Source organism: Triturus cristatus, chromosome 1_1 (genome assembly GCF_964204655.1).
Source record: "Triturus cristatus chromosome 1_1, aTriCri1.1, whole genome shotgun sequence".
Taxonomy (NCBI): Eukaryota; Metazoa; Chordata; class Amphibia; order Caudata; family Salamandridae; genus Triturus; species Triturus cristatus.
Window position 1 is genome coordinate 336,995,479 of NC_140579.1, and position 72,089 is coordinate 337,067,567.

Genomic DNA, 72,089 nt, shown 5'->3' on the forward strand with positions numbered 1-72,089 from the left:
GAAAGTTGTGGGAACACCAGGCTGACACAAATTTCCTGCCACCCAGCATTCCGCCAGGTCTCCCAATAAAAAATTGTACCTCACTCGTCTGGGTGGGCTAAGTGCCCGCGACAGGCAAGGGCCCAAAACGTATTGTGGAGACATCAAAATGACCTATCACAAAACTACCTGGCTTTGCAAGGGGGGGGGGGCACCTGGGTTTTCATCCCCGGCTGCCATCTAGGGAAACCTACCAAACGCACACATTTCTGAAAACTAGACGCCCTGGGGAGTCCAGGGAGGTATAGGCTGCATGGATCCCTCAACCCTCAAATGTTTTACAAAGTTTGAGGTTTACAAGGGATTCTGGGTAACAGAACCTGGTAAGAGCCACACAAGTCACCCCATCCTGCATTTCCCTGGGTGTCAAGTTTTCTAAAATGCATCAGTTTGCTTGGTTCCCCTAGGTGCCGGCAGAGCTAGGATTCAAAATCCGCAGCTAGGCACTTTGAAAAAAAAAGGGTCAGTTTTCACTGTAAAAATGTTGGGTGTCCACGTTGCATTTTGGCCTATTTCCTGTTGCAGGCACTAGGCCTACCCACACAAGTAAGGTATCATTTTTATTTGGAGACTTTGGGAAATGTGGGATGGGTGGAACTTTGTGGATCCACACAGATTCCAGAACTTTCAGGTCACAGAAATTTGAGGAAAATGTGTTTTTTTTGTGACAAAATGTGAGGTTTGCAAGGGATTCTGGTTAACAGAACCTGGTGAGAGCCACGCAAGTCACCCCCTCCTGGATTCCCTTTGGTGTCTAGTTTTCAAAAATCTATAGGTTTTCTAGGTTTCCTGAGGTGCCGGCAGAGCTAGGGTTCAAAATCCACAGCTAGGCACTTTGAAAAAAAAGGGTCAGTTTTCACTGTAAAAATTGTGGATCTCCACGTTGGGTTTTGGCCTGTTTCCTCTCGCAGGCACTAGGCCTACCCACACAAGTGAGGTACCATTTTAATTGTAAGACTTTGGGGAATGTGGAGTTGGTAGAATTGTGTGGATCCACGCAGATTCCAGAACTTTCCATCACAGAAATGTGAGGAAAATGTATTTTTATTTTAGACAGTTTGAGATTTGTAAGGGATTCTGGATAACAGAACCTGTTGAGAGTCACACAAGTTACCCTCTCCTGGATTCCCTGGTTGTCTAGTTTTCAAAAATGTGTGGGTTTGCTAGGTTTTCCTAGGAGCCGGAAGAGCTAGGGCTCCAAATCCGCAGCTAGACACTTTGCAAAAGAAGGGTCAGTTTTCACTGTAAAAATGTGGTGTGTCCACGTTGCGCTTTGGCCCGTTTCTTGTTGTGGGCATTAAGCCTACCCACACAAGTGAGGTACCATTTTTATTGAATGACTTTGGGAAATGTGGGTTGTGTGGAATTTTGTGGATCCACCAAAATTTGAGGTTTGCAAGGGATTCTGGGTAACAGAACCTGGTGTGTGCCACTCAAGTCACCCCATCCTGGATTCCTCTGGGTGACTAGTTTTTAACAATGAATAGGCTTGCTAGGTCTCCTTCAGTGTTGGCTGAGCTAGGGTTCAAAATCCATAGCTAGGCACTTTGAAAAAAAGGGTCTGTTTTCACTGTAAAAATGTGGCGTGTCCACGTTGGGTTTTGGGCGGTTTCCTGTCACGGGCACTAGGCCTACCCACACAAGTGAGTTACCATTTTTATTGGGAGACTTAGGGGAACACAGAAGTGTAGAGCAACTGTTATTTCCTATTGACTTTCTATGCATTCCTGCCATCAAAATGTAAGACAATGTGTAAAAATGAAGTCACTTAGAAAAATGTCCTATAATTCACATGCTAGTATGGGTACCCATACTTTCGGAGATGTGCAAATAGCTACTGCTTCTAAACCATATATCTTTTTCTTCTTTTTTCATAAATACATAGGTGCCCTTCATTCCTATTTTTCACTCTTTATATTTTACCAAATGAATTGCTATATACCCGGTACACAATGAAAAACTCATGAAAGACGCAGCTCAGTTATTAGCTCTGGGTTCCTCAGGTTCTTAGTGAACCTACAAGTCCTATATATCTCCACAACCAGAAGAGTCCCGTGGATGCAACGGTATATTGCTTAAAAAAATCTGCAATACTTAGAAGATGTTACAGGTGAAGACGTTGGCACAAATGACTGTTTTTTTCCACTAATTTGACATTTTTACAAAAACTTGAAGGATCTACACAGATGACCCCTTGCTAAATTGAAAATGTTGTCTACTTTCCAGAAGTGTACAGCTTTCTTGGATCCTTCATTGCTTTCACACCCATTTCTACCACTAACTGGAAGGAGGTTGAAAGCACAAAACATAGCAGAAATAGGCTATGTCCCAGTAAAATGCCAAAGCTGTGTAAAACTTTTTGATTTTCTGTCAAATGTCTGCCTGTACACGAAAGCTGGGAAGATTGAGATTTCAGCACCACAAACTCCTTGTTGATACCATTTGCAGGGAATAAAACAGACACTTTCTTCTTCAGCACTTTGTCCCCATTCTACCTAAACAAAAAACGCTATCTGTAGTTTGGTTAATTTCTGGATCCCCTCCAGGGGAATGCACTGGGTACCTTTTAAATCCCCTGATGTTGGAAGAAAAGGACACAAATTTGGTGTGGATACCTTATGTGGACAAAATGTTATAGGGGCCTAAGCGTGAACTACCCCAAATAGCTAAAAAAAGGGTTAGCACGGGGGAGGAAAAGGCCTAGCAGCGAAATGGTTGATATATAAATATATATATACATATATATATATATATATAAACATACTGTACTTAAAAGTCTATTGCCTATTTGCAATGTATTTAAACTAAAGTAATTCATTCTGAGAAAGTATATTTTGTATTGTAATGTATAATGTAATTATAATGTAATAAAAAAACAAAATATCTAAAAGTAAATAGTTTAAAAAATGTTGTAAATCAGTATCAAAACAATCAGTATAACAATTAATAAATTAAAAATTTTCATTTACAAAACCTTTAAAATTCACTGAAAAAAACCATAGGTTTCAGGCCTGATATAGTTAGGAATTAGCATTTAAAAAACCTTTGAAATTCACCGAAAAAAACATAGGTTTCAGACCTGATATAGTTAGGAATTTGCATTTAAAAATACTTAGAAATTCACTGAAAAAACAATAGGTTTTAGGGCTGTTATAGTTAGCTGGACATTTCACTCAAACAAAACCATTGGAATTCCTCCGATATAGTTAGTTGTACTAACTACATCTCGCGCGCCCGCAATCCACTGCTGATGATGTCACATATTACATCATTCATGACATGGTCAGTGACATCACTGATGACATCTCAAATGAATATTTGTACAATGGTGAAGGAAGGGGGCGGGGCCTGAGGTGACATGTGCAAACACGCCCTGTGGCGCGTTTTAAGTTGGGGAATTAATTCCTCTTCAATCCTGCGGTCCCCTGGGGGCCAACTAGCCCACCAGGTACCTCCAGTATGCGCCAGGGACCTGCGTTGCAGAGAAGTGTAAAAAGGGGCGTGGCTTCATTACACTACTCTGCAAAGCAGCCCCCTGGCACATACTGGGGGATCCTGGTGGACTAGTTGGCCCCCAGGGACCCCCAGTATTCAAGGGGAATTAGTTCCCCCTCTGCAAACGCGCCAGGGGGCGCGTTTGCAGAGTGGTGTAAGGAGGGGGCGTGGCCTCCGGCCCGATCCTGTCTTTTAATTTTTTTAGAATGGGGGCTGTGTAGCCCCCCTTCTTTTTCTAATTTATTTGCCCTGGGGACCCCATCCCCCAAGGCCTACTCCAATTATTATTTTTTTTTTTAATTCGGGAAGGGGGCTGCGTGGCCCTTTTATTTTAAATTTTTTATTTTGGAGGGGGGCTGCCTTGCCCCCTCCTGTGGCCAATTATGGCCCCGGGGACCCCATCCCCCAGGCCGTGTTTTTTTTGTGCATTTTTTAAAAATGTTTTTAGGAGGGAGGCCATGTGGCCCCCCTCCCGGGCTACTACTAGCCCCAGGGACCCCATCCCCCGGTGCTGGCCCTCTTCGTTGGGGGCCGTGGGGTGGTCCCCAATCCCCCCATGGTCCCAGACAGCTCCCCGCGTCCTGCGGGAGCCGGCATTGCTTTTCCACATGGGGAGCAGCATGGAAAAGCAATCTGCTTTGCTTCATTGAAGCGAGAGCAGATTGCAATGGCAGGGTGGGAGCCGCGAGACTCCCGCACTGCCATTGCAAACAGCAGTGTCCCTGGGGTGGTCACCCCGGGACACTGCAGGAGCCAGCCCAGGGGGGTGGCAGTCCCCAGGGCCACAACAAGGCTCCAGGAGGGGGACCGCGCGGCCCCCCTCCCACATCTGTTAGCAGCCCCAGGGGTGGCGGTCCCCAGGGCTGGGGGGGCCTCAGAGCCCCCCACACCCAATTTTTTGTAGCCCCAGGGGGTGGCAGTCCCCGGGGCAGTGTGGGGAGATTGGGACCCCCCACACTATTTTTTAAAATGCCCCTGGGTTCTGCCCCCTTTTCGCGTTTTGCGCGTTTGTTTCTTAGGTTTCTTGTGCCTCGGTTCTACCGAGGCACAAGATGGCTGCCAACACTTCCTGATTTGGAGTGTTGACAGCCAATTAGAATGCAGCTCGTGCACGGCAGGATGCGCGCTGGGTGCGCATAGTGTGCGCGGATCCTCCGAGGCCATAGATATATATGTGCTTTTAAATGTCATTTTCTCAGGAACTACTGAACGGATTTACACCATTTAAGCAAAAGGCACGAGTCTGTACTAAGGACTACCTCTTTGCCAAATTTGGTGTAATTCTGTTCAGCAGTTCGAGCTGTAGCTGCGGCTAAAGACCCTATGGGAAATTGCATGAGGAAAATGCGTTTTGGGACCCCCATTTTTTCTCGGCCCCCGCATGACGAATCACCGTGAAACTTTCAGGATAGGAGCGGACCGGAGCTGGCCAAAAGTTTTGAAAATTTCACGAAGATTCGTCAATCAGCGTCAAAGTTATTCCAAATAGAATGTTGCGGATTTCCTATGGAAAATAGGTCCTAACTATATCTACCTACTGGCAACCACCAGTAGGTAATATATATAATTACCTACTGGCGGTCGCCAGTAGGTAGTTATAGTTAGGATCTATTATCCATAGGAAATCCGCAACTTTCTATTTGGAATAACTTTGGTGCCGGTTGACGAATGTTCGCGAAATTTTCAAAACTGGTGGGGCGCTCCGGTGCGCTCCTATCCTGAAAGCCTTGGGGTGATTCGTCAAGTGGGGGCTGAGAAAAAAGGGGGGTCCCAAAACGTGTTTTCCCCATGCAATTTTCCATAGGAACCATTATTCGCAGCTATAGCCCGAACTGCTGACCGGAATTACACCACATTTGGCAAAAAGGTAGCCCTTGGTTCACACTCGTGGTTTTTGCTTAAATGGTGTAAATCCGTTCAGTAGTTCCTGAGAAAATCAAAAGTAAAATCATAGATAAATGTATGGGCGTGGTGGATCCAAGCACCCTGCCGAGCACGAACTGGATGCTAATTGGCTGTCAACACTCCAAACCAGGAAGTGTTGGCAGCCATCTTGTGCCTCGGTAGAACCGGGGCACAAGAAAGCACAAAAACAAACGCTCAGAACCCAAAAAGGTGGGAAGGGTAGAAACACCCTGACCCCCTAGGCCTGCTCAGGGGGTCCCACAAGGACACCCAGGGCCCCCATTTGTTTTTTTAAATCGGCAAAATCCGCGCTGTGTGTGAGGATCCTGCGGATGGGGGCCAAGTCCCGGGGGCATGATCAAAAAAAGTGTGGGGGGGCCCAATCCCCTCACACTGCCCCCCTTGGGGCTTTATCATAATATAGGCAGGGGGCTCACGGCCTCCCTGCAGCCCCCGGGGACCGCCACCCCCGGGGCTTCTTAAAATTAGTTGGGGGGGCTCTCAGGCCCACCCAGCCGCGGGGACCACCACACCCTGGGGCTTTAAAACATGAATGGCAGGGGACCGCCACCCCCGGGACTTCTTAAAATTAGTTGGGGGGGCTCTCAGGCCCACCCAGCCCCGGGGACCGCCACCCCCGGGCCTTTATTTAAAAAAAAAATACCCTGTGTGGGGGGGCTCAAGCCCCCCACACACCCCGGGGACCACCACCCCTCCGGGGCTTTGTAAAATATGTGAGGGGGCCGTGTGGCTCCCCTCCTGGAGCCTTGTCGAGGCCCAGGGGACCGCCACCTCCTAGGGCCGGCTCCTGCAGCGTCCCAGGGTGCCCACCCCCAGGACACTGCTGTTTGCAATGACAGGGCGGGAGCCTCATGGCTCTCACCCTGTCATTGCAAACTGCTTTGCTATTTGGAAGAGAGAGCAGCAAACATGCTCTCTTCCAAATAGCAAAGCAGATTGCTTTTCCACAGGGGGAGCAGCATGTTAGGTGCTCCTCCTGTAGAAAAGCAATGCCGGCTCCCGCAGGACGCGGGGAGCCGGCTGGGACCGTGGGGGGATTGGGGACCCCCCCACATGGAGAGGACCAGCCCCGGGGATGGGGTCTCCGGGGCTATTAGCCACGTGGCCCTCCTCCCCAAATTGAAAAAAAAATAACAAATATTTTTTTTTAAAACAAAGGCCGGCCCCATAGGATGGGGTCCCCGGGGCCACAAGTGGCCACAGGAGTGGGGCAAGGCAGCCCGCCTCCAAAATAATAAAGAAGATAAAAGAAGGGCCATGCCCTGGGGGATGGGGTCCCCGGGGCAAATTATGGCCTTGGGAGGGGGGCCACGCGGCCCCCTTCCCGATTTTTACTTAATTAAATAAAAATATTGGGGGCAGGCCCTGGGGGATGGGGTCTCCAGGGACAAAAAATTAGAAAAAGAAGGGGGGTTACACAGCCCCCTTCTTAAAAAATAAATTTTTTTGAAAACGGGATCGCGCCAGAGGCCACGCCCCCTCCTTGCACCACTCTGCAATCATGCCCCCTGGCGCTTTTGCAAATGGGGAACGAATGCCCCTTGAATACTGGGGGTCCCTGGGGGCCAACTAGCCCACCAGGAACCTCCAGTATGCGCCAGGGGGCTACATTGCAGAGAAGTGTACTGAGGCCACGCCCCTTTTTACACCTCTCGGCAGCGTTTTGAGTTGAGGAATTAATTCTTCTTCAATCTTCAGGGTCCCTGGGGGACAACTAGCCCACCAGGTACCTCCAGTATGCACCAGGGAGCTGCGTTGCAGAGAGGTGTTCAGAGGCTACGCCCCTTTTTACACTTCTCTGCAATGCAGCTCTGTGGCGCTTACTTGAGGTACCTAGTTGGCTAGTTGGACCCTAGGGACCCTCAGGATTCAAGGGTACTTAATCTCCCAACTTAAAACGGACCCCGGGGGGGGGCGTGGCTAACAGCCGAGCGGAATGGCCACGACCTGAAGCGGCTCCGGCATCCTCGCCGATTCAATCTGGTTATCCTGCCTGCATCAGCCTGCTCACCCCTCGATGTGAGGGACAAGGACCCGTGGCCTCTAGCGACGCCTGTTTCTTGGCGCCCGCTTCCCCGTTGCAGACATCAGCGACGGCGGAAAGGCGCTCCCCGGGTTGCGGCCAGACGCGATATGGCAGCCCGCTCCTGATTCGCGGCAGCAGTGAGGAGGCTGCGCGTTGGTGTACGGGAGCCCCCGACCCCCCCCGTGGTGTTGTGGCCTGCTGCGGACCGGCGCTGCCCATCAGGGGGACGGGAGGTGAGGAGAGCGACCAATTGCTGGGCCACCTCCCTCCCCGTGGCCTGCTACTGACTCGGCCTGCTGCCTACCTGAGACCCCGGCTTGAGGCCTAGCTGGGGATGGGACTTCCTGCCTTACTGGACCAGCTATAGTGAAAACAGCACTGCAGATCCCCGGTGTGCTTTGAGGTGGGAGATAGTCCCCTGGGGTGCTGATGAGAGCGACGTGGAGACCGGAGATAGCGCTGCTGCATCGGGGAAAGTGTTGCCCTGGGGGGGCAGACCATTTCCCTCTATATGACCCTCTGGATGCTAAATACATCGCAGAGGAGGAGGGGGGAGGCGATTGTCCAGTGGGAGGGTGCGTGCTCCCCCCCCTGAATACCCTCTACTGCCTGATGCCGTATTGAGACCTGGTGGCACCGGGGGTCCCTCCGAAATACTGTGACTTTCGCTGTCTCGCATCGAGGCCTCTCGGGCCCGCCTTGTTAGCCTGGGGTGCTGTGGGGCGGTTGAAGGCCAGAACTATCCTGAAGCCGGAGGCTGTGTGCCCCTACGGGCGCACCCAAGGGAAAGCTACTAGTGACTGTCGGGCCCCATATCTTCATAGAGGTTCCCACCTCGGCCCTCCACCGCACCCTCTCGTTGGTTGGGCGTCAGGCAGATCCAGAATTGGACTACATTGATTGGCGACTTGGGAAAACTGACAGACCGCCAGGGAGAGGCGCTGTGATTCTCCCTTACCTGGGCAGGCGGTGGCGAGTACCAGCATTGGTTCCACGGGATCAGAGGTCAAATCAAGCGATGGCCACCGGCAAGTCTTCCAGGGCCCAGGCCCAAAAGACACTTGCTAAATTTGCATGGGGGAAGACGAGTGATGGCTCTGACCAGGCCGTCGGGGGTGGGTTGCATGACCCTCCCCCTAAATCTTCTCCGTCTGCCCCTACCCTCCAAGACGTTATGGAGGCCATCGCCGGGGTCCGGACATCCCTGGAGACCCGAATCGACAGCGTCAACATAGAGGTTTCCCTCATCAGAGCGGACCTCCGCAAACTGGATGCCAGAGTAAAAGAAGTGGAAGACATCACGGCACTTTTGGCGTCTGACTCGGACATCCTTAAAAAACAAGTAGCCCAGCTCCAAGACCAGCAGGTGAAAATGGAGGCGCTCCGGGACGACTACGAGGGGAGAGCGCGCAGGAATAACGTCTGCATTCTTGGGGTCCAGGAACGGGCGGAGGGGCCCACGTCGGACCTATCTGTGGAGGACCTGGTGGTGCGGAGGCTCCAGCTGAAACGCCTGTCCGGTTATTTCTCCATTGAACGTGCCCATCGGGTCCCAGGGTGGCGGCCCAAGCCCGGAGCTCCCCCGCGGTCAATTATTGCAAGAGTCTTCAACTTTTGAGACCGGGTTTGTTATCCTTCAGACGGCCCAGGCCAAACCGCCCCTACAAATAGAGAATAGTGTCATCTTATTCTTCCCAGACTTCACGACCAGGGTGCAGGCTCAGTGCCGCAGCTTCCTAGCGGTTAAGAAGGCCCTACATGACAAGGAGATTAAGTACTCTATGCTCTTCCCCGCCAAGCTCCGGGTCGAATTGGAGGGTAAGACCTGGTTCTTTTCATCCCCAGAGGACACTTGGGACTGGCTGGAGGGATGGCGCAGGGTGGGGAATCAGAACAACGGCAGACAAAACCGGGCCAGAAACGATCCGCCGAACACTGGAGCTGAACATCGTACAGGCCCGATTAGCGGTGAGAACTCTTCGGACCCGGAGAACCTGAAGGGGTGAGAGGGTAGGTGACAAAACACTGCTCCTGGTTTGAGGCTTGTAAGACATTTGGGCCCCTTGAGCGTGGGTGGCGTTGTGATGGGGTGGGGGGCTCCGTATCTGCAGACCCTGGTTGACCTATCATGGGGAGTTTCTCATGTGGTACTTTCAGCGGTACTTACAGGAATTTTGTAATACACTCCAACGGAGTTCGCTGGGGGATCCACGGGGACGTTTCTGAATGTTGTGTAATATGTCTCCATCCTTCAATCATGGCGAGGATGGGAAGGTTGTACACCAGGCACCCGAAATAGGAGGGAGGGCGACAGGCACTCTGCATTGTTGGGGGGTGGGTAAGTTGAAATCCACTGGCAGGGGGAGGGGGGGAAGTTTGGATTTAGAGTTGTAGTTTTTGTTATTGTTTATTGTCATGCTGAAATGGAACTCCTACATGGTTTGGTAAGTGGTGACCAACTGTCAATGTTGTCATCTAGAAGCTCCACAGGTTTTTGATCCCCCACAGTGGGTGCCCGGCCCCACTGGTCCACTTATCCTTGTGCCTCTTTTGTAGCGCCTTTACTCTACTATGCCTACCGTTACTGATATTAAGCTGTCCGCCTTGACGCGGAATGTCAATGGCCTAGGAGAAAAAATAAAGAAGGGTGTAGTGTCTCAATATCTCAAGAGGCACGCACCGGATGTGGTCCTGCTGCAAGAAACCCATCTCATAGGTAATAGTTGCAAGGCTCTCAGCAGGTGGGGTTATAAGTTACTGGTGCACGCAGGATTTACCTCTGGCTGCAGGGGGACTGGTATTCTAGTTCGCAAAGGCCTAGCTCTTACACCCACATGCACATGGGCAGACCCACAGGGCAGGTTTGCGGTTTTGGAGGCCACCTGGGAGGGGAAAGTATTGAATGTCATCTCGGTGTACCTCCCCCCTGCACTGGGAAAGGAAGCGCTTGACGAATTAGGTGCTATATTGTTGGACTTGCCGGTTGGCACCTTGATAATGGGTGGGGACTTTAACTTGACAATGGACGATAGTGTAGACAGGCACCCCCAATGGCAGGCTACAAGACCCAACACCCTCATGGCGGAATTCACTCAGGCCATGGGACTCACAGATATATGGCGCTCATTGCAACCGCAGTTGATGTACTATACCCACTATTCCCACGCACACAGGAGCATGTCCCGGATAGACTACTTCCTTACACATCTGACGGACGTGGGCCGCTTTCAAAATCCCCGTGGGCTTCCGCGTGGAATCTCAGACCACTCCCCGGTGTGGGTCGAGCTTACCTTCCATCATCCCAAGCACCGTAGTTCCATAGTAATACACCCATGGCTACTTAAGATACCTGCCATTAGGGAACAACTTACTGAAAAGACTGATCACTACTTTGCGGAAAACCTTAGATCGGTGGAATCTGTCCAGACGATCTGGGAGGCCTATAAAGCAGTGTTGAAAGGCCACGCACTGGTGTTGCAGATTGGCCACATCCGGCGCCATAACGAGCATGTACTTGAAATCGAGGGTAAATTGCAACATCTGGAGTTGCTCCAGAACTCATCGCCCGGTGATGACACAGCGCACCGCCTTACTATTAAACGTCCCGAGTACTCAGCCCTGATGCGGGAAAAGGCAAGGGAACGACTGCTGTCCACAGCCCACAGAGTGTATGAGATGGGGGAGAGGGCGGGCAAGATCCTGACCTGGCTCGAACGTCGTGAACAAGAACACAGGTGGGTGCCCGAGCTGTCCACCACCGCGGGCGTGAAAATATCTGACCCGCAAGAAATTGCGAATATGTTTGCAGATCATTTGGAGAAGGTCTACACGCCCTCCACCACATACAAGTCAGAAGACTCCCGGCAACTGCTTGCGGATAGTAGTCTGCCCTCCCTGTGTAGTCTGCCCTCCCTGTCGGATACAGACAGGGTCGGTTTGGAGGCTGGTTTTACTAATGAGGAACTCTGCAAGGCTATATATAGTGTCCAGTCAGGGAAAGCGATGGGACAGAACGGCATACCAATAGAGTTTCTTAAATCCATGGCAATGAAAATAGCTCTCCACCTAAACCTCATGTACTCGGAGAGCCTGGAAAAAGGCGTCTTGCCGCCAGATCAGAGACTGGCAACTATAGTGGTCATACGTAAACCTGGGAAAGCCGCAGACTGCTGTGGATCATACAGACCAATCTCACTAATAAACGAAGACGCTAAGGTTCTAGCGAAATTACTGGCCTCCCGCCTGAACGCTGTGTTGCCGTCCCTGGTCCATGTGGACCAGTCTGGATTTGTTACTGGTCGCAACACAGCATTAAATATTCGCAGGGTACACAACGTACTCGCGAGGCAACCCTATTTGTATTTGGAGGAAGACGCATTAATCATGTCTCTAGACGCCTTCATGGCCTTTGACTCAATAGAATGGCCATACCTTTTTGAAGTGCTTGCACGCTTTGGATTTGGCCCCAAGTTCTTAGCCTGGGTTCGATTGCTGTACACTGATCTGCAGGGACAGGTGCGGGTTAACAACCACACCTCGAGGGTATTTAAGTTAGGCAGGAGAACTAGGCAGGGCTGCCCCCTATCCACCAGCTGTTCGCGCTAGTCCTGGAGCCACTGGTGGCATGGGTCAGACGTGATGTCACCATACGCGGGCTAAAATGGGACGAGGACACAGAAGATAAAATATCACTCTATGCTGATGATATTCCGGTCTACCTAGCTTCCCCGTACGCATTGATTCACAACTTACTTAATGTTTTTATTAATTTCGGGAAATACTCCGGCTACGCCATTAACTGGACAAAATCTGTACTTTACCTTCTCCACGGCCCCACACCGCACCTACCCAGGGGATGGGATGTAGCGGTGGCGCGGGAGGGCTTCACCTACTTGGGGATCTTCATCACCCCTGATCCCAAACTCTTCTACATTAACAATCTTGCTGCCCCCCTGCAGAGGCTTAAAGAAGATGTCAGACATTGGAGGTCACTGCCGCTGTCACTGATGGGACGTGCAGCCCTGTTTAAAATGTTGGCCTTGCCTGGATTCCTCTATGCACTCCAGAACTGCCCTTATCCTCTTTCAGACTCCTATTTTGTGGGCATTGAAGTGGAGGTACGTACGCTGTTGTGGGATGGGGGACGTCTCGTATCGCTATAGGGAAATTGACGAAGAGTTGGTACGATGGAGGCATTGCACTCCCGGATCTTCGCATCTATTACTGGGCATCACAATTGGTGGTGACCAACCACTGGCTGTATGGTCCCCCATCGAATCCGGCATATCACCTGGAGAGATATCAGACCGGACGGGAGGGATACTTAGGTGGCCTATACAGCAAACCCCGTAAAGGGAGGTACCTCGGTCCCATGGCTCTTACGATTTCCATCTGGCAGATAGCTAACAAACAACTGGGTTGGTTAGGGAAATTAACGAAAGCTACGCCTCTATGGTCTTCTCAACAACTGGGATTATTGTGCTATCAAGCAGGGTTCGATAAAGGGGACACGATAGGGATCTCCACGGTTGAAGACCTGCTTACAAAGGGGAAATTACTCAAGTTTAAAGACCTACAAGTGAAATACGAATTGGCGCCCAGCGAAATCTTCCGATACCCTACAAATCCGACACGCACTTCACACAGCCCTTCCAGACATGTCAAGTGTCCCCGACTCGTCCCCCCTGGAAGACCAACTTCTATCTGAACCCCTCCTTGCCAGGGCCATCTCCCTTACATATCACAAATTAAGCAATAACCTGTCGGACCCTTTCCTTATTCTTAGAGACAGATGGCAATCAGACATAGGGCAACTTGACGATGAGGACTGGCAAACGGCTCTGATGTCCCCCAGGGACGCGGCTATCAACCAACGCTTCAAACTGATCCAGCTGAAGATCCTACATAGGACGTACATCACAGGGGTGACATTGGCCAAGATAGGGACTCGACAGGATGCGCTTTGCCTTCGTGGCTGTAAATGTGTAGCCACCTTCTATCACATTCTATGGGACTGCCCCTACATATGATACATCTGGGAGCAGGCTACTGGCAAGATGCAAGACGCTCTGGGGAAATCAATTGTGCTGAAACCCTCATTAGGACTCCTGAACATTTGGGAACCGACTGACCTTACGGAAATAGAACAACAATTCACCACCCTGGGATACACCCTAGTCAAAAGAACCATAGCCATGAAATGGGGGGCCCCAGACAAGCTGTTGCTGATTGGTTGGGTGGCGGAAATGGACAAATGTATGGTAGCTGAAAAGGAGGTCTACAAAACCAGAGGATGCCCAAAGAAGTGGGATAAGAAGTGGGGGGCCTGGAATGCCTACCGGGGAGAAATATGTACTTCACCAACTGTGTTACTTGAAATGACACGACAGAGATTCCTGTAATTGCTGATACCTGGTTGTATGGTTGTTTCTTCAGAGATATTTTCCTTTACATGATGGACGGTATATCACGATATATGTACTTGACAAATGTTTTATTAATAACATTTTATTATAAAAAAAAAGAAGAAAAAAAAATGGACGCAGGGTGTGTTTACACAGGGGCGAAGGGAGGGGACGGGGCCTGAGGTGAAAAAATTCCCCTTCAATCCTGTAGGCCCCTGGGGGCTAACTAGCCCACCAGGTGCTTCCAGTAAGCGCCACTGCGCTGCGTTGCAGAGAGGTGGCCCAGGCCGTGCCCCTTTTTGCACCTCTCTGCAACGCAGCTCTGTGGCGCTTACTGGAGGTACCTAGTGGTCTACTTGGATCCCAGGGACCCTCAGGATTCAAGGAGACTTAATCTCCCAAATTAAACAGTGGTGACGGGAGGGGATGGTGTAGGAAAGTGACTCTATATATAGTGGACCAAAGTAAAATCAGCCGTACTACGAATTCCGATTTACTCACCTGTTATCAGGAGACCTCAGTGCTGCATCTTTGAGCCCAGTACTGATCCTGAAAAGTAATTCTAATCATACTTACCAGTAACTTGAATTTCCTTCCATGGGCTAACATTGACTAGTTTCACTTGGAAATTCTTCTAAGTGTGGAGTTTTGGAACTTACAAATATTCCTCTAAAATCAGCCGAACTACGAATTCAGATTTACTCACCTGTTATCAGGAGAGACCTCAGTGCTGCATCTTTGAGCACAGTACTGATCCTGAAAAGTAATTCTAACCGTACTTACCAGTAACTTGAATTTCCTTCCATAGGCTCACATTGACTGGTTTCACTTGGAAATTCTTCTAAGTGTGGAGTTTTTGAACTGTAAAATATTCACCAAAATCATCCGAACAACGATTTCCGATTTACTTAGCTGTTATCAGGAGAGAACCCAGTGCTGCATCTTTTAGCCCAGCACTGACACTGAAAAGTAATTCTAACCGTACTTACCAGTAACTTGTATTTCCTTCCATATGAATCCATTGTCTGGTTTTCACCAGAAAAGTTTCAAGTGTCGATTTTCACGAAATACAAATATTCCTTAAAAGTTGCCTTTATGACTTAAACACATTCTTTCAACTGTTTACAGGAGATGCACCAGTGCTGGATACAGGAACCACCACTGAGTAAGAAAAAGTAACGATAACACTACTTACCTGCTAAGTGAATTTCCTCCCATAGGATAACATTAGTGATTCTATGTAAAAAAGTTTCTAAGTGTCAACTTTTAAAATACAATAATAGTCCTTAAAAATCACTAGTGTAACCAAAACACTTTTACTCAACTGTTTACAGGAGATGTCCCAGGACTGAATCTAGGATCTAGTCCTGTGGTTAGAAAAGTAATCCATAAAGTAACTAATTGCATTTAACTAGAAATTCTCATTGAGCTCAATGTTTGTTACAGTCTGTTGTAACAATCAGGCTCAGAATCATGCTCAAACTCATTTAGAAGAATCTTAACAAAGCAAGATGGTTTTGGTACAATGTTGAATGTGTCTTGGTTTTACATTACTTTTTCCCAATGTATTAGCCAATGCTTGTTTATTAAAGCTAAGTACTCGTGATGACATTCTGTAAGCAACACGTGTTCATATTTAGGTTCATTGTCATGATATTTGATTCCGCTCGCTCTTTTCTTATTATGCACGTTTTTTTAAGACATGCTCCATAACCGGCAGTTGCAGGTCACGTTCTTGGGCAGGTGAAATTGGATATTTGCAAGCACGTGTAACACCGGTTCCTCCTTGTGCCAACCCCACCCTTCAGCAATCCTATATAAGCCCCAGACATGCTTCCACAAGCGCTTACGCTCGTTGCGTCTTCAACTTACCTGAGGGCAGAGATCCAGGCTCCCTCCTCCACGATTCAGATCAGCTCCCGAGTGACTTGAAGGTTCCGGTCCGGTCCTTTAATCCTTCCCTCGTAGTCCAGGAAACAGCACAAGCTTTCTTCCGGAGCTACGAACAAAGGCTTCCCACGCTGCAGAGAGGAAACAAAAGGCATGCAGAAACAGTGAGTAACCGGCTGGCTACGTAAACAACAAAAAGTAAGTTTCTGGCATACATCTTGTACTTTAAACTAAATACTTGGCCAAATTTGCAGTAAAATGTGATAAATCACTAAGCAAAGACGTTACAACTTTTAAAAGACTGCTTATCTTATTTGGCTTTGGAATCTTCTCTATTGCATCGCGATCTCCTCATTCAAGGTTCTAGGAACTGTAAAGAACAGACATTTAGACTTTATCAGAAACAGAGTTCTTTTGGGCATCTCCGGACAGTTTATTTGTAAGTGAAAGTTACTGGAAAAAATCGTAATTCAGCATTGCTTTAGAAAGGAAGTTTCACAAGACAATTAAGCATCTGTTTTATTTATCATTGCAGAACCACGATATTTAATGTTATTCAGGTGACAACTAAAAAGCCTGAGAAAAGCAAAGGTAAACATTTTGTGATCAGACATTTTACACAATTGTTGTTGATCCTTAATTATTAATGCTAATATCTTTTTCTGTTGTTTGTTTTAAAAATTAGAGATATTTCCTGAAGAAAGGCAGACAGGAAAATAGAAGCAAGCTGCGACTGGCAGTGTTTTTTCTGTTTATTATTTTGTCCCTATTCCCCCTTCCCTTAAGAATTTAATTTGGGTAAGCTGTGTTTATAAAATCCAGTTGCGCCCAAAGGAAGTTCTTGGGGGAAGTCGAGAACAATCTACACATCTCTCAAGTTGAATGTCCTGCCTTTCAGGTGAGTGAAGGTCAACAATGTTGCATTGTGTTTGAAATTGTGTTGCCCATTGCAACAAGTGTAACTACTGTACTTAAAAGTCTATTGCCTATTTGCAAAGTATTTAAACTAAAGTTATTCATTCTGAGAAAGTATATTTTGTAATGTAATGTATAATGTAATTTAAAAAATATAATATCTAAAAATAAATAGTTTAAAAAAATGTAGTAAATCACTATCAAAAAAATAAATATAAGAATTAATACATTTAAAAATTGTCATTTACAAAACCTTTGAAATTCACTTAAAAAACCATAGGTTTCAGACATATTATAGTTAGGAATTAGCATTTAAAAAACCTTTGAAATTCACTGAAAAAACCATAGGTTTCAGGGGTGTTATAGTTAGGAATTAGCTTTTAAAAAACCTACGAAATTCACTGAAAAAGCAATAGGTTTCAGACATGTTATAGTCAGGAATTAGCATTCAAAAAACCTTTGAAATTCACTGAAAAAACCATAGGTTTCAGGGGTGTTATAGTTAGTGGGACATTTCACTCGTACAAAACCATTGAAATTCCTCCGTTATAGTTAGTTCTACTAACTATAACTCACACGCCCGCAATTCACTGCTGATGATGTCACATATTACATCATTCATGACATGGTCAGTGACATCACTGATGGCATCACTGATGACATCTCAAATGACATGAAATGAAATGTCCAGCTAACGATAACACCCCTGAAACCTATGGTTTTTTCAGTGAATATATATATATATATATACACACACCACACACGCGCACACACACACACCTAAATTCCAACTTGACAGCTTGCCAGCAAATAGAATTTATCATTATCATTCAAATGATATGAAGCATAACAGACCTACTCCTTTTTAATCAGGAATTCCAGCTTATAAGTGTATATAAGGAATTCCCAATGCTAACCTATGAGAGAAATGAAAAACGAAAGTAGGTTTCACAACAAAGACATGCAAAGCGTAACAGTACACATCCTAACTTTTAATTACACAGCACCCTGCCCTATGGGCTACATAGGGCCTACCTTAGGGGTGACATATATGTAATAGAAACTGAGTTTAAGGCTTGGCACAGGCTTTAAAATGGCAAGTTAACATGCAGTAAAACTGCACACATATGCTCTACTGTGGCAGGCTTGAGACATGTTTAAAGTGCTACTTGTGTGGCTGCAGGCCGAGTAATAGCATTTGATTTACATGCCCTGAGCACATGTAGGGCACTCTACTAAGGGCGTATAGATAAATGAAATATGCCAATTGTGGATGGTCAATCAACCCATGTTGTTTTAAGGGAGAAGTACATGCACTTTATACCTGGTTGTCAGTGGTACCATGCTGAGAGTCCTAAGGCCTGCAAAAAGGATACAGTGAAAAGGTGAGGCAAACAGGGAAAAGGTTTTGGGAAGACCACTCTAAGGCTGTCAGCGTTAACACTTCTTTATATACTTGATAGGTTTATTCTCCTCAGTGAATACTAAAGTACTCGGATGTGCTGCTTTGATTTCACTTTTCCTGGTATGATACATGTATACATAGAAAAATTTCACAAACACTTAAAGACAAAAATCGTGCAAAAACATAAAACAAGTAGTAAGCTCTTTCTTTGACCAGATGAAGTGGTTCTAAACAGAATAGTTTTTTGGGGGTTTGGATTTTTGCCCCAAAAATTATATTTATTCGGCTTTTTTCTCATGGAATAAAAATAACAAGTGTAGTAAAAGGAGTAAGGGAAGGCAACTTGGAAGAAGCAACCGGCTTCTGCCTTTAAGAGGAATGGAAGTTGGAATGGTGAGGTAAAAACAATTATGCTTGTTGACAGCATCAATAAAAAAAGGGCAACAGATAACATTTTAAATGCAACTGGCATATGGCATTTGCCCTAGTGAATCACCATGTGTTGCAGTTTTGGTGAAACAGCAGGGATGGTAACCATCTGGTTCGGTTGTAAGGGTCTTACAACTGGACCATTGGATCTTGGATCATCCTCTAATTTATCCTTGAATGTATGGTTTTCAGATGTCTCCACATAGAGGATGTGCCATGCAAATACTTATTTCCTGTACCTTTCAACAGGTTTTTGCTGCATATATTGCATTGCACAATTTTTGCAACAACTTTAATTTCTCCTGGAGGTATGGAGAAATGTTTCCAAACGTCAGAGGCCTTCTTTGGAGGTGCCAAGTCTTCTTCTTGATCTTGCTCTTCCTCTTCTCTTCTATCTTCAGCAGAAGATATCTTGACTTTGAAATGCTCTTCTTTTAAAGGAAAGCCGAAACGACAATGGAGTTGTGGTTTTAAGTCTATCTCTAGAGACATGTGAAACCCAAATAACTGATTTAGGATTTAGTTTGCAATGTGCATGGGTGGAGAGTTACTGTATCCAATGAGAATATGATAAGTATGTTGTGAAACACAGATGGGCTTCCAAATATTAATGTATGGATATGGCTTCTCTGATGTCAATGTTAAAGTTTGTGAGACCTGTATATGATATTTATAATTGTTTTAAAGATTTTATTGAACACCGGGGATCCACTGTGATTTTGTCACAGGAACTAGTAATCATCAAGTACTCATATGGGCTCCTTTCTCTAGTTCGTGGTGGCTCCACGGATCCATAAAATAAATTGAAAAAGAGAAAAACATTGTGTATTGTAAATGTAATTGAATTTATATAGTGATCACTACCACTGACGAGGCATCAAATCGCTTTTCGATGAGTAGTGCGCTACTCCGGAACCCAACAGGATTAGAGGGGGATTAGTAAGAGAAATATGAGTTAATATGAACAGTGAACACGTGAGTCTGTTAGTTGGATTAAATAGGAAAATGGAGGGATAGAAGAGGAAAGAGTCTAGAAAGTGTTATTTGGGAGATCATAGTAGTAAGATGAGGTTTGGGATGAGTAAAAAGGTGAGATGGAGAAGTTAAGATAGATAAATTCGAACAATTAATTCAAATCAATACAATAGAGCCACAGGTTCTTCAGCATGTGCTATATAAGTTTGAGAGCTAACAGGCAAGGGCAAGCAAGCCATATTTCAGAAAGCAGTTAAAAATTGCCAATTAAAAGAAAAAGCTCTCTGCATCGAGTACCTAAAAAAGCTAGCTTTACCACTGGTGTAAATTACAATGATAAGGCCTAGATAAATTGTAGTGTGTCCGGCTACCTCCAATACCTAAAATGCTGGCTTTACTTTTGGTGCAAATTATAATACTGAGGCATATTTAAAATGCAGATGTTTAAAAAGTGCAGTGTTTTGACAACATAGTAGATTTAAAGGCCTGCCTTGCAGATAATATTTTCTGACCTCCCATGAGCTAACTTGCTGTATTTGCCTCAGTTGTGTATTCCAATGCTAATGCCTGAGTAAAGTGCAATATGTTTAAAGTGCATTAGTTTTAACAGCATATTACTGTGGAGGACCTGTCTTGAAGATAATATTATCTAACCTCCAGGGGCCAAAAATTGTCTATATGCCTCTTATGCGTAGTCATTGGCTAGGGCCCAAGAAAACTGCAAGGTTTTAGCAGCGCATTATGTTAAAATAAATTGAACGTTATTAGACAGAGTTGATTAAAAGGCCTACTGTGTAGATAATATTTTCTGGCCTCATTATAATAGGGACCATGAGAACCGTGAAACACTCAGTTCATCTATACCCCCAGTATCTGAAGTGCTAGATTTGTCCAATATGCAAAGTCTGAATTTAATACCAGTGTGAGATACCATGCTTTTGGTCCAGAAAAGTGCAAAGTTTTTTGCGGCATATTAATAGAAAAAATATATAATTCATAGTCCTCCTCATTGGCAGAAAGTGCTAGGGCCAATTTCAGAACTTTCAAAAATTGGACCGCAAGCTGCTATGATTTGCCCTTCAAAAAACATGTTTGTAGGGCACCTTGCCAAGTCCTCATGCTTAGGGTGCGCCATATTGGTCACAACCAGAACGTTCTTAACTGGGGCAGCTTTATGCAAATGCAGAGAATGTGGGTCAGAGATTCCACTTCTTTCATGCAGAAACAGCATTGTCTACTGGTGTTGTCAATCTTACTCCAGCCATACCAATAGATTTTCAAGGGGATTAATCCACATCTTAGTCTCAACAGTTGTTTCTTCATGACCTTACTAAAAGGCAATGAGTGGTAGGTCAGCAGGACCCCTGGATCGTACTGTGTTGCAGCCGCAGCACCATGTGCCAGTTTCTTCAAAACCTGAGTATCCTGTTCCCTTGATACCAATTTTGGTTGCTTGACTAAAAGTTTTGAGGCTGTGGACACAGGAAGGTCACTTGACCAAATCTCTCGGGCCTACTAAACATCCAATGCATGGTTTAGGTAACTATGCCAGCATGACAGGGGGTTGATTATTACCTCCCAAATTACATGCTGTAGTGTGTTATTCTTTGCCTGCATAGATTTTTAGGCAGTAGGCAAGGAATTGTGCCTTCAATATTAAGTGCAGTGAAAACAGGCAGAATTATTTCTGAATTTGAGCGTGGGAGGTGCACTTAGGCTGGAAGAAGAGTCTTCTATAGCAATTGTATTGTGTCCTGTCCAGCTAATTTGTCATCTTGTCTCTGAATGTCGTTGCTCCATAGGTGGTGGTGGGTAATAGTTTGCAGCCCATTACCTTTAGGAGGGGTGTAGATCAGGATTTACGCTTGGTTTCTGTAGCTTGCAAAATGCCCATTCCAGAGAATTTAATGCCACCTACTGAGCATGGATATTCAGTGCAGTGCAGCCCCTGTTGTCCAGCCATACCCCCAGGTATTTGTAACTGTCAACAATTTTGACCACACTCCTCTCAATGAAACAGGCTCCCCTTTTTTCAGTTTCCGTGAATTGATCAAGACCATTATTTTTGCTAGATTGATCTTCAAGTTGTTGGCTTTGTAGTAGGTAGCAAATGCTTTGAAGAGTCTCTGCAGGCCTATTGGTGTCAGATTACAATGATCTTTGTCATCTGCATACTGGAGCAATTGGAAACTGGTGCCAGCCATCTTTGATGAGAATGCCCTTTCCTTTTCAAGATGCTCCATTAAGTCATTTTTGCTGATGTGGCCCACACAGCACTGATTTATCTTCATCCAAGTATTGGAATACAGTGCTTTGATGGCTTTCAATAACTGGGGTGGAATACCCCAGGTGTTCAGCTTTGACCAGAGTTTTGTTCTTGAGACACTACCAAACAAAGTTTGAAAGTTTATAAAATAACAGAGTGGGCCTTGCCTTTATATGCCATAGTTGCTTCACACAAATAGAAGATGCAGGTTAGGTTGTCTTCGATGTGGCAGCCCTTTTGGAAGCCTGTTTGACTTAGGTGAATAAGCCTTCTTCTACTTCCCAGGTTTATAGTTCCTTATTGAGAATACTTATGTAACGGAATCAGGCAGTAATTCCCCGGGCATGATCGAGATCCTACCTTATATAAGGGAACCAACAGTGAGCCTCTCCATAACTCCGGCTAATACTGCAGCCCATCGAGTTGAAGTCCGTTTATATATCGTAATTGGAATGTCACTTGAGCCTGGTGCTCCATTTGGGTGCATTGCTTTGAAAGCTTTCACCACTTGGTCTGGGCTTATTGATGTCATTTCCACATTGGTTCCCTGCCGAAGTGCTGCAGCCTTAGTGCCCTCTACAGCATTCTCTACATATAATCTTTTGATGTAGTATTCCCATTTGACAGGGGTGATATTAACTGCAACTGCCTGTCGTTTTAGGGCTGAGTTGTTGTTAATCCATAGTTAAAATTTCCTCTCGTCTCATGCAATTTGACCCACCTTCTGGATTCCTCCTCCCTTTTTCAGTTGTAAAGGGATTTCCTGTATCTTGATCTTATCATGGAGACCTGATTCTTCAACCACCTTGTCACAGCTAAGGTTTTTTAGTGCTTTTTTTATTGTTATTTTAAGGTGATTGTTGGGTTCTTGATGTGGTTTCTGCCGGTCATGGATTTGCTCTGACCATGTTCCTCAGTGCTGGCCTCCTTTGAAAGTTTTTATTTTTTATTTCCCAAGCAGAGAAAGACGAGTGCAGGTCTCTGTGCTATCGCCGGAGAGAATTTTCCGCCACAGATTTACTCTGTACCCTTCATTGGACTTCTTGCAACAAATTACATATCGGAATCCTCAATGGAAATGGAGGAACCTAAGAGAGGTATATTTTGTTATATTAGGTATTCCTAGTTGTTTGGAGGCTAGTTTCCAGATTTTCCATGCGTCTCCCATCACCTTAAACTTGGTCTTTTTATAATAGGACGCTTCGAGTTGTTTCAGAAATAACCCTTGACATTTATCACCTAATCCAAGTTCAAAAATAGAAGGAATATAGGAGTCTGTATTCGATAGATATGGACGGTTTTACTTTAAAGAGCAGGCCCATTTGTTGAAGTAATGTCGCCCAGAGATAGAATGTCAAGTTCGGGATACCAAGGCCGCCTCTGTGTAGGGGGAGGGTTAATAGTGGTAATGCTCTCCTTATTTTACCATAGTTCCATATGAATTTGGATATTGTGGAGTCAAAGATTTTAACAATACTGCCATTGGCCATCAATGGGATAGCCCGAAATAGATAGAGTATTCTAGGAAATATACTCATTTTGATATAATTCGCTCTCCCTATTATTGATAGATGTAGGTTATCTACCCTCTTAAGGTCTATTTTTACTGCTTTAATCAAGGGATCATAATTAAGCCGGTTAATCTCTTTTACCTCAGGAGAAATAATCACACCGAGATATGTAGCATTTTTTACTTTAAAGGGACTGTCATATATTGTGTTATTTGTACATAAGACCATGGTTTTGTCTCTGTTAAGTGAGTAGCCTGAATAAAATCCAAAAACCTGGGTTATTTGTTCTATTTCTGCCAATGCGTCAGCCGGTTTGGTTGTGAGCACAGCAATGTCGTCGGCGTATGCCAATATTTTAGTAGAGTATGAACCCACCTTAACTGGTTGTATTTGGGGGGAGTTAAGGAGCTTTAAAATTAAAGGATTGATTACTAGGGCAAATAATATCGGGGAACAGGGACAGCCCTGCCTAGTGCCCCTCTGTACCTCTATAAACTCTGACACAAAGCCTTCAATCGATAATTTAGCCCTAGGGCTGATATAGAGGGCTTTTAAGGCTTTGATGAAGCCTGGACCAAAGTTGTTAAATTCCATAATTTCCCATAAGAACCGCCAAGACACTCGATCAAATGCCTTTTCGGCATCGAGTAGGACCATCGACATCTCTCCCCCCTGGCGCCCATGATGTCAAATAATGCAATGGCTCTACGGGTATGATCGGTTGTTCCTCTCCCAGGGATAAAGCCATGCTGCCAGGGGGATACCAGGTGTTCGATGACCCCCCTCATTCGGTTTGCAAGTATCTTGGAGTATAGCTTTGAGTCAGAGTTTATGAGTGAGATAGGTCTATATGAGGAAGGAAGCTGGGGGGGTTTCCCCTTTTTTGGGAATATCGCTATATTGGTATATTTCCAGGACTCTGGTGTAGCTGAGTGATGTTGTATTCCTAGAAACAGACCTAATAGATAGGGTAGTATCTGTTTGCCCAATACCTTGTATAGCTCTAGGGGGATCCTGTCAGGACCAGCCTCCTTCCCATTAGCTAGGTCTGATAATGCAATCTCTAGTTCTGCCGTTGTAATTTCTTTCTCCAGTTCTTCTCTACCTCCTTGATCAAGTATTCCAGAAACCTCTGGTTCCGGTAGCCACTCACTGAGGAAGGTTTTTATGTCTCTTGCAGATAGGTGTTCGTTATCGTTTTGGTATAGTTTTTGGTAGTATTTGCGAAAGACTTCTACAATATCTTGGGGGAAGGTGTACTGTTGAGCCTCAAATTCAATATTCTTTATTTTTTTGTATGTTTCTTTTTGTCTAGTTTTAAGAGCTAGTTGCCTCCCTGCTTTTTCCCCTGCTTCATAAATTCTGTCTCTATTGGCTTGATATATTTCCGCTGCTTTTTGTGTTAGCGAGCTATTAATTTCTGTTTTTAAGATCAATAATTTTTGCAGTGTGTCAGAGGTTGATATTCCTTGTTGAATTTGTTTAGCATGCGTTATTTCCAGGTTAATAAGTTCCGCATTGAGTTGTTTATTAATACTATCCTGAGTTTTCTTACGATTGGCTACAAAGGCTATAGTCTCTCCTCTTATTACTGCCTTAAAACAATCCCATACGCTGAATCTGGGTGCACTATATTGATTACAATCAAAAAAAGATTGAGCACATGATGTAATATGGTTAATATAATCTGGGTTAGTAAAAAGCTTTCGGTCAAATGACCATTGGATATTAGGTCTATTAAAGTTGTCCAGTTCAAATATTAACGTAAGTGCGTTGTGATCAGAGATGGTTTTGGGGGATTTAATTATATCTATTAAGGCAGCCCTATGTATTGATGTCATGAGATAGTCTAATCGTATATACTTGTTATGGGGATAAGAATAATAGGTGAAGCCGTTATCATTCTGTCTTAGGCTGTCCCAGGCATCCCTTAAGTCATGACTATCCATCAAATGGGATATGGCCCTATAAACTTTAGGTTTCCGTCCACTATACTTCTGTGGGAGTCTGTTGTTTACTAGTTTTTCGATATTTATGTTAAAGTCCCCACACAAGATAAGTGGGCCGGCCCAAGAAGCCAGTTCTAATTCAAGTTCAATAAAGAGTTATGGGTCGTCCAGGTTAGAACCATAGAGTGAGCAGATGGTTATATCCGACTCTAATTGAGCCACAGCCCACCTACCATATTTGTCGACAAGACAGCGTCTAGGACTCCCCAAACCGGGTTTTGCCAAAATGGCGACCCCCCGTGTTTTAGACGTTTGAGATGTTGCTGCTATCAAATTAAATCCGGGAATTTTTAATAACTTTTTATCACATCCAGCTATGTGGGTCTCCTGAATACAGAGGATATTAACAGGGTCCTGTCGTAACAATTGAAAGAGCTGGGCCCTTTTTCTCCCGTCATTAAGACCCGAAACATTCCAACATCGCAATTTTACTCTCCCCATTCAAAACTATTTCCTCTTGTCCCAGTACCATCAGTATTACACAGTTTGGACCACCACCAGCCGACATTAAATTCGATATTTACACTGATTTTCCTCACTCCATTCTCGTTATTCAACATAATTAAGGTAAGACTCCAATCGCTAAGAGAGATTAGATTACCCAAAAAGCTTTTAAGATTTTTTATGCTACAGATCAAGTTCGTTTCTACAATTTCCCCCCCCCCTTATCCCCTCCCCTGCCCACTCCCCTTCCCACATCCCCTCCCCCTCCCGCTCACTACAACCCCCTACAACCCACCCCCCACCCTCCCCCACCCGTAATGTGAGGCAATTAGACTCTATGAGAGTCTTTAGTGATGGAGAGACGCTCCCAAACCAAATTTAAACTGAGAAAGAAAAAAGAAAAACCATTGAAAAAGAAGAAAAAAGAAAAGAAGGAGAAAAAAGGAAAATAATAAAGAAGATATAGAGAGGCATATAGAGGGACATAATGACAAATTGATCTAATGTATCTTTGTTTCTATATAAAGTCTCAGTAATGTCCGATACGCTCTCTATTCACCTCTCCCTATTCATCAAGTCCAGCATCCAAGTCCTTTGTTCTCTCTATTTCTAGACATCTCTAGTGGGCCATCAGGTGAGACTGTCTAAAAATTCTTTGGCTTTTACTTCTGAAGTAAAGAATTTAGTCTGGCCATTGTATAGGACTTTCAGTTTGGCTGGGTTATTAAGGTAGACTTGCGCCTTCTTCTCCATAAAGGGTTTGATAAGTTGTCACAGGCGCCACCTCCTTTCCACCGTAGTGTGACAAAAATCCGGTCTGACAAAATAGGAAATGGAGTCCCGAGTCCGCCGAGCTTCTGGCCTGGCTCTATCTGAGATAGCTTGTCGGAGAGGAAAGTTTCCAAAAAATACTAGGACTGCTCGTGGATAGTTTCCTTGCTTCCCAGTGCCTTTTAATGTGACTGGAATTCTGTGCACCCGTTGCACCTCAAGCTCCCAGTTCCATGAAGAGAGCTCAGGAAGTGTATCTTTAAATAGTTGGATGATGAAGGCTCGGATATCAGTACCTTCGATATTTTCAGGAATTCCAAGGACGCGTAGGTTGTTACGTCGTAAACGGTTTTCCATGTCCTCGAGCTTCCATCTGACGTCAGTTAATTCTGCCTCGTGTAGTTTAACTTGTTCTTGTGTAGCTGTAGCCTCTGCCTCATTAATGACTATACGATCTTCCATTTCTGTCATTCTAGTATTGAAGGTGTTAACTGATCTTGACAGTTTACGAACTACACCCTGAACCTTATGTAGAGCTAATTGTGCCTTGCGTCCGTCCCTTGATGTTTCTTCTTGATGGGAGGCAATAGCCTGGAGGACTGTATCCATCACCGTGGAGAGCGTAGCATCCTGTTGATGTGGAGAGCACCGCTGCGTCGGTCTAGAGCCAGTGGCATGTTCTTGAGACCCCAGCACAGTAGAGGGGGAGTAATCCCAGGTCAACCCCTGGGCCCTTTTCTTCCGTAAAGTAGCTCTTTTATTTCCCCTAGACTCTGCCGTTCTCACCGCATGGTCACTCTCTGTCTCGGAACCACTATTAGAATCGAAATCAAGTTCAGAATCATCTGACCATCTTACGTCTTCTATCCCTTCTGATATTGAATAGAATTCTGAAGGGTCCCTGTCGGTGTCGGTAGGGTCGGGGGTTATCTCGTCCCCATCAATTTTTTCCTTGTCGTCAGGAGCCTCCAGCGAGTCTCCCAGATTTTTTGAAGTGACTCTAGAGTCTGCTGTCCCCAGATCACCTCCTAGCCCATTACGTATGGGCTGTTCTTGCGATGTTTGACCTCCCTGCACAGTTAGAATCATTGGGGTTTTACAAACCATTGGTATAGAGTCAAGTAGTGTTACTGGTGCTGACGCGAGTAAACCTACTGAAGTGGTCTGTGTCAATATTGTTGAAGAGGCTGACGAGACAGAAGAAAAAACAGAAGTATCACATAAGGAAAGTTTCTCCATACCTTGTGTTCCAGCATTAGGGTCTGTCCCAACCTCAGACTCAGTTGTTCCTGCCAGTGCAGCTGAAGACTGCTTGTGTGTCGTAAAGCTGTCCTTTCTCATAGTTGTAGAAGCACTTATGCTAGTGTTCATTATTTCCCCATCCTCGATTCTGCCATTCTGATTTTGTCCACAAGGTGTCACTGTAGACCCAGAGATATCCGCGGCTAATGGAAAAACAGTTGGTTTCTGTGATGAAGAGACCGGAGCAGGTATTGAGACGGGAGTTTTTCGAAGCAATTCGATCACAGATGGGCCAGCTACAGGCATAGTCGGCTGTTGTCTCGATCCCCTTACTGCTTTTCCAGCTCCAGCATCGAGATCAGCAACAATACTACAGTCCTCCATACGTGTGCCGCCTCGTTTCACAGCCAACTCTTTGTCTCGGAGATCATTTCATCACTTTTGATAGATAATGTTTCTAAGAGATGGGAGAATAAGGGTATATATACACTTGGTCATTTTTTTGGACAGAATATTACTCCATCTTTCGAGGGATTACAACAGAGATTTGATATCCCATCTACAGACTATCTAAAATATTTCCAAGTCTTTACTAGTATCCGTAACTCTAAATTTAATATTAATTTAGATAGTTTCAATTTATTCTCTATTATTGAGAAACGAGCTACTAGGATAGGTACTCTATATGATATTTTTTTACAATCCTCTAAAGACGACCTAGATCGTGTCGAGAGATCCTGGGCACAAAAACTTGGAAATCCAGATGTAGATATCGACTATTCCCTAACTCTCTACACAACTCTATTTTTAGCACCTAACCTTAAAGCACAATACCTTAAAACTATTTACAACCTTTATTTTACTCCGGCTAAACTCTTTACCTGGGGATTACGAGTAGATGATTGTTGCCCTAGATGTAGACAGGGACAGGCACATTTAATCCACATGTTTGCTGAATGTCCAAAATTAGACAATTTACAAACATTGATAGGAGGATTCTGGACTCAAGTATTTGGGCGGAACTTTAGATCTTCCGCTACCCTATTTCTTCTAGGTCATGATGAATCCTTAGGGTACAGTTTGGAGGAACAGAGGATTGTTTTCTTGGGCACTGCCGTCTTTCGTATTATTCTGGCGGCTTCTTGGAAAGATCCCAATGTACCCACCTTTCAGATGTGGCTCAGTCGATTTCTTGCCACATACAAGCAGGAGATAGCTATATATAGCACAAGAGGTAGGAAAGCTAGAGCCCGGGGTACTCAGATCTGGGCCCCAATCTCCAACTGGTACTCGAAAGTAAGATCTCCCCCCTGATAAGGAAAGGACCGACACTATATGATGATGTAAATAGTGTAAAAAATCATCTTATATCTATTATTTCTTAATTTAGCTGTTCATATGTACTGGCTGTAATGATTCTGTTCTTTTCTTTGATATATCTTTTTGTTTTATTAAGAACTTATTATGTTTCTAAAGAAATTGTCTGAATGAATACTACAGATCATGTTCAATAAAAAAAATGTTTAAAAATAAAAAAAGGAAATGGAGGAACCTTTACTGCAGTCTACTAAAGACCCCACATATTGGTTCACGCCGCCAACTATTTACGCAACACTGCCTAGTGGACAGGTATTACAACCACACCTTTGGAAATCACTGATTGTCAGCTCCCTTCCCTCAGAGGTACCCGGACAAGCCCTATGTGAGCATCCCTTGCTACCCTTCAGTCCCACAGGTGATTACCACACCACTGTGAGTCACCCATAGGTGTCCCTACATTGATAGGTCCTGATGAGACCCTGCATTGCTAGTTGGGTCGAAACGCCGTCGACAACTTGAAGTGAACAAATTCTCAGCCCCTATGATTACACTAGGAGACTGCCAACATTGATTGTGTATCTACTGAATGGTAGTTTCTGTAAAAATATTGAAACCTTGTTTTTTGTCTCTAAAAGTCACACTCCATACGTATAGGTTTCACTTTTCACTTGGGACTGAAGAACCAGGGCCTTATAGGCCTGGCGGCGCAGGGTACGCCTTAATCTACTGAGTTCACCTGCTTTGTTGAACAGAGACACAGGACACTCTGTTGAGCGTAGAAGATCAGGTTTATTAGCTGCAGCTAAGTACAGTTGTCCCAGAAGTACATTCAGTATGTTCTTAGGAGACTTCCACTTTACTCCATGCCGCACAATCTTTTATAACACATAGATTCACCAAGAACACTCCCAATGCATACATGATTAGCCAATGAGAAGAGTTTGAAAACAAGGTATAACCAATAAGAAAAGTTTGAAAACAAGATATCAAGTAACCCAAATAAAAACTCTTTTCCAACTGTTTTTGTCACCCCTCCCCACAAGTTAATCAGTGGTTGTGTCTACAACTCAACTTGCAGGTGGCAGGACACATTTGTATGCTTTGGAGGACAGTTGTGAAATGAGAGAATACAAGTAGAGAATAGCGAAGGCCAGAAGATAAGATAAAGTCAGGAAAGAATGGTGCGAACCAACAGATAGTTGAAACAGAGATCAGTCGGACCAGACGGGGATTAGTGGACTCAGCCAGTCCCTGACATCAGTCTCGTAAACAGAGGCAGGAGGTTATTTGACACGTTGCAGTGAGATCAGCAGAAAAACGTTGTTTATTGTGCTGCCTGAGTGAGGGCATCACAAAATGGCGGTGGAACACAAAATGGTGGCAAAATACAAGCAAGATCGAAAATCGAATTTCCTCAGGGACACTTTGCACTGGAAATTTTGCGACAAATGTGAATTTATGATATAAAAATAACTTGTTTCTCTGTGTTACATGTCATTTCTTTTTCTGACATCTATGTACCTCCCTTTTACTGCGATTGCGCTGATATATATTGTAATATCAATCATTGAGTGTCCACAGAAACCTCTGTTTTTTGTCTAAATTGTAAGTACCCTGATTCCGTGAGAGTAGGGTTTCCCTTGATTCCTTATACACAGCCTCCTTTGAAAGGGCTCCATCATTCATTTTTGGATAAGAGGCCAGAGATCCCCAGAGATTTGAGTTCAGGTTTTTATTAGTTGTCTTTCTCAGAGTCTCCTCTAGGAACTGGTCCACTCGAGCCCCTGGCCCTGCTTGGTCATCCATGTTCTATTTTATTCTATTATTAGGCTCAAGATCTTCTTGCCTTCCGTTATGATTTACTTTGGATCGTCCTGATCTTGGAGCCAGTACTTCACATTTAAGGATTATACAGTCACTCTCCAGAGTTGGTGTAACTTCAAATTTGGATATACACTGAAAGTGGGCTAGAGACACCCACATATAATCCAGGGGGGCCATCCTAAGGCAGAAGTGCGTTTAGGCAGCTGGGGCGTTCGACACAAATCTACAATTCAGAATGCAGAGACCTATCTAATATAAGGTAACCGCTACTGCTTTGCCTTGATTATCGGGTCCTTTGTATTGCATTTTACCGTATGGCCCAGATTTCATCGTCAAGGTCCATGCGAGTATTTTTGGGTTCTGCACGCATTAAGTTGGCATCAAAGTCTCCCATGACGACCCACGTTGCATCTGGGTGAGATGTTTTTAGCTTTCTAAGGAATGGGAGCAGTGTTGTCATAGTTAATTTAGATCTTGCATTGGATTGGTGAAGCTAGATGCACCCTATGATTAGCGAAAGGATGGGCCTCACTTTTTCTCTATTGGCCAGAGATACCATAAGAATATTATAATCACCATTCCCTTAATTAAGCACTGTTGTTAGGCCATAACCTAATTTTTTACATAGATTGACACACCTCCTAAGGCATGGCCTCCTACCTGGGATGCCGTTGTACGAGCTTCATATGCTGTAAAGTCATGCCATGGGATGAGTGGAGTGCCCATGTTTCTTGGAGCACAATGATGTCATCTCTTTTCAACTCTGCAATTGCAATTTTCCTTATTTCAGAAACAATTAGCCCTCTTAATTTCCAAGAGCTAAATTTTAAGGTGGTCTGTGCTGTCTGGTTCTATGTGCTAGGAGGGGGTGCTTAATGCTCCTGGAAGCCATGCCCAATCCATGATTTTTGTTTGTCGTGCTATACATCGGCGCCTGTCCCCTGTACTGCATGCCATTATTTTAAGCTCACCTTCTGAGACTTATGGGAGATGGCTTTCCTTTGTGGGACCCCTTAGTATTCAGTTGTGGGTGTTCTTTTATCTGCATTGTCCTTCTGATGCCTGGCCTGATGTTTTGTTTGCATCTGTCTGTATGAGAAAAACTGGGTATTTGGTCACTGTGTGATTTGTCAAATTATTCCTCTTTTTTCAAGCTTTGCCTAGTTTTTTTCAAGCTGTGTCCTGGAATAGGACAGATGAAGGTAATTTCAGTACGTTCTTTTGTCTCTCCACTCTCTGGGGGTAGAAAGGCCATGGAGTCAATGTCAGAGGAATTAATTTCTTTCAGGCCTGATAGAGTGCCACAGAGTTTCACGATTTGTCTGTCATGTAGTTTCCACTTTCCAGTAGGAACAGTGCATTTGTTGGGCAACAAACTTTGGGATGGTGCCAGACTCATTCTGTGCACCCCCTGAAGGATGTAATGTCCTATATGCCAGGCTCACAATGCCACTATAGGCACCCCTAACCCTAGATAGGTAGCAAATGGTTTTGGCAACTACAGAACATGACAATCCTGATCAGCCCCCCCAGGAATCGTGGTAACAGATCTAGAGCCCTTTCGCTCAGTCACTCTTGTATAGCATATATGTGCTGCAATGATCAATAGACAGATGCAGTTAAGAGTAATTAGCAATTTAAGGCAGTGAACAAAATTAGCAATTAACAAGGGCTATGGTGATCCCCCAATGCTCCAGGGCCTTCCTACTGGAGCTGACTCATGTACTCCCCCTGGCTGGACACCTGGGCGAAGACAAGTCCTTTGCAAGTCTTGCTCCCTCCCACTTTTATTGGCCTCGGAACAAACATTCCTCAGATGCATTCTGTAGGACTTGTGTGACCTGCCAGGCCAGTGGGAAGACAGGGCAGAGGCTGAAAGCCCCACTTAATCCCTTGCCTGTCATTAGCACACTCTTTGAGCGGGTGGGCATGGACATTGTTGGGCCTATGGATTCCCAGACTGCATCAAACAACAGGTTTATTCTGGTTCTGGTGGATCATGCCACTAGGTACCCAGAGGCAATCCCTCTGAGGACCATGACTACACCTGAAGTGGCAAAGACCTGATGAGGATTTTCACCTGAGTGGGTTTCCCCAAGGAAGTTTTGTCTGACAGGGCACAAACTTCATGTCTGCATACATGCAGACAATGCGGAAGGAGTGTGGGGTACAAGTTCTCCACCCCTTACCATCCATAAACAAATGGGCTTGTTGAGATATTCAACAAGACCATGAAGGGCATGATTATAGGCCTACCAGAGGCCCTAAGGAATAAGTGGCACGTCTTCTTATCATGCCTGTTGTTGGCCAACAGTGATGTACCACAGAAGGGAGTGGGCTTCAGTACATTTGTGCTTCTGTATGGGCACCCTGTTAGAAGACTTCTGAGTTGGTGAAGAAGGGGTGGGAATAAGCTTACAGGAAGATTTCCCAGTATGTGGTAAGCTACATGCTCGCCTTCAGAAGCCAAATGGCTAAGTTATGGAAGTAAGCTTCAGGCAACTGAGAAGCCAGTAAGGCTGTGTATAAAGAGTGGTATGGTCAACAGTCTACCACTGTGGAATTGCAGCTTTGGTAGAAAGTGTAGGTTATGGAACATGTGGAGCCCAGGGCTCTCCTGGACCATTGGGCTGGGCCATATGGGTTGATTGAGAAGAAGGGTAAGTCCATCTACCTGATGGATCTCAAGAACCCCAGGCAACCCACAGGGTGCTCCATATCAATTGCCTCACACCCATTTTAACAGGTCTGAGCTCACCATGCTGTTGGTGACAGATGGACAAGAGGAGGAGGAGAGCAAACCTTTCCCTGACTTCTTAGACTTCAAGAAGAAAGATGAGTCTGTGGAGGGAGTAATCCTTTCCCCCGGTTTAACTGCTGAACAACAGAGAGACTGTCATCAAGTGTTGGGACAGTACTCCTCTCTGTTCTCCTTTATTTGTGGTACTAACCACGTGTGTACCCATAATGTGGACTCAGAGGAAAGACTCCCTGTTAAGAATACATCTTACAGGTTGTCGGATAAGGTGAGGGCCAGCATTAAGAGGGAAGTCTCTAAAATGCTGGAATTGGGGATGATAGAACCCTCCAATAGCCCCTGGTTCTGGTACCAAAAAGGTCCCAACGGGCACCACACCTGAACTGAGGTTCTGTGAGGATTATAGAGTGCTAAACTCAGTGACAAAGACAAATTCTCACCCCACCCCTCGGGCTAATGAGCTTATTGACAGGTTAGGCGCTGCCAAGTACTAAAGTGGCTTTGATCTTACATTACCCTAACATAAGGTGGCAAAGACAGGCCAGCCTTTTACACTCTAGAGGGCCACTTCTAATTTAATGTGATACCCTTTGGGCTCATAAATGCCCTTCCATGTTCTATACGTTGGGAAACCAGGTCCTTGCTGTTATTGAGGCCTTCTCAGCTGCCTATCTGGATGACATAGCTGTCTGCAATAGCAGCTGTAAGGACCACCTTTTTCACTTCCAGGAAGTGCTTCAGGGTTTGCAACAGGCAGGCCTTACTATCAAGACCAGTAAGTGCCATATAGGGCAGGGGTCTGTGGTACACTTGGGACATCTGGTGGGCAGGGGTAAGGTGCAGTCCCCTCAGGACAAGGTAAAGAGTATCATGACCTGGGAGCCCCTACCCCCCCCTAAAACCTGACTGAGGTCAGAGTTTTCTTGGGCCTCACTAGGTACTACAGAAGGTTTATCAAGCAATATGGTACCATTGTTGCCCCCTTGACATAGCTGAGTTCTAAAAGGCAGCCCAGAAATGGGTTTTGGACAGAGGCATGCCAAAAAGCATCTGACTCCCTTAAGCAGGACATGCGCACAGCCCCTATCCTGAAGGCCCCTGACTTAGCCCATGAGTTTATCGCTCAAACAGATGCTTTAGAACATAATATAGGGTCATTGTGATTACAGCTAAATGAAGAGGGCCTAGACCAACCTACAGCCTTCATTTCCAGGAGGTTACTCCCCAGGGAACAGAGGTGGAGTGCTATAGAAAGAGAATATTTTGCTGTGATTTGGGCACTAAAGAAGTTGAGACCATACCTGTTTGACACTCACTTCCTGATTCAGACTGACCACAGGCACCTCAGGTGGCTCATGCACATGAGAGGTGAGAATCCCAAGCTGTTGAGGTGGTCCATTTGCCTACAGGATATGGACTTCAGGGTGGAACACAGACCAGGAGTAGATCACACCAGTGCTGATGGTCTACCCAGACTCTTCCGCCTTAGTGATGAGAACTCCATAGAGGTTGGGTAGATCTCCCCACTTTCAGCTCAGAGGGACACGTGCTAGACTTGTCATCCTTAGCGTGGTATTTCCCAAACTTTTTGCTTGCTTTTTTGCTGTATCTTTTTGTAGGCATTAGGACCCTGAGCACTTTACCACTGTTAACCAGTTCTAAAGTGCATGCGCTTTTCTCCTAAACATGGTAACATTGGTGTGTACACATTTGGCATATTTATTTTATTTATGAGTCCCTTGTGAAGTGGTATATCATATAACCAGGGTGCGTCATATAAACGCTACAAGTTGCCCTGCAGCACTCTTAGTGCCACCCACACAGGCAGAGTTTCAAACCTGTCTCAGGCCTGATATTGCAAAGCCTGGGTGTACAGTTTACTGCCACTTTGACTTGGTATTTCCAATCACTTGCCAAGCCTTAAGCTCCCCTTTTATTACACAAAAGTCACCCCTAAGGTAGCCCCTAGGTAGCCCTTAGGGCAGGGTGCTGTGCAACTAAAAGGCAGAGCATGTACTTTTAAGTTTTACATTCCCTGGTAGTGACAGACACCCAGATTAGTTTTCCACTACTGTTAGGCCTACTCATCACATAGGCTAGCATTGGGAATGCCTCAATAATCTTTTAAGCTGTTATTTCTGATGAGAAAGGAGTAGCTGCATCATGTTTCACATCTTTGGACTGGTAATGATAAATCCTCTTTTCTGTTAAAGTTGGATTTAACATTTCTCTTTTAGGAATGGCACTTTTAGAAAGTGGACATTTCTCTTGTTATACTGCTCTGTGTGCCTTGCAGCCTGTCTGCAATACACGTCTGGGTTGGGTGGCAGCTACAGTTTATGCATTCCCTCTAAACACCTAAAAACACACGATGGGTGGGTGTGACAGAGAACTCATCTGCATTATTGTAGTTCTTTCTGGGCAGGAAGAGAGAGAAGGAGTTGACACAACTGAATAGAGAGTCTCCTGTTTCCCACACAAAGGGCTGATTAACACCTGCTGATATTCTGGAGCTAGGGCTGGGATTAAAGGGGGACCTGTGCACTTCAAGGGCCTGCTTCGAATTTACCCCCACTTCAAAGGCACAACTGGGCATAAGTACAGGGCTCTGATCCTACCAAAACAGTACACTCCTGTCCCTGGAAAGGCCTCTGCCAGGAGCAAAAACTGCTGTCCTACACAAGGATTGTCACTCTGCTTGAATGCTGTTCCCTTTCAGGAACAAATTTTCTGCTTTACTGTGCTGTCCTGCTGCCAGCTGATCTCTACTGTGCTGAGTACAAGGTTGGAGCCCATTTCCCTTGAACCCAGAGTGGATCCAAGGGCTAGCTGGCCTGCCCCCTGTTCTGAAGTCTTAGGGCCATCAAATGCCCCCTTCAACCCTGGACTCTGCCATCTGTAAATCATGCACTGCCAACTGTTGCCAACCCAGTCCTGGGCCCTTGAAAGGTGACTTCTGCTGTGAAGAGAAATCAAAACGAATGCAGTGAAGACTTTACTCTGATTGAAAGTGTGTTATTGCCCTTCGATGATGACTCAGGAGCTGAGCAGTCACATCGCTTCAACAGACTACACAGCTCAACAACGACGCAGTGCCTGCATCGTAAAGGGATTTATCGACAACGCATTCATAGCCTGCGTGGATTGGAACTAACGCATCAAGACTTCGATGTTCAAGCTTGCTCCATCCAAGGTACGTTTTCAGCAGGACCCCCTTGAGTTCATTAGCTGGGCTGCCCTCCATCGCAGTAAACCTGAACTTTGGATTTACTCCAATCCAGCGCTACCTGAAGTTACCCATAAGCGCTAATTGACTCTATGCACCAGTTTTTGATTTAATCTTTAAAAATTCATAACCCCACCTCTGCTAATGGATTTTTGTTGTTTTTGTGTTCTTTTACTCCTAAAAATATAATCTATTTTTCTAACCCTGTGTGGAGTATTTTTGTGGTGTTTTCATTGTGTAACTGTGTTGTGTGTGTGTGTTGCACAAATACTTTACGCATAGCCTCCTTAGATAAGCCAGACTGCTCTGTGCCAAGCTACCCGAGAGTGAGCACAGGTTACCTTTTAGTGTATATCTAGCCTACCCTGACTAAAGTGGTGGTTCATGCTTGTGCAGGGTGCATACTCTGACAACCATAAATCCCAGGTCAAACAGTAGTAAGCAGTGTCGTATCAAGGTGGGGGCGCGGTCCTTTTAAAAAGTACGTCTGGCGCAATCAAAGAAAATGCGCCGTATGTATAATATGGACCCTGGTGTCAAAAATTTACATCAGCACGTATTTCACTGTGCAATATTGTGCTAGATGATAGATTTGCATTTCAGATAATTTGCCTTAATCTTCAGCAATTTATTCAATTTCCCACGTACTTATGTAATAGCATACTACCCAAATTTCGCCCACTCTTCATGCCAACCACAGCAAAAAGAAAGTAAATAGTTCTAATTCAACATTGATAGTTGCGAGTAAATGACAAGAAAATGAGCACCGCTTCATTAACCAGAACGCACAACCATTTATTTCCAATACCATTGCATTCAACTGAGAAATTGTGAATCATTATTGCATAATGTTAATTTACACTCTGCATGACCCTAGCATGTCTAATGTACAGATGCTGTGATAGCACAATAAGCTGTGCACTAACTAAATAAATGAACGCATGTGCTTTCCTAACTTCGGTGAGTGTGACTGTCCAATTGAAAACAGATCTGTACTGTACATCATAACAAGCACACTCATCAGATAAAATGGCATTGTAATGTTGTTCCTATATATACAAAATCTTTCCCACAAATAATGGTGTGAAGAACGAACTGTGCCCAAATGGTTTGACAACTAGATTATAAAAAGCATGACAAGTGCAGTGATAGTATTGCCTATAGTGAAGAGCATCCCACTAACTCATCTAAATGAAAATTAGCACTCTCCTATGGAAACTACACACATTTTTAACAAAAGCTAAAGGAGAGGTATATTGCACACTAAATGGAAACCATGACTAGTCCCATGACTAACAATAATAATTGGATTGAAAATGCCCATACGGTATCATGCCCTTCACATTCTTTTGTTCCAAAGAAACAAGGGTGGTCCTTTGATTTGTAAGGTCCAGAGGTAATTATTACTATAGGACTATAGCTGTCCATAGGGAAACAAGAATAACCGTGAAGTATCAACTGATATTATAAACCCAAAACAATATTCTTAATATAAAAACAGTCCATAACTGGTGGTGTTACACAAATAAAACAAAACAGAACTGCAGTGGGATGTGAACACACATGAATTGAAGAAGTTGCTCAGGCATATGTGTGATACCTGTGACATGAGGGTGCAATGTTTGTATCACAATTACATAAGCAGGAATACATCCCAAGCACTGTACAATCAGTTATTAAGAATTGGGGCTGTATGTGTTGTTGATGGTGTTTCGATCCAATAAAATGATAGGATTCTTTTCAGGGCAAGCTTAATGCAGGCTTGAGTATTTGAGGTTATAATACATCAGAACTGGAAAGTGATTCCTGCTAGTATAGTGGAAATGTCCCACAGGGAAGGCGGAATGTGATAAAAAGGCAATATGCTGGAAGAAGAAAGGGTGAAAGTTAAGAAAGGAAGGCTCTGAATTATCAAATAATCACAAAAGGATCGTAGGTGAACACTTATCCAATCCATGGGTGTTGTAAAGTGCCTCTTATGACATGGTTATATGTTATGTTATGTTATGTTAGGAACATTTGTAGTGCGCACAGCTGCCCCAGCTAAGGGGCGTCCTGGCGCACGACAAGGTAAAACACAACTAACACTGAGCATGGGAACAGAGAAAAGGGCGCAGCTAGTAAGAGGGAAAAAATTAAAACAGGAAGGTTTTTATGACTTTACGGAACAAAAGAAGGTCTTCCATCGAGCGAATCTCAATCGGAAGAGAGTTCCAAAGCACTGCTGCTTTTACCCGGAAGGACCGGCCACCAGCTCGGCTGAGCTTAAACCTCGGGACCACAGCGAGCGCTTGGCCCAGTGATCTCAAAGAGCGGGTCGGAACATAGCAAGACAAGAGATTCGAGAGGATCTGGGGGCTGATCCCTTCAAGATCTTAAAAGCCAGACATAAAACTTTAAAATGAATTCTTGTCTTAACCGGCAGCCAATGCAAAGATCGAAGGGTACTAGAGACAGAGCAGGACCTGGGCAAGCCAACTATGGCTCTAGCTGCGGCGTTTTGGACACGTTGAAGGCGGGTGATTTCTGCCTGGTTTGCCCCTACCAGGAGAGAGCTGGCATAATCCAGACGAGATATTACTGTTGCCTGAACCACCAGCTGCCTGGTAGGGGGGTCAAAAAACTTCAGGACAGGTCTTAAGCCCCGAAGGACCCCAAAACAGCAGGCCGCGGTTTTCTTATTGTGCCCGACGAAGCTAAGAGTGGGATCCAACCACACTCCCAAATTTCTCAACTCCGTTACTGGAATTGGAGACGGCCCAAGCTCCGGAGGCCACCATCTGTCCCCCCAGAGTTCCTTTCCCTTCCCGACAACCATGACCTCGGTCTTCTTGGCGTTGAGCTGGAGACAGTTGGTATTCATCCAGCTCGCCACCGCCCTCAGTCCACTCTGGAACCTAGGGGCATCCTGCTCAGCATCCCCGCTGATAGTAACCGCTAGCTGAGTGTCGTCGGCATAGGAGACCATAGTCATGCCCCACTGCTTGACGACATCAGCCAGCGGTCTCACGTAAAGGTTGAATAACGTGGGACTCAGCGAGGATCCCTGCGGCACCCCCAGGCCCAGAGGATGGAATTTGGACTGGTACGGTGGTATGGCAACGCAGAAGGAACGGTCGTCGAGAAAGGAACGGAACCACTATAGGGCGAGCCCACCAATGCCTTTCTCCTCCAGGCGCTGCAGAAGGATGCGATGTGAAACAGTATCGAAGGTGGCGCTCAGGTCTAATAATACTAGCGCTGCCGTCTGTCCCACATCCAGCACCATATGCAGGTGTTCGGCCATGGCGAGAAGGGCTGTCTCCGTGCTGTGCCCAGCACGGAACCCGTTCTGGGTAGCATCCAGAGTGTTGGCTCGGGTAAGATGGTCAGAAAGAACCTGGTTGACGTGGGCCTCCACAACTTTTGCCGGCCAAGGGAGCAAGGAAATGGGCCGGTAGCTCTCCGGTTTTAAAGGATCCAATGAGGGTTTCTTCAGGATAGGAGAGACCACTGCCCGCTTCCATTTAGCTGGAACCGTGCCCGTAGCCAGCGAGATGTTAATCAGGGAGCACACCATGGAGCGTCCCACAAAAGACTGGTCCCTGAAGAGGGTAGGTCTTAACGGATCCAAAGGTGATCCAGATTTGATTTTCTGGGCCAACCTATCAAATCCCTCAGGTAGAAGCAGGGGAAGAGAGTCCATAGTGGGGAGGCCAGGGATAATATCCAGGGCCCCCGGTGGTGGCCCCGTACAGGGAAACGCCCGGTAGATGCCCTGCACTTTCTCCAGAAAGAAACATGCCAAAGCCTCGCAATGAGAGGTAGAAGCCGTTGCCGGGGAGGAAATTCTTTTTGCCAAAAGATCTTTGAGGGCCTTAAATATGGATTTAGACGGGTTAGTACTGTTGCGGAATTCTACCGAGTAGAATGCCGCGCGGGCTCTACAGATGGCGCGGTGATAAACCTTAACGGAAGCCAGATACAACGCTTTCTTGGCAGTATCATAAGACCTCCGCCACTCTCTCTCGGCCCGCCTACAGCTCCCTTTCAAAGCACGAAGGGCGCTGTCATACCAGGGGCTCGACTCTCTGGAGCTAAGTTTGCTTGCCATGATGGGAATCAATGAGTCAAGTGCCCTGGTAATCCACTGACAGAACTGGTCATAACCCGTTTCTACGTTGTCCAAGGGTCCTAGCGGATCTACAGCCAAAACGTGGTGTAGGTCCTCTAACCTAAGTTTGTTCCAGTGCCTTCTAGGGACTAATCTAGCTGGGGGAATAGAGGGGATCTCAGGCAAAGGGGCCCGGATAGCCACTAAAAAGTGGTCCGTCCACCCTAGGGGTGAGATGGAAGAGACTGTGGCTTCCGTTAGATTGGTAAAAAAGGGGTCCAGTGTATGCCCTCCTACGTGGGTGGGTTGTGATACCTTTTGAGACAGCTGAAGGGCCTCGAGATCAGCTAGAATATTGATGACAGCCGGCACGCTCTGATTGTCAAAATGGAGGTTGAGATCTCCCAGGATGGAGAAATTGGCGCAGCCAATTGCCAGAGAGCTAACGGCGTCAGGGAAAGCTTCTCTGAACGCAACGTCACTGCCTGGGGGTCGATATACCACCATCCCCGAGATCGAGAACTGGGGGCTGATCAAGATCTTAAAAGAGGCGCTTTCGCACCCAGCAATATTTAAGGCATTCCAGCTACAGGAGAAGCTAGATTTAACAGCAAGGGCAATACCCCCTCCTCTAGTTGGACGATTTAGAGTGAAGATGGAGTATTCAGGGGGGAAGGCCAGGTTAATAATGGCTGCGTCGTCCTCCTGCAACCAGGTTTCCGTGATGGCAAATATATCTGGGGTCTCATCCTGCATGAGGTCCAAGATGGCTTGATGGTGTTGCACCAAGGACCTGACATTCAGGCTAAGTATTCGAAGTACATGCGCCGAGCCATTGCTCCGACAGGCGGTGTTGGAAGGCCTCTGGCGGATGTGAACGGGAGAGGCAAGTGCCCATCTCATGCAGGCACACCAATATGGGCCGCTTAGAGGATGGATATGTGCCTGATCACACTTCGGAAAGGTCAGTCCAATGGACCGCAGAGTCTCATTGGAGTAGGTGATCATCACAACACCAGAGAGAAAAGTGCCGAAGAGAAACCCGCTGCGCCCCGCGCGTCCCAAGCGCGGACGGGCGCAGACGGGCAGGACTCTGGCAAGACTTCGGCTAAGCGACGGCGTCCCACTGCGCGACCCCGCTGCGCGGGGGGGAGCGTCTTTAAATAGGCGTCCCGCGAGGCTGTCCGAGCGCAAGAACGCTCACAATGGCGCCCGCCGGGAGATGCAGTGCCCAAACAAAGATGGCGCCCAACCAGGACTACCCCCGTGACCCGGACCCACCAAAACGGCGGTGTTTTTTCAATCTATTAAGTGCGGTAAGAGGGAGGGGAAGCACCCAGCCTGGTCCCAGTTAAAAGCAGGGACAAGTAAATTAAATCAAACACAAATGCAAAAATCGGGAATTTTTAAAATAACAGAGCGCTAGCAGCAGCGCGAGCGCAGCTATGCAGGTACCTTATCCAGGCTACCGGCGTAGTGAAGACCGCCTTAAATAGGCGTCCCGCGAGGCTGTCCGAGCGCAAGAACGCTCACAATGGCACCCGCCGGGAGATGCAGTGCTCAAACAAAGATGGCGCCCAACCAGGACTACCCCCGTGACCCGGACCCACCAAAACGGCGGTGTTTTTTCAATCTATTAAGTGCGGTAAGAGGGAGGGGGAGCACCCAGCCTGGTCCCAGTTAAAAGCAGGGACAAGTAAATTAAATCAAACACAAATGCAAAAAACGGGAATTTTTAAAATAACAGAGCGCTAGCAGCAGCGCGAGCGCAGCTATGCAGGTACCTTATCCAGGCTACCGGCGTAGTGAAGACCGCCTTAAATAGGCATCCCGCGAGGCTGTCCGAGCGCAAGAATGCTCACAATGGCGCCCGCCGGGAGATGCAGTGTCCAAACAAAGATGGCGCCCAACCAGGACTACCCCCGTGACCTGGACCCACCAAAACGGCGGTGTTTTTTCAATCTATTAAGTGCGGTAAGAGGGAGGGGGAGCACCCAGCCTGGTCCCAGTTAAAAGCAGGGACAAGTAAATTAAATCAAACACAAATGCAAAAAACGGGAATTTTTAAAATAACAGAGCGCTAGCAGCAGCGCGAGCGCAGCTATGCAGGTACCTTATATCCCACTTTCTGCCTGGAACATTATGTTATTTTGAATTAAAGTGCACTGGATCCCTGCTAACCAGGTTCCCAGTGCCAGAGCTTTTTCCTAAAACTGTACCATGATTGGCACAACTTCAGCCCCCCCTGTAAGTCCCAAGTAAATTGTACCCCTGGTGCCTAGGGCATTGGGACTGAAGAAGATCCACTGGTGCTGCAGCACACATTGTGCCACTCTAGGAGCCCCTCACAAAGACCATGCAAACTGCTATTGCAGACTGTGGGGCATATTATCAAGGACGGCGTTAAAATTATCGCCGCTTTAGCGGCAGAAAACTGCCGATAAAGCGGCGATAATGGGCTGGATAATATGCCGGTGAGAATTCCCATAGAAGCCCATGTTGACACCAGAACATAGGCTTCTATGGGAATTCTCAAGGGCATATTATCAAGCCCATTATCGCCGCTTTAGCGGCAGTTTTCTGCCGCTAAAGCGGCAATAATTTTAACGTGGTTTCTTGCTAATATGCCCATGTGTGTCTTGGTGCAGAAAAAAGTGAAGAGTCAAAATGGCACGCATCCCTGTGTGCCATGCCCATGGACACTGCATGAGGTATAGGTAAGGCACCCCTACTGCAGGCCTTACCACCCTAAGGCATGATGTGAGGTCATATCTTCCTGGGCAGATATGAACCTACAACATCTAAGTAAATTCTTGGATATTGTTAGTGCTCAGGGAAGCCATATAGAGTACATGGGCTGGACAACGTCATTACAGGTTCTCCAGCACCATGATGGCTTCACTGCACCCAGGGATGCTTAGTACCAAACATCTCATCTTAATAAATCTACACTGATACTAGTGTTGGATTTAAATAACAAATGCACACAAATGACACCTTATAGTGTCTTCTGAAAACCTGCCAAACTGGTGTGGTGTCCAACCAGTCTTAGCCAGTCTGACACCACCAGAAATGTTTCTCACCTCATGGGGTAAGAGCCTGCACTTTCAGAGGCTGGGGCCAAGACCTTCTCTGGACGGAGGTGCTTCACAAATCCCCCAGGCCGGAATAGCCGTCCAAGATGGGTAGCTTCAAATGTTATGCCATCTTTGAAATGTAACCCAGGTATATCCACATAGTGCAGGATGCCAACACCCCTGTTCTGCTCCCCTTTTGGCGGGAGGAGAGGCGGGAAAAGTGTTCGATTAGGAGGTGGGCCCACATTCAGCCAGCATCACCCCTAAGGTGGGGCAGGTGATGTGGACCCCACTTTTCAGTTTCCTCCATCTTGTTTTGAAGATAAATAGCCAATTAACGTCAGGGATGTGCCCACTCCCCAAGGGAAGTGGTCACATAGAGGGTGTAGACACCCTAAAGGTAGGTAGCCCATTGCCTACTACCTGTCTCCCCCTGTAATGCCCCTAAATGTAGTATTTAGGTGGCACCCCTTAGATTCGACTGATCTAAGAAGAAAGCAGACAAAAAAGAGCTGCTGACCCGAGAACAAAGTACCTACTGCAGAACAGTTGTGCAAAAACCTGCCTGCTGTCTGAAGGACTCGACCATCATTGTGTGCTGTCTGGCCTCTAAGAACCCTGTGTTGTGAGGCCTCTAAGAAGCCTGTAGCACCTCCAGTTCCTTTGCCAGTCACCAGAGACCACCCTTGGGGTAGAGAAACTACTGCCCTGCAGTCCAAAGGCACCGAAGCCACAGAGTCTGACTTACCGACTTGCCACTCACCGGTGACGCCGAAGTAGCAACCAAACCAGAAGTGGTAAACCACATCCAGAGGGTCAGATCTGGCCCTCTACCAATTGAGAGGACACCAGGACATACCAGAGCTGTGCAATAGCAATACCCTAGGTACTGGACCATCTGCAACCGACACCGAGACAAAGAGTCCAATCTGGACTCCCACTGCCCTGGATTCAAGCACCCTTCAAGGGACATGAAGACCCCTGAGACCCACTTTGTGAGTGGCCCAGCTGTCCTGAAATCGTCCCCCCAACCTGCCTGCTTCTGACCACGAAGACCATCTTAATGGACCGAGCCCGGCTGACCGATCTGCTCTGCACCCAGCCCGCCCGGCCTGGATACCGATGAACCAGCTGTGCTCCCATGGTCCTGGGGCCCTTGTGGTTCGATCCCTTGTTTGGGGTCCCCTAGACTTACCTGTAGGTCGCCTTGTGCAGCCTGTTTTGAGGTGGCCTTCTTCTCCGTAACGCGCCTGCTATCAAAGACCTCAACACCATGTTCCCGGCTGAATCCGGGCCGCCCCTTACGGTCCGCTGGTGGAATATTGGGCATGGCCTGGCTACAACCCTAAAACCATGAGAACCAACGCTACAATTTTATGTGCATTTTTCTATTTTTCTCTTTAGACTTCTTTTGTTGGTAATTGCGCACAACAGTGAGTTATGTTACGAACTTTGAAAATTCATAACTAAAAATGTACTTACCTGTGAACAAAGTACTTGGGGTCTGATATACGACCCGTTTTTGCATGCGCAACCGGGTCTGCGACCATGTTCTAAGATGTTTTCTGCAGCGGCAGATCGATCAGTGAGCAAAGGCTGATCAGGAGAGGCCAGTGGGCTTGTGTGACAATGCGGCGGACTTCCTTCCATTAGCTGAATAGTCGAGGGTACCGAGGCTAAGATAGGGGCTTGAGCCGGTTGAGATATGTGCAGCATCTCAAGAGAATTAATTGCTGCATCTTCTTCTGGGGGCATTGCATCTTCTTCTGGGGTCACTGGCAAGGCTGCTTGCAGATGTTGTGAGCCTTGAGCAGCTACAGGCGGAGTACTTTTCTTTATAAATAACGGGAAATCTTTGCAGTTCTTGAGATCTGTTTTTTTTATTCCTGACAAGGATTCAGTAGTCTGACCGTTTTCCCCAACACTTTGTCCTTCGGTTAGGCAGGTGGGGTCCCCTCCCACTCACTGCAGTCCGGACTGTGGCCCAGACAGATCTTCTACGGAGCTCTCAAAACTTGAGTCCAGGCCTGAGAGATTTTCTAGGCTTGGCACCTTAGCTGCGGACACTGTCCCTTTGGCTTGCATTAAACTCTTCTTTGCTTTCAGCACTGTCGCTGCTTCCACATTAGCAATTGTATTTACTTGTTTTGAATGTCTCCCCATCTTGTTTTAATTTCCTTCAGCTCTGAGTTGCGCAAACAGATATCCCAGGTTCCTTGCAGCAAACAACTTATGAAAGGTGACTAGCCTAACTTTTTTCCCCAGTGCTAGAAACCTGAAGCATAAGAGTCAGTTCTAATGGGTTTAAGCTTTTGCCAGCACCTAATTTTCACTTTCAGCATCAGAAATTCGACCCCTCCTGAGATCGGCAGTTGAATTAGTCCTCTTTTTTTTTTTCTTCCACCAGCGCTTTAGCCTACACTTTGAACTTAAGACTTAAAATTTCCGGCCCCTGCTATACTGCCGCATTTGTCTCCCCTCCTTGTTCCCATTACCTCTCAGTAGGATTACCAGCTTCAGGGGAACAGCTGTATTTCCCTTTTGGTGGACAACCACACCGCTTCACCGATGATGACAGCCTCGCTGTTTCACTGAAGGCAGCAGCCGAAGGTAACAGCCTTGCCACTTTGTCTCTCACCAGAAGCGTTCCGATCTGCCGGCGCGTTGCAGCGCGACTTTGCCGCTTGTCCTTACATGGCAATTCCCTTCAGAGTCAGCGTTCACGTTCGCGATAAACAGAACCTGCGATCGTGTCCTCCATTGCAGTCTCCACTGTGTGGGGGGGGAGCGACGATCACCTGCTACGCAGAGGTGGGAGACTCTGTAGCATCGTTCAGCAAAAGTGGTGTTGCTTACCTTGATGATATTGCTGTCTTTAGTTCCACCTGGCAGGATCACCTGATCCACTCTGGCAACATCATTGAGGCTCTGAGAAGTGCAGGCCTCACTATCAGGGCAAGCAAGTGCCAGATAGGGTAGGGCATGGTTGTGTACTTGGGACACCTTGTAGGTGGAGGCAAAGTTCAGCTCTAATAACCCAAGATTCAGACAATTTTGTACTGGGTAGCTCAAACAACCCAGAACCAACTCTGGGTTTTCTTTGGCTTGACTGGGTACTACAAGAGGTTTGTTAAGGGTTTTGGGTCCTTCATGGGCCCCCTCACAGAAGTGACCCATAAAAAGATACCCAAGAAGGTTAACTGGACAGCTATATGAATATATATATTGTCCATTTTCTTCTTAGGTCTATTGAATCTAAAATTGAGGGACCAGAAGTGCAATCTAAATACTACTTGTAGGGATGTAACAGGGAGAGACAGGAAGTAGCAAATGGACTACCTACCGTTAGGGTGTCTACACCCTTTATGTGACTACTTCCCTTGGGGAGTGGACACAACCCTGAGCCTAATTGGCTAATTCCCTCCAAAATATAATGGAGGAAACTAAAAAGTGGGGTTCACATCAATTGTCCCACCTTAAGGGTATACTGGCTGAACATGTACCCACTTCCTAACTTAACTTTTTTTCCTGCCTGTCCTCCTGTCAAAAGGGGAGCAGGACAGGAAGGTTGGCATCCTCCACTATCTGGAGATGCTTGGGTTCCAGTTCAAAGGTGGCCTCGCCTTTCAAGCTTCCTGCCTTGGAAGGATATTCCGGCCTGGGGGAGCTGTGAAGAACCTCTGCCCAGAGGAGGCAATGTTCCCGGCCTCTGAGAGCACAGGCTCTCACCCCATGGTGTCAGAAACATGTCTAGGGGTGTCAGGCTGTCTAAGACTAGTCAGACACTACGCCAGTGTTTGGCAGATTTTAGGGGACCCTCTCAAGTATTCTCTGTGTGCATTTATTAATAAATCCAACACTAGCATCAGTTGGGATTTATTAAGATAAGATGTTTGGTACCAAACATCCCTGGGTACAGTGAAGCCATTATGGTGCTGGGAAACCCGTAATGCCGGGTGTCCAGCCCATGTACTCTATATGGCTTCCCTACGCACTTACATTATCAAAGAATGGACTTACATATTGTAGGGTCATATCTGCTCAGGCAGATATGACCACACATGTGATATAGTGCACCCTGTCTTAGGGAAGTAAGTCCTGCAGCAGGGTGGACTTACCTATACATCATGCAGTGTCCACGGGCATGACACAGGGATGTGTGCCATGTCGACTCCAGTTTTCTCTGCACCAAGAGACGCAGCCTGCAATGGCAGTTTGCATGGTCTTGTTGCGGGGTCGCTAGGGTGGCACAATTTGTGCTGCAGCCCTAGTGGACCCTCTTCAGTCCCAATGCCCTAGGTACCAGGGGTACCATTTACTAGGGACTTATAGGGGTGGCTGAAGTAATGTCAATCAAGGTAAAATTTTAGGAAAGAGTTCTGGCACTGGGAAACCCAGCCTAACTGCATCGCCCCCTCTCAGTGAGAGGTTCGCATCTCTAGAGCCCTCCTCCCCTGACAGCAGACATTTGGCCCATGGTGACATTTACGCCACCCACCCTTTTCTGCCTGCGACCTCATGGGACTCTGTCCCCGGACAGAGTTTCTTCTTCAAACCCCTTCTAAACAGTTCAGCCATTTAGCACAGGCACCAAATGCTTTCACTAGGGATAGAAACAACCGGGACCATGGGCATGTAGCACACTGTGACCCTGGGCAGCATCAATGGGTGGACTCGGCTGGTTTCATTTTGCATTCTCCCTTCCCTTCCCCCACCGTATGAATGAGAGAGTAGCATAGTTTTATGGAGTATACACCAAAGCGTGCAGCCGCTTCCTCTGCGCTACAAACCCAGCACAGAGGTGCCTTGCCCAAGACGGATGCAAACCCGGTGATCTCCATGTGCTCACTACTACCTCACAGCATCTATCAGCGCCAGGTTCACGAGAATCTCTTCATTCTGTTTTATTTATGCTCCTCTCCCAATACTCAATTCCACCGAACCACAGGTTCCGTGTGTTTGACCTTGAAATTATTTACAAAGACGACTGGTAGAAAAGTCGATCGTGTTTACACCAGAAATGCCTTTGTGATTGGCAGCTGTTACTGCTTATTATATCTGTGGTTTTTAATTGTGTGCGCCATATAGTTATTGAATGTAATGCGATTTTTTTGTGGTTAAACTTATATTATGAAGGGCAACATGGATCGGTTCTGATGACTTAGTGAATCCAAAAAGTTTTTAAGGTGGCATTGAGACACGCTAGCTGTTGACTTAAAGTTTTATCAAAAGTTGCATTTTGTATTGGGGTTTAGTTGCAACTACTCATTTACCCAGCTCTAAGCATGATGTACTCGTGTCCAAAGAAACGCGATGCAATCCTCAACCAGGATGGAAACTGAACTGACTATACCATGCACATTCTTATGCTCCACATTGACACCATGTATGGTCAAGAGAGGTAGCTGCACCAATATGTATATCATTCATTCCAGTAAAATGTGTAGAAGTGGCTGTGAGGTGAGACTTAACTATAGAACAGACCTCTAATAAGAAAACTTGCTTTCTATGTAATCTCTATGTACAGTGTGCAACACTGGCCTCAGAACATTCTGGCCAGCTTTATTTAATAAAAGACAGATTGTTGTTAATTGTTCCCTTCGTTCCAAGCACCTATCATTCAGTATACATGCATCATTGTTGCACATCGCCTCCTCACCTCACCAGCGGCACGTGAAGTAACAGTAGATGTTGTAGCACCCAGGATACAGTGCTGCATGGCTAAACACTTATACGGTCTCAAAGGAGAGACCTATTGGCTATGCCAATGCTTGTTATATCTTGACTCTGAATCAGGTAGAACGAGGAGCATGAAGTAAATTAACATATTTATCCAAATTCCCTCTATATCTAACGTAGAGATTGACATGGTATAGTGCACAAATGAACCAGACTCCCTTGTTGGCCCTTTTCATTAAAACGATATGCCCCAATGTAGAAACCAACAGGCTTGAGTGATTTCAGTCCTCTCTCTTTTACTATGTGAAAGGGGCTCAGATAGTCTGTATAAACGTTCTTCCCAAGCATGCCATGAAGCCATGCTACTGCACATGCGTGTTTCCGTATCAGTCCACACAGGCTGTTTAATTACTTTGCTCTGGCAAGTCTTTACCCAAAGGATTCTGGGCACTGGTGACAAAAGACATGATTGTCTCATAAAATTAATGAGCCGTATTGATTACCAAGGGCTAAGCAACATGTGACCGCCGAAGCCACTCTGGCAATGTGTTCAGCTGCTAAATCTAAATTTGCACTTCAGATATGGAACAGAGTATGAGACATCCATTATCGCCTTTAATGAGTACAACCGAGTACTTACCAAATACACTAATTTAATTGAACTACAACCAAGATCAATAGAGTCCATAAAGTGAATTTATTCACTAAAAAAGAAGCAATCTGGTGGCACATTTCCAGTCCTCTTGCACATTTCCAGTCCTCTTGTGGAAACTAGCCATGGGTAAGCACCAATAGCTGAAATGGAAACAATCGATGCAAAAATGCATTTCTGACATACTCCACTGAAATCTGGAGATTAATATTGTTAACTTTAAAAAAAAATGTATTTGCATATTGATTGCACAGTTAATAAGAAATATTGTTAAGCACTTCAATGGGACTCGAATTATCAACCTTAAAAGGAGGAACTTCTGATTAAAATGTGACGGCAGGGGTCTTGACTCCCTGGGCTTTCTTACTCACCAGAAGCATTTCATTCACCTTTAATCAATGTCTTCCTCCTCGCAGTTCTGTATCAGTGGGCAGATAGCAGGCCACTTACAGCCAGCCGCGGTCGGTAGCTACGTGGGGAGGGGGAGGGGCAGGGTGTGGGGGGGTAGTAAACTATGGATTACGTAGGTTTACAGGTAAGTTAACATATAAATTAATAAAACGAATTTCGTTGCGTGCACTGTATCGCATTTGGGGATGCAGTGCACGCAACGAAATTCGTTTTTATTAATGTATATGTTAATTTACCTGTAAACCTCCGTAATCCATAGTTTACTACCCCCACCCTGCCCCTCCCCCTCCCCACGTCACCGCCCTGCAGCTACTCCTACTACCGACCGCGGCTGCTTACAGCACTCAGCTGATGGCTACCTTGATGAAGGACCGCTGCGTCACTGTTGCTCTGCAATATGCATGTTTCCTCACCCCAGGAAGATGGGCAGGCAGCCTTTGAGTTTGGCTCACTCGCTACCACCCCCATTCCGAAGGAGAATTGACTTGGCCGGATGAGTGAGAGCCCAAACAGTACAGAATGTACTGTAGCATACTTTGTGTGTGAGCAGAGTGTGCTTCTTTTCGTGTGTTTTAGTTAAATATTCAACTAAGGCATAAAGCTTCTATTTAATTTAACCTTCCTATATGTCTACATTGACAACATAAATGTACTTGAATTAAAAATAGTTTTAACTAAATATTTTGGAATTCTCTTTCGAAAACTATTAAAGTCAAAACAGGTGTTGTTGCACAATGTCCCAACCCCCTATTGGTAATAATTATCTTGTGCATCAGCGCTATAAAGGACCCGAATGATGCCAAAGACTAATGTAACCTTCGATGAAGCTGGGACCCTTCTTAGCAGCACTTAATCGATAATTATAAAGTACCCACCTACAACAAAGCACCAATGATATGTACGAAGTAGGGGTAGCCAGTGGCAGCGGAAGCTATCTCTGCTCTCCTGCTGCACCTTATTTTAGGGGTCCTGTGGTTGATGCTGAGAACTGGGAAAAATGACGCAAAAGTGGCTCAAGGGGCTTGTAAATCTGCCCCTCAGAGTAAAGTGATCTTTCGGAGTGATATCTGCTTTCTTTCGTTTCTACTCATGTCCATCTTTCTCGCCACTCCTCTGCATCAAATAAAGAGCGAGTGAGAGGCTAAAATCGAGCCAATGAGTCAACTCTGTAATCTTATTGGGGGTTATGGTGAGTGGATTCCTTTTTCGATTTCCTTGACATTTTGGTGAAATTAGAACAATAACACCGAGCACTGCGGCTATTGTCTTGTGACATCCAGAGTCTAATGTTGCAGCGGCTTGATGGTAACAGCAATTTCTCAGAGGGTTCGGACTGTTTCTTTCCCTGAAGAGTTTAAAATGGTTGCAACTTCTATTATTTGTTGACATTGGAATAATGTGAGGTCGCATAGGCTACCATTCTCAAAATGAACTATTTCAATACTGAATTATTTAAAAAAAAAAAAAAAGAGGGCAAGTTATTCTTTACCTGAAGCACTCAGATCGTCTATTAAACATTTAGAATACTAATAAAATATTCAAGTTTTTATTTTTGCTCAAGTCCACTCTCTACTCAAGTCGTTCAATGGGCTCTGTGGACCATTTAAACTGTGTGTCCCAAGAAACACAGATGCATTCGGGTCCGGCGTTGGCGCTTTTCAACCCTTTCATCTGAAAGGGGTTCCATTCCTCTGCATTGACACTGTCAATCAGTCAATCCATGAAGGTATATGCACAGTAAGTTGCGACTGCTTCCAAGAGGAAATCATTGGAGCATTCCGCAAAAGTATCTGCCATCCAGTTGAGCAAGGGAAAGGAACATACATGTTCATCAATTATCGGAGCATCCAGCACCATGATAGGACAACTGTCAGTCTCCTCAATATAACTCCTTTCAAGGAAATCAATAGCTGCCTCTCCGATATCCCAGTTTCCAAGGACTCCGTGTGCAGCACCCAAAGCCATAAACCCGACATCAGAACAGTCGAATTCATGAGCCACTAAGGGACACATTAGTTCATCAAAATCCGGGTCAGGTGACGCCAAGTTTGACAGGCACAAGTCCAGAGCCCATTGGAAGGGACAATCTAGGCAATGAAAAACAGGTTGCACACACGTAAAAAAGGGAAACCGGAAAGACAATCCACACTTGACGCTTAATCCCGCCAGTGGTAAGGTGCCGTAGAAATCAAGCATCCGGCTACGAAGATGGAGCATGCGCAGCATTCTGTCTTGCAACTCCCGGTGTGCAGCCATATCGAAGTGCGCAAATCAACAAGAGGATCCCAGCCACCAAAGCGAGGAGCAAGGGGAACCCTCCGAAGACGCTTGAAAAAATAGAATGTAAAAACGCGGGGATCACACCAAAAACAGTCTGGAAAGATGTCACGAGGCCGGAGCCCACAATTTTAAAAAAATGAACGAGGCCAGTCGTAGACGAAGCATTAAAGATAGTTTGAATCAAGGTTCCAAAATGGAGGGGGAGGTCGGTATTTAAAAGAGCTTGTACCTCAGTGCGTGTGTTTGCAACATTAAGAAGAAATGTTTCACGGGATGAAGTCAACGCAACCTCTTTTTTAGACAAAAGAGCCCTTATTCTGCTCATCCTATTGAACTCTGCGTTCAAGGTTGGAATCGCTGGCCAGATGGATATGGGGAGTCGGCCTTGCGGGGGCGGGAAAAGGACGTTATTACAGCAGACTACTTTTTGTGAAACAGTCACTATGTAAGGAATACCCACTAGCATCCCACAGCAAGCTTCACTATTTAAAAGCAAATAACAACCGTTGGCAAGCAGCTTAAAAGAAGACGTTATAACAGGCATTGGAATCCCCTTTAGGACACAAGCTAAATTAGGAGCGTGTATATTGCAAGCGCCATGTAATTGTATATGTCTGCAAACAACAGAGTGATCAGGAGAGGAATTGCATTCTTCACCTTTTAAGTAAACTTCCTTGCCATCCCTCACGCATCTGTAAGTGAACGGAAGTGACCAAACTTCATGCAAAAACGCATCACCAAGTTGTTCATATCTGCCAATAGCATAGTGTTTCATGCACGAACTAAACTTGAACAAACTGAACGGTAAAGTTACTAATCCGTGAATTAACCACACGGCTGAATTTAACTCAGCTACAGAAAAAGATAAAGGTTCTAACTTTTCAATGTGCAGCAATGCATAAGTTGCAATATTCATGGACATGAACTGCTGTTTTTCAGTCAAATTAAACGGAAGGAACAATGATGAAATATTCATGTAATCCCAAGGGACTTTCCCTGCCTTTAACGTTTGCAATGTCCATGTAAACTGCATAATTGAATGCAACTGATTTTGACCATGATACAACACAGATAGATCATCTTGCACAATGTCAACGACAGAAGAAACAATATTATCTAATGTATAAATTCTAGAAGACAACGTATTAATACTATTATCTATCACAGCCAATACTTTTTCCATATTAGCCTGGTCAATAGCACGTAATCTAGAAGCAGCTTCAATTTGCGACAACTTCCAAATTTCATTGTAAATAGCATAAGCCCATCGTTTAGATCTACCATTTACAGGACCCTTAATGAAATGATTCAAATCTATTTTTTCATTTAAACGTGACAAATGAAGCTTAACTGAAGTTAACGTGGAATGTTGCAGCCATGACTGACATAACTTACCTACAGAGTAGGTAGTCACCGTGTGTGAAGATGTGAAACGAGGATCAACCCTAAGTCGTGTATACCCCGGAGCCAAATCCAGAAATCGACGTTGACAGGAATCTGAGCTCGTTTGCCATACTAACCAACCCTCAGGATTTAATGTTGAAATATTGAAGGTGCCATTGGAAACAAGCGACTGCAACATAGTAAGGGACAGATCTGAGTGATTTTCCCAACCAGGATAAGCACCCAGATCAGGGATCGAGGGGGAAATTAATTTTTTAGATATTGCCAATCCAAAACAGGTAGTCTGAAAAATAGATGAATTTAAAAATAAAATATGGTTAGGGATAAGACAGGCACGATGCAAAGCTTCCGTTCCTTGTACCTGCCACGGTTTAGTTCCCCAAACCGATTTAAGATCGATAGTAGCTTTCCATACGTCATAACCTCCAATAGCCAATTCCTCCATAAAGGATTTGGAATATAATAATTTTGTGTGTGTCAGTCTGACCTTAGAAGTGGGTTCTACCGCTACCTTAAAATAAAAAGACTATGGGGTTGACACACTAAAATCCGAAAAGTATGTGAATTTTTTCAATAAAGTGGCAGAGCTGCCAGGCATAGGGACAGGACAATGTTCCCATTGTGTGAAATTAACAAAATGTCTAAAAGTATTTGCTCTGTGTAGGAAATGTGTGCCATAATGTTGAAAACAAAACTGCTCATCATAGTTTGCAGTATTTAAATACAGATCTTCAGCATCAAATGCAGCATAATATTTTAAATCAGAAAACAGTGCTTCTATTGCTTGTACATCCCAATCATCTGAGCGGATGTTTTGTTTAACTACATCACCCATAGAAACACGAAAAACAGTTGGCACATTAATAACTTCGGTGGGACCATGAATTTGAAAGTTCACCGCATCCCAAGCAATCCCATCACGTACAGGCCAGGCGGTGATGTTCACAAACGTCTGGTCTCTTTTCATGATGTGTGATGAGGAATGGGGGGCCAAAGTTCCATCAATCAATTGAATTGTAGAACGCTCATTCAGGTAGTGTCCGTTGATAAGTCTAAAAAACACTACCACAAAGCCAATTGTCATGAATAAAAAAATACAAATCAGCACCAACCAGATGTAAGTCCAAGGTGCAACCAAAAAATGTCTCTTAAACCAGGCAAAAAATATAGAGATTTTGGAAGGGACAGTGGAAGTCAATGATTCAGTTTCAAAGGAAGAATTTGACTGGGTAAGTGTTGTTGTATTTAAAAGGGGCAAAGCGACTTCTGTAGGATAAGCATACTCAGGATCAGCGGGCAAACCACCAGCAGTAGGTGGCGGATTATTAACTGTAATCATCTCAATAGAAACTTCAGGCACGATGATAGATGGTGGCAACACAACAGAGTTTCTCAGCATTGAAGGGCAGAAAACCGAAGGTGTCATACTATGGAGAATCGGCCACCCTTTGTAGCTTGACATTTTCAATTGAAATGTACCTTTTTTCCTTGCGACCAGGAAGTGGTGGTAAAACAACTGCACGTGTACCCAATACTCCAAGCACCGGCACTGGTGCACGATAAGAGGGGCCAAACTCCTTCTTGTTCTCCACCTTCTCACGGACCAGATCACCAACTCGAGGCAGCCAGCCGACCACCGGAATCAGGAGCGCTTCTTCAGATGTAGAGGGCACATGTCCCTTTGCTAGAGTGTCTCTTGCTTCTTGTAGATTCTGTAATACAGCACAGTGGTCATCGAGGTCAAAAGGCGCGGCAGCTGCCGCCATGTCTAGACCATCAAGGTCCGGAACAAACATTCTCACTCCAAAGAGCATCATGTACGGGGTCCGCCCACCCAGAGACCTTCTAGGGAGATTATTAAGTGCACGTTGGACGTCATACAAGTGGGCAAGCCAGTTCCGGCCTGTACCTAACACCTTGGCTGTCAACGATTGCTTTAGGTCACGGTTCATCCGTTCCACAACACTATTGCCCTCAGGCCAGTATGGAGACGAAAATTTGACTTGGACCCCCAAACTTCTCATTGCCTCTTTGTAAGCCTTAGAGGCGAACGCCGGGCCCTGATCAGAGTGTAGGGTACCACACGCAAAACTCCCTATAAAGACACGCAATGCTTTGATGACAGTCCTGGCATCAGCACTCCTTTGTGGCCACACCCACAGAAAACGTGTGCACGAATCCACTGCAACCAAGATGTACTTGTACGCAGTATCAGAGGTAAAAGGACCGCAGTGATCTAAATAAACACACGCTAGTGGTTGATTAGATATATGCAGCTGCGTTGGAGGCGGCCGCGCAACAGAAGAAGGTTTGATCTGCTGGCAAATGTCACAATTAAGTACATAAGCCCGCGCTTGTTTATACAAACCGTACCACCAGTAACGTTGCTGCAAAAGAGAGACAGTTGCCACCTTCGTGGGCAGCTGTTATCAGATTTGGTCTGCAGTCCGCGTTGGGAATCAATCTATCACCAACATCGTTAATCCTCACTAATGGGACGTTATCAGGACTTAAGTGATAATGGTATCAAGAAGGGAAACCTCTAGGGAAGTTTGTCCCTGTCTCAGAAGCAGCAATAGCTGCTAAGATGTCTGCATCTATCTTAGATTTTGATCTTGTAACTGCTGCTACTAAATATGTCGCCACTGCTGTTTTAGCTGCCTCGTCAGCCAAACTGTTACCGACAGCATGGACACCAACTCGTTGGTGACCAAGAGTGTGAATTACATCCACAAGTGGCAAACTCCCTTTGAGTTCTGACACTCGAGCCCAAATTGTTTTATGCTTTACTGAGCAACCTTTGGAATCACGAAAACCATTCATAATCCAAAAAAGTATATTGTCGTTGTAAGATTGAACACAATAGTAAGAGTCACTCACTATAAGAGTAGTGACTCTGTGATCAGCAAACTCAAGTGCAAGCACCAGAGCACGAAGCTCCGCCAGTTGCGCGGTACAATCACCCAATGACTGCGTATGCACTGCATCAGATTTGAACTCTCCATTCACGAAAGTACCGACTACAATTGCGCAAGCCGCTGAATAAGCGTGCCTTCATCCAGTTGCCGGTTGCACCGACCCGTCAGTGTATATGACACAATGGTATTCCTCGATGGGGCGCAATGACTGCGGAGCAGGATGAACGAATTCATACTCCAAACTCTCCTGAGTCTGCAACGCCGCGTCAAAGATGTATTCGACGTCGGGCGAAGCTAAGGAGGTTGCCCATTGTATCCACCTTGGATGCAAAGCCTTAGAATTTGGTACACTAGCCTTAGTGACTGCTTCAAGAGCAGGAAACGGTGTTACCACCAGCATGCGTTTTCCTTGTGATAGCGCTCGTTCTTTCAGGATCGCCATCTGAACTGCTGTCAAGACTTTTTCAACAGTGGAAAATCGCAGCTCAGCCGAAGTGTACAGATGAGATTTGTAAGCAATGGGGACTGTGTCACCCTCATTGAACGTTAAGTACGTGAAACCTTCCGCGCCTGGAACAATTCTAATGACCAGGTTGGTGTGGTTGTCACGAGTTTTTAGATATTTAGCTGTAAGAAGATCAGTTTGCAAAGTATATAATGCCAACGTGTGCTCTGGCAGCCAGCAAGATCTGGCATAAGTTGGTTGTATCAAGGCATAAAGTGTCTTGATACGCTGGGCATAATCAGGAATGTAGGATCGACCGAAATTCAGAAAACCCAGCAAGGATTGTAGTTTTTTCAGTGTCATAGGGATACGAAGGTTTGCGCATTTCAAGCCTCGACCTTCATTATTGAGTTCGTACCCCAAGAACAACACTGTAAATTCAGCAATGTGCGACTTCTTAAAGTTAAACTTGTAACCGAAGTCTGCAAACATAGTCACTATGTTATCCACACGAGCAAGGTGTGGAAGCAACTCGTCGTTTGTCAGATAGATGTCGTCGACATACGAGTATGCTTCTGGGTCTACCGTCTCCAAGAGAGAGACCACGCGAGCGGCAAAAACTCCAGGGCTGTTTTTATAGCCCATCGGGAGCCTCTTGAACAATTTTTGTTTGTCACCCGAGGTGAATGCTGTCCACTCATAACTAAGAGGGGCCAGATTATGGCAATAAAAGCCATTGGATAAGTCGAGCGTAGTTTTGAAATGTTTTCTCACAAGACTATCTACGAGAGCCGAACTATGAGTATTTTGTACCGCACACGTCCGGCAATGTGAGTTTAAATGCCGGTAATCCAAAACTAGGCGGTACGATCCGTCAGGCTTCGTTACAGTGAATAAAGGATTATTCATGGGTGACACACATGTCTCAATTACTCCTTGATATTCCAATTGTTCAAGGATTGACGCGACGTGAGGTCTAGCCTCGCGACGCATGGGATATTGGGGTTGAGGCTGGGGATCGGATCGCAATGGAATCTCGTGATTGGGAGAACATTTATCCCAGCCAACCTGATTACGATATAACGCAGGCGCATGCACCTGTGCCCACTCCCCGGCCAACCTAGTAGACTCCTCCGTGAGCACCGCGTGCCCAAAGGAAGGAAGTATAACTTCCTCGCCCCTAGGGGCGTCCAAAATGAAAGCCGGAGGCCAATCTTTCTCCGCCAAAAGAATATCATATGTGGTGGTAAGATTATCCCAAAAAACCACTTTAATTTTGCGTTGTATGTCACCCTCAATATTAAGGACTATTTCAAATAATCTTTCCGGGGGGGCTACGCGAGTATCAGCAGTTTCAACTGTCACATAAATGTCAGTTGCTGTCGCCTCCAGAAATGAACGCAATGCTTCCCGCACTACTGTAACTTCCGCCGCGCTGTCTAGCAGCGTTAGTGCCCATGTCAGGTTCCGAAGCTGTGTCCTGACCATCTGAGGCATATCTTGCTGAGATAGCAGCAACTTTCTTTTTCTGAAACGGTGGACGTGGTCTGGCAGCGTCTTCCTGCTTGCCTTTACCGTCAGTCTGGCGGGGCTGGTCTCGACCTTGAGTGCCCCGTCCTCTTCCACGTTCTCCACCACCAGAGTGCGAAGTCGATGTTTCCTGTGAAGAACGAGGAGAGCGTTGTTCAGAAACCTGAAACCTTTCAGGTGACTTAATACGAGTACGATCGCGCAAATCATAAGTGCGTTCACTATACGACTGAACTGGTGAGGCAGGACGAGAAACCTGTTTCTGTTGCTGCTTCTCTTGTTTTTTGGCTCGCCAACTTTGTTTAGGAAAGTTGGGCTTTTCGTCTTTTGTAGACGAACTCACCTTAGTTTGTTGCACTACATCTGGAATTTTGATGGTGGGTTTCTCACCTAAGGCACTACGTCCAACCATCCTATAGGCTTTCGCAATAATTTTTGCGAACTCCCTAGGCTTATCGGCATCTGCCACAAGCTCCAGCATATTACCAACTTGGAACTGCATGGCATCTCCTTTGAGGTTGCCCATTACCATGGAACAAATCACATCGAAACTGTCGACAAGCCTTAATCCCAGCTCAATAGCTGCCTCCGCACCATGACTTTCTTGAACTTTCTTGATGACGGAGGGTAGTACAGCCATAGACGGAGTGCCGTAGCACTTCGAATATGTCGCAGCAAAGACCTTGCCCCAATTGTCACAATCAACAAGTTCAGGGACCAGGTCTTTCGGCAAAGTAATGGTGAGTATCCTGTGTTTATCCACAGGTGTAGTGTTGGGAAACACGGCTTCTAAATGATCAAATTTTTCCGCAAGCCAGTAAGGAAATACATCCTTACTGAGGGCCGCTTGCCGACAACCGCGTTAACCATAACAGGGCTAATCACCACAGCGTGATGGTGATCCACCCCGCGTCCAGCAACCGCAGGTGCTCCCACCTGAACTGTGCGTGACACATACTGCACTAAAGCCCTATGGACCGTAATCAGGGCTGTGTGTAGCGTTCGTAAATCACCCACTCCCACCGTCAGGTAGCGTGGGTGTGGAGTATATCCGGCCAGTACCGGCCATGTAGCCCCTGCAATTGACAACGGGCCCATTCTCGCCGATACGACCTCATGGGGGAGGGCGCCATTAAACCAAATTGTATGCTGCCAGGCAGAAATAGGAATTTCTAGAGTCCGATATGGGGCGTAAGCCGCAGGAACAGCCGAGGCTGTATATTCGTAGAACAAATTATCGTCTGTATCCACCTCCGCAAAGGTCACCCATGAGTAAAACAACTCATACGGGTAGGTGGTATCAGCACTGACCACAAAGACTACGGACATCCCATCATCAGGTACCCCATACGCCCTCAAATGAGCGCGCAGAGGAACCCTACTATGAGCGGGAATATTAACGGCCATAAGGACTCCTTAAAGAATAACAACAATTATAACCTTTTTAATTTTCAAGCTTGATAGAACCTTTAGTCTAAACCTAGGTAGGTTAAACCGTCACTCAAGTTTTCCGGAAACGAGAGTGAGGGTAGTTGTGGACTAAAATCAGTACTACTAAAGCGTCTCAGACGTTAAGACCAAATGTTAGGTGCGCCATGTTGCAGGGATTCTGCTTTTGCACAGAACTATGCGCAGGAGACCAGGACCTCAGAGAATTGTGGTGTACCAGAAAACTCCCCTCAGAACCCAGAACCCCTTATCCGACTAGCTTAGTATCTCATTCGTTAACCTAGATCTAGCTAGGTGGTCCCAATGTATAGACAAACCAGAACAAGCGACTTAGATATTTCTCAGGAGTGGTGGGAATCCGAAATACCTGTTCGTACTTATTTGTTAGTCCACAACATAATAATACAGACACGGTAAAGTTTAAAGAGTTTATTTTATAAACCTCTCGTCCTAAGATGCAGTACTTTGGCTAACACTAGCAGACTAACAGTACAGATCAGAATCATTAGCATTATTACAATACCATATAGAATGAAAGGAGCAATCATACTATTAATGACAGTGGTATACGGCCACACTCCTTTCACTATAATCTAATACATTATTATTATTATTAGACTATTAGAAGGTCTCTTAGGCTAACAGGGGGGACCCCATACCGTATAGATCAGCTTAGTAGAATTTCATCAAAGGATCAGCTCTCACAGCATGCATCAGCTCTTCTTGTTCGAATGAATGTAAAACCAAACTGTTCTGCAATATTAAAGACGCTCGTCCTTCAAATATTGGCAGCTGTATGCATGATATGTCTAACAAGTGGTAAGATCAATCTAAATACAACACTCTGTACCTTCTAGTGACCCAGACGCGTTCTTTGCATGATGTACAGACCAAGGGCACATTTCACGGTTAAGAATGTGAAACAACAGTTTGTTATCCTGTAAGGCAAAGTCGAGTCAGCATTTCTAAAATGAATAACACATAACAACAGTGTCGTGTGCAGCGCAGCAGAAACGACAAGCTTGCTTGTTAACTATGATTTCGGTTATGCTAACTTAGTGTTGTAAATAGGGCGTGGCTTACTCCATCTCACAAAGGTCAAACAAAATAGAAGTGCGTGAGAAGCCAATTGGAGGCAAAGGATAAGAAAATGTGGATATTTTGGCATACTATCTCCTTACTTGCACAAATATGTGGCAGTCGTATGCGGTGGCTGCATGTGATTGTACTTAAGCCCACTGCTTGTTAAATAAAAAATCATTTGCAATAATATTACACTGATTTAAAAAGCATGAATCAACAATGTTGTAAGGTGGCCCTAAAGTTAACAGCACATAGGATGAATGTATTAAGTCTGTTAGAAAGTAAGCTTGGCACAGAGAATGAAAACAAAAGGAGACAAAAGGCGCATCATTTGGTAGAAGTAACATACTGTAAAGATTTAATTAGAAGTAGTTTGATTCAATGAAAAGATTTATTTCCAGCGACAATCCAGCTGAGCTCCCAGCTCAACCGTATCTCCAGTTTGCTCACAAACATTCCACCATAGGCTGACATCATATATTCCATGATGTCAGCCAGCCATATCTCTACACATCTCCCCCCCTTATAATAAACACATTTTTTTTTTTTCCTTTAAAGCAGTTCCCATTAGAATTAACACAATCAAGTCTGGTTGAACTTTAAACCATAAGCATTACAAATTACTTCTTACTTTACACACATCCTTCTGGTTGAACTTTAAACCATAAGCATTACAAATTACTTCTTACTTTACACACATCACCCATACTTCTAATAGTTCCATTTTCCAGAATCACAACATTACGTTTGACTTCTTTAACCCTACAAGGATTAGAATATTTACTTTCTCCTTTATGAACAAAACCTTTCTTCCGTACCACAATCCAATCTCCCGGCCTCAGCACAGATCTTTTCACTCCCATTCTTTTGTTGTAGTATAAAACATTTTTCTTACTTTCCTCCAATACTTTCCTCTTTATTTTTTCTCTATCCACCTCAACTTCCACATCATCCTTCAACCACACAGGACACTCCTTGGAATTTGGAATCCTCCCCTTGAGAGAAATGAACGGTGCAATCCCGGTAGAAGAATGAGGTGTGACTCTATGCGACCACATCAACCTCCTCAATTCTTTTTTCCATGATAACTGATTTGCCAATGACAGTTGAACATTCTCCATTATCAGCCTATTCACCCTTTCCACAAGACCATTCGCCTGTGGACGAAACAACGCCACTCTCTCATGCTCAATACCTAAACCATTTAGATCGGACACCATTTTTTTAGATACAAATTGTACCCCATTATCAGAGACAATGACCTTTGGCAAACCTTCATCCATAAAGGTCTCTTCCAGAAAATCTATAACTATAGATGTGCTTACCTCTGGCACAACCTTGACCGTAAACCATTTGGAATGATAATCCACAAGTACAATAATGAACTTATTCATAGCTCCTAACTTTGCCACAGGCCCCAAAAAATCAATCGCCAATTTTTCCCAAGGCTTACTAGGAAATTTCATCATTTCCAATGGTGGTTGCCTGACTACTTTGGACTTGTCACTATTAGCACACGCTATACAATTCCTTACTTTTTCCTCAACATCATGATCGACCCCTGGCCACCAAAACATCTCTCTGACTCTTCTTTTCATAGCACTACGTCCTAAATGACCTTCATGAATAATATTGAGAATTCTAGGCCGAATGGCGATGGGAGGAACAATCTGATTCCTCCTCCTGAGTTTTCCACATACAATGCTTAACTCTTCTTTGACTTTAAAATACTCCTTTAAATCAGCTCTCTGAGCATCTTCAACATCCCATCCATGTACAACCTTTTCTTCAACTTCCCTCATGATATCATCACTTTCTCTAGCAGATGTCCATTCATTAGCAGCAATACACAACTCTCCTTCAATTGATAACACTTCAACATCATGTATTTCTGAAACTACGCCTTCTTCAGGCATTCTTGACAAAAAATCAGCAACAACATTGTTGCTTCCTTTAACAAACTCAATTTCAAAATTGTATTCCAACACACCCAATAACCACCTTGTAATCCGAGGTGTGACATTCCCTTCAAGACCTCGACCCCCTTTGAAGATATATATCAGAGGCTTGTGATCTGTTCTTAATTTAAAAGGAATTCCCCACACATAAAATCTAAAATGGTTAATCCCCCAACAACAAGCCAAGGCCTCCCTCTCAATTACAGAATAAGAAATTTCCGCTCCCTTGATGCAAATCCAATGACACTCTCCACTCCTTCATGAACTTGAGTAAGTACAGCCCCAATCCCAACTCCACTTGCATCAGTAGTTATATATGTCCTTTTTGTCACGTCAAAATGGCCCAACGTTGGAGCACACACAATAGATCTCTTTATTTCAAGAAAAGAATTCTCACAATCACCTGTCCAATTGTACTCCACACCCTTTTTCATCAACTTTCTTGAAGGCTCAACAATTTCTGTGAAGTTTTTGACATACTTAGAGCAATATTCCGCTAAACCAAGGAATGATTTCAATTCATCTTTAGATTCAGGTCTCCGAGCATTCTCCACAGCAGTTATAATACTTTTCTTAGGACTAATTCCCTTAGCACTTATGGTGTGTCCCAAGTAAGTAACTTCCTTTTTCCTTATCTGACATTTTTCCTTTTTCACAGTCAATCCGTATTTTTCTAACCTAAACATGACCTCTTCAAATAGCTCATCATGACTACGGTCACTACTTCCTACAATCAGCACATCATCTTGGAAGCACAATATATGCTTTAAGTCCCCAAAAATGTTCTTCATCACTCTCTGAAAAACAGCAGATGCTGATGCCAATCCAAAAGGCATCCTTTTGTAACGAAATGCCCCCAATGGAGTAACGAAAGATGTTAAATGTCGTGATTCCTCATGTAAATTCACTTGATGGTAAGCAGAGGACATGTCCAGCACGCTGAACATAACTCCCTTGCCTTCCATGGTTAGCATCTCAGCAATATTCGGTAATGGTTGCCTATCTATCCATATACACTTGTTTAAATCTCGCAAGTCAATACATAAGCGAATCTTCCCATCCCCTTTGGGTGCCACGACGATGGGAGCCAACCATTCCGATGCCTCTATTGGTTCAATAATTTGTTGTTCTAACAGCCCATCTAGTTCATCTTTCAAGGCTTGTTTCATCAAGTTAGGGAAAAACTCTCCTGTCTTTAAAACTTATTGTTGCCCATCTAAAGCCCAAAATCTCTATTTTCCTTCCAGCATACCCCACAGCCTCAATATCAGACTTCATTAACGAGGAATCATTGAGTTTGCAATAAGTCTCTTTAGAAATAAGAGTGAATAAGCTCCCTGAATCTATTAACACTCTTATAGAACATCCATCAAACAAAATATCACTATGCGGCTTCTCTAATTTGATACTACTCTCTAATTTCACACCCCAGGGTTTCATTATTGTCATACCATTGTCATTAAAACTTTCTTGCTCACCATTCACCGTCAGAGTTATTTCTTGGACATTTACACATATGTCATCAACCTCTTGATCTATTAATTGAACTTTCTTTGTATCACTATTTCCCATTTTGGTTTTGCACATCTTTGCAAAATGCCCTCTCATTCCACACCTCCTGCATAAGGTGGATCTGGCTGCACATATTGCACTAGATGCTAAATGCCCTGGAGTGCCACATCTGAAACACTTTATTTCTCTCCAATTTGTACTTTTCTGCCTTGCTCCAAATTCCATTTTTTTCTTGTTGTCAGTTATTACCTTAGTATCTGTACTTTTTTCTGCATTATTTTTTTCTACTTGGGGAACATCTACTTCAGCAACAACATTGCTTTTCTTTTCCAAACCAGTGTTATCTATTTCTTTCAACCATATAGCCGTATGTTCCATCCCTTTAGCAATTTTTATAGTTTCCTCTAAATTAGGATCTTTCGTTAATAACCTTTCTTTTATCCTCTTATCATTAGTACAACGTACAATTTGATCTCTGATCAAAGAATCAGTTAATTGTTCAAAGTGGCATGATAATGCCAATCCCCTTAAGGTAGCCACATAAGACGCAATATTCTCCTCAGCTTTCTGTACTCTAGAAAAGAACTTGTGACGTTCTAACACCAAGTTTGTCTTAGGAGTAAATTGTATGTCTAACATTTGTACAGACATTTCAAACACATTGTTCGGTTGCCCATCTCCCATTCCTAATGACACTTCAGGTAAATCCTCATAGATTCTCCTCCCTTCTATACCTAAATGATGCAATAAAATAGCTTGGCGCCTAAGTGGACCATACCTATTTCCACCTATAGCCAACATATACGTAAAGAACAATTACTTCCATTGCTTCCACGGAACAGGGGGATCCCCAGGAGATGCTAAAAATGGCGGAGGTGACGCCATGCTCTGATCACCCATTTTAAATTAGGAATATAAAATAACAACCTAAAATAAGAAATCAATATAAGAAATTAACATAACAACCTAAAACAACAAAAGAAAACAATTTAACATACACTCCACTGTTTATAATATTTGCAATGTGTTTTTCTCCTCTTTTCCAATGTGTTCACGATGTTTACGATGTCCTTTGTCAGTTTTTTACCACCTCCACACTAAGAAAAATAGTCCTTCCTTTATTCTTATGCTTTTCATAGAATTTTTTGTCCCTCCTCTGTTTCTAGGAACGTAATGCTTCTTCGCATACAAAATATACACAGGACCAGAAACACGAGTGCTCTGTTAGTTGATAGACCGACTCCTCAATGTAGGCTCCTTTCAATTAATGTTTCAGAATATACATTCAGCGTGCGTCGCATGCGGCGATGTAACAGTTCCTTGGACACTTCAACACGCGTCGCATGCCGCGAGCCCAGCGATGTAATTACAATTCCCTGGAGACTCCAACACGCGTCGCATGCCCCGATGTGATCACTGTCTTTTGAAGCTCTAGCACGCGTCGCGTGTAGGAATGTGATCACGCGCTTATGTCACTCGTGAAGCAGCGTTTTACTCCGTTATATGGCCGCGTTTGAAAATCTTCACTAGACTATTCACAGGTCACTTGTTTCTCACCCAAAAATCGCTATGTAAGCTAAAATATGCCACAAAAGAAGACACTGGCACTCCTTTGTATCGCCTTGCTCAACAAACAGTCTTGCGCTGTAATCACAGGAATTTAACAACCCTTCGCCGCATACACTTGAATTTACAAGCTCAGCCAGCTCAGTCAGCATAAGACACGGTCAATAGCCATTAGATGGCGCTTACTTAAATCCAGTAAATCTAGTTGGTAGCACGCGCGCCGATAATCGCGCCGGTGTGCCACACAAATAAACAAGATAATAAGCAGCTAACACCTTTTCATCAAAGTGGCCTTTAAAATATGTGCAGCACTGTCTTTTCGCTTTTCTGCCTCTTTTTTTTTTTTCCAATCCTCTTCTTCCTTTCAAACTTAAAGTGTGAACACTTGCCTTACGTTTTGACACGCAGGTTCACTTCTTCCAGGGGTGGATTTGTCGCTCTCTGTCCCCTGCACAGGCTTGTAACTCGTCGCCAATGTAAAGATTTCATTAGAAGTAGTTTGATTCAATGAAAAGATTTATTTCCAGCGACAATCCAGCTGAGCTCCCAGCTCAACCGTATCTCCAGTTTGATCACAAACATTCCACCTTAGGCTGACATCATACATTCCATGATGTCAGCCAGCTATATCTCTACACATACCTAACAGAGCTTGACACAGTCTTAGGACAAAGACTACCTAATAATAACCTTTGAATTCCACCAAGCCAACCCATGACATTATATTTACCTTGAGTGCATGGTGCATATATTAATGGCTAGAAAGTCAAGCTTCACTCCTCAATGCTGGGACATAGGGCCGCTTGCATCGAGATACAGAAAGGCATCTTCTGGAATAAAATAAGGGCATATTTCGCCCTACTCACTCAGAACACTTCACATCCTCTTCTCAGAAACACCAAGCGCACCTTCATGTCTTTTCATTTTCATAGTATGGTTTTTGTGTTTATATGGCTCTTACTACCCCTGGAGGGACACCTGCATACCACAGGCACATGCTAAATGTCTTAGCTGTGCTTTTGCTAACATGCAGTTTATGGAATGCAATGAGCTGCTGCATAATGCAGAAGAGATAATATAAAGCGAACATGCAGTTTGCTAAAGAGAGGGCAAGTATATTTCGCCATTTAAAAAACACGTGTGAGCATAGCTTAGACAAAGGGAAAATCTTATTGCCACTAATGGAATAGAAGGTGGGGTGGTATGATTTAATGAGGCAGCTACCACATTAAACTATCTATACTGGGATAGTGTTTCACAAAAAAAGTACTAATTTTCAAAAACATTGCAAAGCGATCATTTTCTGACAAGTTGGCAAGTTTTATCCCAGCTGTCCTCCACACACATGTATTCTACTCTGTGCGTTGGTGATGCATGTTCCATTGCACCCCTAAGAGGCTTCTGGGAGTTTAACCTGCTTACTACATACAGAATAACAAGGCAATGAATAAAGACGTTGCAGGAATCCTATTGAAAATTGAGAGACTATGCTGCCACCAGAATAAGGCACGCAATCACACATCTAAGACTGTCCTTCACCTCACTCCTTGTTAATACAAGCCCTTTACCGAATCTCAGATTACAATAATTCATAGCGCTCACCCAGCCTATGAGCCCAAGTCATGACATTGGGGAGATGAATCGCCTCTTCTTTGCATACAACTGACCTCCCAAGGACACTCTCCCACCCTCAACCTATTGCCCCTCACCTTTCATTTTTCTGAAACTGTTGATCCCCAGAGTTCACTGAGTGTACAGCGCTCTGAAACCCACAAGGGCTTAGTCCATCCTATACGAAATTGGCAATACTGTATCCCGTTAAGGTTTGGTGCAAATTCTTCTGTTTGTTTACATGCTCAAGTGAATCCCTTGTTTCTCCTAAGCTTTGTTGATCAGATTTCAAAACAGTCGCTGACTTCAGAAGATGAAAAAGCGAGTCTTCCAGGCCAGGTTCTAGCTCTGACTGTTCTTTCTTTCAAATACATTATTTTGGATCAGCTGTTGAATGGTTCAGAAGCAACAAAACAAGCATTTGCAATGCCATAGGTCTCCAATTTACGCAACACCAATTGCATTGCAAATGGATGGCAACTTGGCATCACGGACAAATGGAGGGCGGAAGGGAGAAGGCGCGGACATTGGTAGGGAGGGAGAGAGGGCGGGGGGAGAAGGCATGGACAACGAGCGGACAGGCAGGCGGATGAGGGGGGTCGAGAGGGCAGGGGGTAAGGAGAGGAGAAGGCACCGACCAAGCGTCGTGACGCTATATGTGCACAAAGGAAATAGTACATGCCCCATGTAACAACCAAGTACAGGGACCGGTAGCCATGGAAAGATACACATGACAACATGGCTGTACTAAGGAGGGACTAACAAGCCTCACAATGAATCAGAAGCCAGCATTTACAAAGGACAAACACACAAGCCATTGAAAAATAAGGGTGGGGGAGTGGGCGAAGCTTCTCTCCGTACTCAACTACCACAGCTTTTCACAGAGCAGCATTTGCGCGCTGGCTCAAGCTCGACCTAACAATACACAATATTCTGTCTACAGCACTGCTTACCAAACCTTTTAGAAGCATGTAACATTTTTTAGTATGACAAACTTTTGTGACCCATCTTGTTTTAATTGACACGAGGTAGGTGATTTTTTAACGTAACTAAAGCATCCTGTGGTAGAGCATTGTTATTTACAGAAAGCACATTTTCCATTGAATTGGTCACTAAATTTGCACAGACATACAGGTTTACTGGTAACTCTATATTTTACACAAATTATAATGTGTGAACAACTGGTTTGGGTGAATATTATTTCTGTATAACCAAATAAAGTGTCTTTATTTGTTCTGATCTTTTTAAAACTTCAGAATTACAAAACATTGTGCGTCATTTTTGCTTTCCTAACTGCTGAATGTGTGTAGTTCATTTACATGTATTTATATTGTGTGTTACAAAAAAAATGACATCCTACAGCCTTTCCGTTCGCACTTCATGTACTCCAGCAGGACAGTCACATAATTCACTTTATTAGGTTTCGCCTACAGCGCTCATGCTACCATTTAATAGGTGATAACTTTTGACAGGGCACTGGTAGAAATGTCATGTTTAGACTCAAACAAATTGCTATTTAAAATCCTCTTTTAATCGCAAAGTCGGATTTTAATTCACAATTCTGAAAATGCCACTTTTAGAAAGTTTCAACATGATATTAGAAAGTTGGCATTTTCCTGCCATAACCATTTTTGAGCCTCTGCCAGTGTCCTGGGTCATATGACTGTGAATAGCCTAGCTGTTGGGCTTTGTGTATTCCTCCCACACAGTAAGACAAAGGGGAACTAGGTGTTGGCAGATGGGCCATCCTGCCGGGATTGCTGGTGCTGGAGCTGTTTCCTGCCCCACATACATTTGAAAGGGCTACCTGCAACACACACACAAAGGAACATGACACTAGTCCTATGTCAACCCAGATTTCTGTGCGCCTGGACAGGAGAAGAGAAGAACTTTCCAGACCAGATGTGGGGATAGTCTAGAAGATTCCACCACTTCCAAGGTTGGCACCAGGTATAAATATTGCATCATCAGAACAACTTTTCATTACACTCCTGGACCTGTGGCAGACTGCCTTGACCCCCATATGACTGCCCTGCTGTTTGAGGCCTGCCTTGTTTTCCAGAGGATTGCCCATCTGCTTGAGGCTTGCCTTGTTCCCTAGAGGACTGCTTTGCTGCTTTAGACCTGCCTTATTTTTAAAGGACTTGAGGCCTGCGTTGCTGCTTGAATGAAAGAGGACCATCTCCTTGAACCCAGGACTACCACTCTGCCGCCAAGGGTCAGTTGGCTGACTTCCTGTTCTGAGCTACAGGGACACAGTAAGCTCCAGAGGCCTCCTTGCGACTGCCCAACTGACCTGCTGCAACTGGTACTGCCTGGTCCTGCAACTGGCCCTGACTGGACCTGCAACTGGACCTACCTGAGCTGTGCTGGCTTCTACAGGTGTGAGTTCCTGATCCCCAAGAGGTGCCTTTCCAGGTCCTGGACCCTTGGCTGTCATGTGTAGAGCTCCACCTGAGAAACGTTTTGAAATCTGTGTGTCGGACTTTGAGAAGGTAACTTTTTCAGCAGGGCTAGCCTAGTCCTTGTATCTAGCTTGCACTCCATTCCAGTCAGCCTGAACATGTGACTTTGTACAGGTCTAGCGCGAGCAGATACCCACAATTAGCGATTTCTGTTTCTTCGCTCTATTTTATCTTAAACTTTGAAAATTGCAAATCTAAGGTTCTACTGATTGGAATTTTACTATTATGGTCTCAGTTCATTTATTAAATTTTACTAAATTAGTGTGGGATATTTCTTGTTTTTTTTAATTACTTTGTGCTGCATAAATACTTTACATAATGCCTCTAAGTTAATCCTGACTGCTTTTGTGCCAAGCTATCAGACGGTTAAGCACAGGTGACATTTGTGGTTCACCCTGACAAAGATTCTGGTTGTTCCTTGAGAAAGCTTTTCTCCCCCTCGATCAACCCCAATTTCTAATATCCTTCCATGTCTAACACTAAATTCCAGTGTGAGGCAGCCACTGTACCCACAATAAATCTAATAACAGAAATCTAGAAGAAAGACAATGGCTGAACAAGAATTGTCTTGCCACCCTGTTCTCTGACACCTAACAAAGCTCTCAAGCAGTATTTGACACCCAAGCAGGATTTAATACTGTAATGTCAAAAGGATGCTCCCATTCTCCACCATCCACATTTGGTGAGGTTTAGTGGCGTCATCTCTTCTCATTCAGGTCAGCCTATTGTTTAATATCGGTAAGCATTTCACACCCATTTCACAGTTATTCAAATGCTAAACCCTGGCTCCAAGAAATTGGAGAGCAAATGCAATTAGGACTCCCAGAACTTGAATTGAATTGAATTGAATTGCCATTTATATAGCACATGCATACTCCAAGGAGTGTCCCGGCGCTGACCATAGGGGTACCCTGTCATCTGCCAAAAAAGCTGATCATGTTACTCATTTTGTTGTAATAGCCAGGTTTTAGTTCTGAAATAGCCTGGAGTTCTCTAGGAAGTTTATTTCATGTCTTTGAGCCAAGGAAAGAAAACGATCTTCCATCAATTCTTATCCAACAAATTTTAGGCATCCTGGCTA